General features: G+C 54.4%; 2 protein-coding genes across 20 annotated transcripts; one reads left to right on the forward strand and one right to left on the reverse strand.

Moving 5' to 3' along the window:
- The first annotated feature begins 2,694 nt into the window (after positions 1–2,694).
- Positions 2,695–10,296, forward strand: RNF223 (ring finger protein 223). Of its 2 annotated transcripts, XM_040533263.1 has the most exons (3): positions 2,695–3,360; positions 5,685–5,816; positions 6,148–10,296. In XM_040533263.1, the coding sequence occupies exons 2-3, from the start codon at positions 5,765–5,767 to the stop codon at positions 6,993–6,995; spliced, it is 900 nt and encodes a 299-aa protein (XP_040389197.1). In that variant the 5' UTR covers positions 2,695–3,360; positions 5,685–5,764; the 3' UTR covers positions 6,996–10,296. The 2 variants fall into 2 exon arrangements, with proteins under 2 accessions (XP_040389197.1, XP_040389198.1); XM_040533264.1 differs by lacking the exon at positions 5,685–5,816 and having other exon boundaries at positions 2,706–3,360.
- LOC121058142 (tyrosine-protein phosphatase non-receptor type 11-like) lies at positions 9,083–51,030 on the reverse strand. Of its 18 annotated transcripts, none has more exons than XM_040533258.1 (16): positions 50,787–51,030; positions 27,057–27,179; positions 18,892–19,086; positions 17,269–17,461; positions 17,061–17,180; positions 16,693–16,806; positions 16,186–16,282; positions 15,561–15,640; positions 14,719–14,874; positions 13,881–14,012; positions 13,554–13,708; positions 13,168–13,235; positions 12,448–12,599; positions 12,125–12,225; positions 10,915–11,033; positions 9,083–10,441 (listed from the first exon to the last, which is right to left on the reverse strand). In XM_040533258.1, exons 1-15 carry the CDS (start codon positions 50,798–50,800, stop codon positions 10,949–10,951), a joined length of 1,785 nt encoding a protein of 594 aa, XP_040389192.1. In that variant the 5' UTR covers positions 50,801–51,030; the 3' UTR covers positions 9,083–10,441; positions 10,915–10,948. The 18 variants fall into 18 exon arrangements, 15 of the variants coding, with proteins under 15 accessions (XP_040389192.1, XP_040389190.1, XP_040389191.1 ...); XM_040533256.1 differs by having other exon boundaries at positions 9,083–10,521; positions 50,787–50,936; XM_040533257.1 differs by having other exon boundaries at positions 9,083–10,521; positions 10,939–11,033; positions 50,787–50,920.
- Positions 51,031–53,380: the final 2,350 nt, after the last annotated feature.

The following is a 53,380-nucleotide window of genomic DNA, read 5'->3' on the forward strand; positions in this document are numbered from 1 at the left end:
GAAGTGCGTGAGCTAATAGAAAACACACCCGAAGCAGCATCGCCCTGCTGCAAGTGTTTAACCCCGTGCAGGACCCTGTTCCACGTTGCACAAGGGGGTTTTTTTTAGAAGGGCTTGTTCTCGCCTGGTTTTGTCCTGCAAAAGCTGAGGCCAAGCAGGCTGGCTCGTGATGCTTTTGTGCTTCTTCATCAGCTGCTCCCTCAGGCTCCTCTCCTCATGCAAGACCTTCCAGAGCCCTTCCAGGCTCTATACAGCCCTAGGCTGTATCCTAATGAAGGGAAGGAGCTGTAGGCAGTATCTGAAACCTAAGCAAAAGGGAGCATCCCCAGGCATGTGGCACACAATACTGAGAAACTAGCTAGCCTTAGAGGGAGGGAGAGAGAGGTCGGGGGCAGCTTGGTGCTTTTTCATTTATTTTCTTTATTTTGCCAGCTGTCTTTATTTAGTGGCTTTAGTTTATCTACTGAGGTGGACTACACAGAGAATGAAAGGTGTTATGTTTGAGCAACAGCAGCAGGGGTAAAGACAAGCCAAGAAAATTGGCTCAAACCACACTCAGCAGTCTCTTCTCACTACTCTGTACTATACGTACTTCTTTTTACACTAAGGAGACCAGCCTGCAGGTTTTTAAATGGCCACGGCCTCAGCCAACCAGTAGCTGCTGTTAGAAATAATCTTTTCCATTACAAACCTTCCTAAAGCCCCTGAAAAAAAAAAGCACATACCCTTTAGAAGATCTCATCACTTCACCCGCAGTCCTAGATGAGATGACAAGGGCTGCTGATGCTGGGGAAATAAGGAGAGGTGATGGTGGATAGCCTGCAATAATTGAAGGCTTCAGTGTTTCAATCTGGGTTATTTGCTGCAGGTGGGGTCCTGCATGGTTACGGCTCTGGCTGGGGCCACTGCCACCAGGCCTATGTGCGAGCCAGTTCCCACCCAAATACACAATGCAGACAAAGATTATGATGAAAAAAGGCTTATAGCCCTGTTTTTAAATTTATTTTGGAAATGATGAATAGAGGTCTGTGTAGAATAATTGTTTCTGCTTAGCACCGTAGAATCTCGAAGTGCCAAGGTGTGGGGATGTGCCCCCAGAGCTGGCTGCTCCCAGTCCTCAGGGATACCCCCCCCAGCCCAGCTGCAGCTCCTGACACACTCAGCATCCTCCTCCAAGCAGAAGATAAAAATAACAGCGGGACAGCCTCCCACTTGCTTTTGGAAGCCAACCCCGTAATCATCATCATCATCATCCCAGCGCGGTGCTAAACCTGGGTGCACGCAGCGCTTGCACAGCCGGAGCCTCCACACGGGGGGAGGAGGCTGAGGGCAAGCGTCTGCCCCAGTTCCCCATCTTCTGGGCTGACTAAATGGATGAAAGGCTTCAAGTGTGCTTGTGGCTGACTTCAGAGCGTGGCTCATCTTTCTGCTGATCATAAAAAGATCGGTGTTGCTCCACTGACTGCATGGGGAGAGGATCTCAGCCGTGCCCAAAGCGTGCTACCCAAAGCAGCATCCCCAGGCGCGCTGCAACGTTACCCAAACATCGCTCATTTTGAGCTCAATTTACCAAAGTGCTCATGCAAGTGACTAAGTGGGCAAGACGCTTAAATCCTGCCTTGCAGCCACTCATCCAACATCCTGCTTTGTCAGCCACGCGCACCGTTTGCTCCCAGCCTCGCTCGTCCCCGCGCAGCCGTATAAATAGATGGGGTGCTGGGAAGCATCGCTCAGCTGAGTTGTTTGGGCTGTTGCTATCTCTCCTGCTATCAAAACAGCCTGCTGAGGGATGTTCCCCACTGATGCAGGTCTGGGAAAGCTGCTCCTAATTTGTCCTCTCCATTGAGGCACTTGTCTGCCCGTGGAGCTCGGTGGGAGCTCATTGCAGGGACTGTGCCCTAGGCCAGGTCCTTCCAGCTGTGGGAGGATCAGGTAACCTTAGATTTAATCCTAAAGCTTGCTTAAACCTCGAGTCGTTTCACCATTCTCTTATTCCTGAAGGCCTCCTTTAGGGTTTCAGCTTGCTAGAGCTGAGCTGTGTGACCTGGAGTAGAGGAATTTAGAAGCCAAAGTGAGTTGTCTCTGACTGTCACTAAAAACTGGGGGATTTAGACAGTTTCTGTCCCAAAAAACAAACACAGTTCCATGCATTTTACAGCAAAGTTTCTCATCCATAAAGGGCTTCCTAACAACATTAAAAAAAAAAAAAAAAAAAAAAACACACACAATATTGTATTGCTTTTTGAGAAATTGAGCAAAGCAAAGAATTATTTGCAACAAATGAGAACTAGGCTAAATTTTGAAGGTTTGTCCATTCCTCCTTGCCCCCACATCTGTTTCCTTATCTGCACGCGGGTATAAATTTGTTGGTTCATTTATCTGGATCTTGAACTGATGCCCTTTGAACTACAAAAGCTTTGCACGATGAATAATATTTCTCTGTCAATAACTGCCAAAAGCTGCAAAGAATAAAATTCCTTCTCTGCCAGAATCCATAGAGTGTTATTTTGAACGATTCTATAGGAGCTTGAAAGCAGTCGTAGAACTGTACAGAGTGCTTCAATTAGTCTATAAACATCTTTTGTGCATTTAAATTTCTACTGGATTTTTCTATTGCAACCTTTTTTTTTTTCCTACCAATCACAAGAAATTTGACTGTCAGAATCCTGTTTCTGCTATTAATCTAAGGCATTTTCAAATTATTTGTCCTTTGTAAAGAAACACAAGGAAAATAATTGCTGATTTTAGGTGTCCCGAAGCTTTTCTTCAGGTGATTTGCTGCCCTGCGAAAAACATGCCCAGGATCCCAAGGCATTGAAAACTGGAGAGATTAATTAAAAAAAACATCCAAACCGAGCAAAGAGCTGTAAGAACTTGCAAGAAGGGTCTTTCCCAGCGCGGCGAGGATGAACAAACAAAGATTTCTCCCCGGCACTTCCCGGGGGCATTGGCCACCAGCGCGCTCTCCGCGGCGCCTTATCGAGAGCATTCCTGCCTGCCCTGTTTGTCACAGGAACCGGCCTGGAGTGGAAGTGCCCTGGCAGCCAATGACGGGTTCGGGGTAATTGGGAAAGGCAGGTGGAGCAGGTAAGTCACCCCTAGGCAGGAAGGTATAAAAGATACTTGGATCGCAGCGGCACGGCCACTCGGGCGCAGGGAGCTGGGTTGGTCGCTGCTCTCGCCCGACCTGCCCTGCTCGGAGAGAAATCAGAAAACTGCCAGGAGCTCAAATGCCAGAAGAAGGCTTGTAAATAAAAAGACTCCGAGCCTAAGCCTATCCTCTGGAAAGAAGACTCTTCAGGGGGTAGAAAGCAAGAGCCCAGAACATGCTTTTCTCCTTCTGAACTGCCCTCTGACCAGGTATTTATAGCCTTTAATCTGCCATATGCCTCTTGACTTGCTGTCTGCTCGGTAGCTCTGAATTGGAGATACCATCGGGGTTTATGTTACAGGACGGGGCTGGCCACGCTCCGAGCCGCGTGGTCTCTTTTGTCTGGTTTTATGGCACGGAAAGAAGTTTTTCTCGAACTCGCTGAGAGGTGGAAAGTACTTTACTTGGGTCTGAAGCTGAGCAAGTGTGGCTGTCCTGAATGGTTTAGGTTTTTTTGGGGTGGTGTTCCCAAAGTTTCTGGCAAGCCCAGGTTGTCAGCGGTGTAAACAGCTGAGGAAGAGCAGTGTGACATGGAAGTCTGAACAGTTAAAGATATTGCCTTGTGTTAAAATATTCATGTGATCGTCTAGTTAAAAAAAATAAATAAACAAGCCCAGCTGAAAAGAAAACCAGGATTTAGTAGCACAGCAGTGGTGTCCAGGAGAAATTGTGGATCCTGCGCTAGCTGCTGCCCAAACCCAAGTTAATTTTCGGAGCGTCGGTGCTACAGCACCACACCGACAGACAAAAGAGGCAGGCTTCCCAGGGATGGCTTTGCACTGCCTTCCCCTCTCTCTGCTGTCCCCTGCTCTTCGTTTTTCCCCAGTTTAAGCCAACTGCCTGTGCCGTGTCTCATCAAGTTGACTCATAACACCAAGATAAACACGAGCAGGTTCTAAATTTATCAAAACCAGCACATATTTGTGGTGTCATGATCATCTTGAGCAAAGGAAAAGCAGGGGCAAAAGCTTCTGTCTTCATTTAAGAGCGCCTCTGGGGGGCAAACCTCCCCAAGTTTACTGTCAGGATGCTGCCTTAGTAAAAATCCCCACTGAGCATCTTTTTCGACTAGGGTATGAAATTGCAGTGTGTGTAAGCAAAGGCTCCCTTTTTGTGAGGTTACCTTCTGCTCTCAGGCTTGCTGCTCGTAATTTCTCCACGCCGAGGGCCTGCACAGACCCGGACATAGGGGATGGAGTGCTGCACAACAGATTTTAGTAAAAAACCCAGACAGCAACAACAAACAAAGCAGAGGCTTTCCTGGGTCTCCGCACCAACCAGGGTTTGGATTTGTGATTCATCAGAATCTGGCAGATTGGGCTAAAAAAAAAAAAAAATGCATGGTGAGCCATAGCAAGGAAAAAAAAAGGCAAAAATACAAAACAAAAACCAAACATTTAAGACAAATGTTACAACTTGCTGAAAAACACAAATATTCTGTGACTTAAAATTTAACTTGAGGAGGGGCTTCATTTAGAAGAGGAGAAAAAGGAAAATAGTTAAGGGAAGAGTGGCTTTAACTTAAAGCGAAGTTTTCTTCCATAGGTGTAGTCTGGGTACACAGAGTTGGTTTGGCTCTGGCAGCGCTAGCTGTGATGGGAGAGGTGAGAATCCCTCGTTCTTACATAACGGAGATATTTCTGTGCCGTGGTAGGAATATGCAGTCTTGCTGATGCCTTGAATTAGCCTTTTTTTTTTTTTTTTTTTTGCTCAAGACACAGCGTGCAGCCTGTGTTGCTAAGCCTTGGCTGGATCGACTGGAGAGCTGTAATTACAGCAGCAATCTGAACGTCTCTGACTTGTCTTGGGAGATTTACCAGTGACAAAGAATCAAGCCCAGCCAGTTCAGTGACGCAGCCCCAGAAAATGCTCCCCAGGCAGGCAGCACCGCGGCCATCGCTGCGAATTTCCTCCAGCTAAACACTTGCTTTCAGGCTCGGTATCTGAAAGGCCACGTATCTGATAGCAGAACGTAGGCAACGCTGCGTTTCTGGTCGAAGATAACTGGAATCCAAGGTAGTACTTAGGTCGCTGGAAGGGCTGGAGTAACTCGGTTGTAAATCAATTTGCTGCAACTGGCGTGTGAGCCGTTCGGCTCAGCGCCCCCGCTTGCACACCACCAGAGAGCAGAAAGCAGACGGCAGCACACGGCAGGGCTTGGGCTGCGCTGGCACTCCCCCAGGGCTGAGGACAGGGAAGAAGTTCACTTTCCTAGGGAAAATAGAGCAACAAGGAAACACCAGAGAATTCCCCGTGCTCTGGCACAGAGGCCATTTCCTCCAACGGTTCCTTTCTTGCTGCGTCACGGTGACAGAGGATGGGGCAAATCTTGCAAAATTACATTTCTTCCCTTCCCTTCGGTCCTGCTGCTGCCTGGAAGACTTCAGATCCCGCTGTGCATCGCCAGCACAGCATCGCTGGGTGGTGCCTTGCTCAGAGAGCCACAATTCAGCACCCAAAGCTCTGTCTGAGCGCACTGAGAGCATCACCCCTCCGCTGCCCCCACAACTGAATAGTGTTATCTGTCTCTTAGGCCTTGCTCATGCTGCCACCATAATATCTGAGTGCCTCCCAGCCTAGTAGACTGCTATCGTGAGGTCCCTGCTCGACCTCATGGAGTCCTCTGCTCTCCTCCCTGCCCAGGTGTCGGGGAGCACCGGCTGGGGTAGGTTTTTGTGCGTTTTCTCTGCCCAGAGCGAGGCACCTTTGGGGAAGGACTGCAGCCGTCTCTAATGCCAGGGGGATTCTGGTGGAAAGGCTTTGGCTGGACGGTGGAGCTCTGCTGCTTGCTTGCTTCTTGGCAGGTTGTTCGCCTTGGGCATGCAGCTTCCAACAGGCTGCGTGTTGTTCTCGCCTCTAGCAGGGGTCTCTTCCAGGCTCAGGATGCAGCAGAAGCCGTGAACTTGCTCTTCGGTCCTCTTACGGGGTTAAGGATAGGGCTGGTGATGGGTGTCTTCGCATTGTTTAAAATTAAAATGTTTTTCCTTCTCTTCCAGAGTCTCCCAGGGCTCTCGTTATCTCCCCGGGCTCCGTCATGTCGTGTTTCACCCAGCTGTGGCACTCGAGCACCCCGGACTCGCCCACCAGCCCCGTCCCTGCGTCTCCAAATGAAGCCCCCATCCCCATCAGCCCCATCGTTATCACCTCCCCAGGAGACAGCAAGAGGAAAGCGAGGTCCCCCACCGACAAGCCAGGCTCTCCAAACCCAACCTCCCCGAAGCCGACCTCCCCCGTTGAATGTTCCATTTGCTTCAACACCTACGACAACACCTTTAAGACGCCCAAACTGCTCCAATGCTCCCACGTTTTCTGCCTGGAGTGCGTGGCTCGCCTGAGCAAAGGGCTGCCCCCAAACCACCCCGAGGACCAGCTCCCCTGCCCCTTCTGCCGCCAGCTGACCAGCATCCCTCTGGAAGGCGTCCCAGCTCTCGAGACCAGCAAGGAGCTCCTTGCCACGCTGCCCCCTGAGCTCCAGCAGGAGAAGGTGCTCTGGATGGAAGGGACCAAGCTCTGCTGCCGCCGGTCGTCCGACGACCCCGAGAATCCAGACTCATGCATCTCCATCGACGTTGCCATGAGCAAGCCGGAAAGCCCGGAGGCTCCCCCGACGGGGCTGGCGGGGAGGCTGTCCCGCTGCGACATGTGCGACGACTGGAAGCGCATCGTCCTCCTCTCGGCGCTCATCATCATCCTCTTCTGCATCATTCTGTGGCCGGTGCAGTGCGCCCTGAAGACGGGGAACCTCCGCTGCTTCACCAGGACTGTGGCAATGAGCAGGCCGGAATACCTCCCCCCGAAACACACCACGGCAGCCCCAGCTGTCACGCAGATCCCTTTCCAGTAGCAGCCCATGGAGGAGGCACTTTGGGGAGGCAGGAGCAGGGCTCGCTGCCCGACAGCATCCCTCGCCGTGCCTGCACACCCCGAGGTCCCCACGCTCGTTCTGCGGCCACGCTTGGGTGCAGGCACCCGATTCCAGGAGCTCTGCTGAAACCCGTGCCGGCCAAGCTGTCTCCAGCCCAGAAATGCTCCCAGGAGCTGTCAGCATCCTTCTGCCAACTCTCCATGGGAACCAGAGCCTCGAAAGCTGTTGCAAAGGTGCGGTGGGCGACAGATTCACTTCTAGGACTGCTCGCCTGGAGTGGCGCAGGGGCCTTGGCTGGATACCAGATGACAGTGGGTATAGTTCCTTCCACCTCCCTTGGGGAATAAAGGGCTGTTTCTTTTTGCAAACTGAAGGATCTACATGATTATTCCTGTGAGGAGCTGGGTTTGGGAGAGTAAAGACATGTCAGAGTTGTACAGGCAGATGAAAAGTAGCCATATCCCACATGCTTGAAACATTTCAGTTGTGTATTCGGTGCTGGAGGTGTTAAATGCTGCCTCCTGCTGACAAAACATAGATCCATCCCTGCTGCTCACCGGAGCTGTTACCACCGTGACGAGCTGAGGCACTGCTGAAATTGTGAACAGACGAGAGTAGCATTTTTTTATTTATTTTTTCCTCCAAGAAGGTGCTTAAAAATCACTCATCCCTTGCCTGGAAGGGTGAGTGCACCCAGGGTGAGCTCTGCTAGGCACACCAGCATGATGCTGCCCCTCGGTGAGCTTCATTCACACTTCTCCCAGGCAAATCATTGCCAAAATGACAGAAGGTCCAGCTTTTGACAGCTTTACCCTCCTAATCTCAAAAGGTGTCAGTATTAAGACACGGGCCAGTTGCTTACACGATATTTTTATTTAATGCAGTGATTTTCCGACAGTGATTAACAAAAGTCTTCATGAAGAAGGCGGCTTACAATTAAATCTTGTTTATTCAAACACATGGATGTAAGACAGGATTGTATGCAAGTACCATACGTGTATGTATTAAATTATGTTTTCTACGATGCGAGGTGTCAATTTGTAGCATTTACTCCACATTTTCCCCTCTTACTTGCAGTTGGAGGTGCCCACTCAGCAGTGCCGGGTCTGGCACCTCTGGAAGTTCATACTTACTGCCATCAAGGCGGTGTTGTCCCAGATGCAGCTGCCCCTGTATTTCCCTGATTTAACCTGAAAAAGGAGACGCTGCCAAGGCTGCCCATCTTTTGCTTCTTCCCAGCTGGATGAAAGATGTTTCCAGTCTCACTTTGCAGCAAATCTGGTTTGAAATATAAAAAGGCCAAAGCAACAGCAGAAGTAACCAAGTCTGTTGCTATGCAAAACGTCTGCTGGGGGTGCTGTATCTGCAGCAGCGGTGCTGTTGGGCTGCAGGTGGTATTATCTGTGCCAGCCACACGTCTGCAAAACCCCCCCCCCCAGGCACTGTAGCAGCCACCAGAGGCACTGGGCTTGAGAGGGCTTCTCCCCGCCCGTTCCCCAGTGCTTGCTACTGTAAGGCTATCTTCACAGCACCATCTTAAACGTGTTCCTGGAAAAAGTAGACTTAAGGCAGAGAAGGCACTTCCATTTCACACAAGGTGCATTCGAAAGCCCAGCAAATTCATGCTAAGTAGCAGAAGTGCTTTGCCATGCGCATCTTGGTTAGCGCGCAGTCCCACTGATGAGACCTGAGGGCAGGCGAGAGGGAAATAATATCTTCAGCTCAACAGCCTCATAAAATCTGTTGTGGTGGTAAACTGAGCACAGAGATGTTCTCACAGTTCCAGCTATTCCTAGCGGTCTGTCACAGCATCCTTCTGGGGACTGTCCCTCTGCACTTCCCCTTCGCACCGCCTACTGAGGAAGAAAGGCTGAAGGTCTAGCTAACACGCAGCTGAACCTCATGTTCATGCATAGTCAAAAGGAAGAATCAAAGCAAATGGAAACAGGGCCCCAAGCAGTAACATTGGGGTTAGGAGACATCCCCACTGTCCACACTAATTGCCACTCCATCACTTTCCCAAAGAGCAAGCCACTTAGAAAGAAATCAAAAATAAAAAGCCTTGAGAATATTCAACATTTATTAAAAGTGCAATAAAAATAAACAGTTCTCCTGTCCCTGTGACGAGGGACCAGGAAGACCAGCCAGGAAATACAGCCACGGTATGTCATTGTGCTTTTGTTCAACCCCTTCTGCTCAGCGCTGGGAGCCAGCACCCTGGGCACCAGTGCCCCAGCACGCAGGGGGCCGCACGTCTGCCCTCTTCCAGGCACCTAGGAGGACATCAGCATCATCCCCACGCATGCTCCAGAGCTTCAGGCACTGGCACTCAGGCCCAAAACTCCCCAGAGAGAGCACTTTCAGTCCCTGGTGTATCCCGCAAAAAGGGGTTCTTTGGCAGGGCTAGTTGCAGGCCTCAGGGCTGGAACGGCAGGAGGCCCTGGGAGTCACAAGTCAAGACTTAATCAACAGAGCTGGAATATTCCACTCAATAACACACGTCTTCACGGCACTGGTCAAGTCACAAGCGCTCCTACAGCACCCCTACTCAGCAGACACAGCACTTGCCTCGTCATACAGTTGCAAGGGGGAAAAAAAGAGCTCATACAGCAAGGTAACGGCAGAGCTGCATCAAGCTTAGAGGGGCCCAGCTCCACAAGTTCAGCTCAAGTCTAGCATCCTACGCTGTGTTACTCGCTCGGGGTGGCTAAAAGCACAGTGCACAGTCAAAGCTGCTTTCCTACTCTTCAGCACCCTTCAGCTAGGCGGGATCTCCCATAGCTCAACGTTCAGACCCGCACCAGGGTGGAGATGCCCCCCTCTGGCCCCAGTTCTGCTCCGACACCGAGCTCTGCGGGCTCTCAGGCACGCGCACACCCTCCTGCTGCATGGTGGCAGCAGGGACTGCCCGGTGTGCGTTGGCAGGCTTGCATAGAAAGCTAGAACTGGGACAACCCAAAGGAAGCGTGAGGACAAGAATCAGAGGCACGTACACCTGGGACCAGGCCGTGCTCTCTCTTCCTCACCTTCACAGGCAGCGAAGTTACTCCGGGAATTAGTCTAGAACCACTTCTAGCTTGGAAATGATCGACCTAATGAAAACATCCGAGTGCACTAATACTTTTCTAACGCCCTAAATGGGCAACCCTGGGAAAGCTCCTAAGCAAATAGTCGTTTCCATTCCTTTAACAATTTGCATGTAAAAAATAAGAATCTTAAATTAAAAAAAAAAAAAAAATTAAAACTGAGCCTTGATGCCCAACAAATGTCCAGAGGCACTTCCACATAAATATCAACCTACTGATACAGGGGAGACCGGGAGAAGATCCTTCTCGAGAATAAGTTAGGTCAAGGCATGTCCTTAAGGCGCAGACTCTGCTTGCTTCTTACAGCCAGCTTCTTAACTCCTTGCTGAATCCAAGGTGCTAGGGGAAGGCAAAAAGGGCAAAAAACCATTGTCCGCAGTTGCAGCACGTGGAAAGGGTGGACGTAAACACTGTAAATCCTGCAGGCCAAGACAAGAAGGGAGAAAGAGGGCAGGGTTTATAACCAAGGCAAGTGGATGGGTATGGCACAGAGCTGAGACACTCTCGGCATGCAAAGTCTCTCCGACTTGTTTTCAGTGCCTGCCAGCTCCCTGAGTCTGAAAATCAGACCTCTCCCTTGCAGTACAGGTAGTATTTTTTACTAAAATTAGCATGTTTCCCTACTGAGATCTCAACACCCCATTTCTCCCTGGCCACAGCCGCATCTTTAGGCTCTGTCAAGTTTCTTCAAGGCACATTTGGCTTCCCTGATGTGAACAGGGAGCTGTGCGTGTGCTGAGCTGAAGACTGGGGTGAGAGGCGAGGTAAACAGACGGCGGTGACACTCGGTTAATCAAGGGAAGCATTCCTACCTGTACAGCCTCCATACAGCTCACCTCCGACTCTTTATCGCCCCGTGTTACTCATCCCTGAAACCTTTGGGCTTTTGATGTTGAGGTTCTCGTAGACGGAAGCTGACTCATCATCCACCCTGTCAGGACACAAAGCCTTGTTATGCACGGCCTGGGCTCTGGATCTTTGCCCAGGGGCAGGCAGCCGGGGTCGGAAGCGGGGAATGGCCCAGCCAAGCTCCCTTTCTCCCTCCCTGGCCCTGACACTGGTCTCAGGCCCTGTTCTCTCGCCCTCCAGCTGAGCTGTCCCTCCAGGGTGTGAATCCATCTGGGGAACAGAGCCTTGAGCCTTCCTCTGCGTGCCAGCCTTTCAGGGACGCAACCTTCCTGCAGGATCAGTGCATACAGTTCCTGTTTTTTCCATATTCTTTTTTTTCTACATACCCCATTTCTTTAGATTTTCCAAAATCTAATGGAAAGGAAGTGTCAGACTGGATGTTAGGAAAAGGTTCTTCACCGAGAGCACTGGCACAGGGACGTGGTCACGGCCCCGAGCCCTTCAGAGTTTGAGAAGCGTTTGGGCAATGCTCTCAGACACATGGTCTGATTTTTGCGTGGTCCTGCGTGGAGCCAGGAGGTGGATCTGATGATCCTTGTGGCTCTCTTCCAGCTCAGGATATTCTGTTATTCTCTGAAAGGTACACTACAAAGTGCAGGTCTGAGCACCTCTAGAGCCGATCTGACACCCAGCACCCAACTCAGGGGATGTCTGGAGCTGGCAGGACCGGCCGTTTGGAGCTTGTTAACTCCATCCCTCACACTCCTCCCTGCCATCATTTATGCAGAGCTCCAGTTTCAAAGCCAAACACTTGAAGCAGGACACAGAGGACTCCTCTTTTCTTCCTTCGGGTTTTGCTATAAAACTCCCCCTGTGGCTGCGATGCTATTCCACTCCCTAGAAGCCCAGAGCCAAGGCTGTGGGGCTCCAGGCATCGAAGGCTGGGGTTTATTTCCCCCTTTCCTTTCCAAAGCCTCTGCAAAACTCCAACACATAAGGCGGGTGGGCTGCTATCAGCATGCTGACAGCGTGGTGGGATCACCTGCTTATTTTGAGGCATTGCCATCTGCCAGCCAGGAACAGGCTGGCAAGGGGTGGATACTGGGGACTACGCTGCAGCTATTCTCCTGCTGCTACAGGAATTTTTAGTCCCGGCACAGACATCCAGCTTACACAGACTGGGCCCGTGGCGAAGGAGGCTGCCCTTTGGCTCGGCCTTTTTCCATAGGAGAGTATCCGATATTCAAGTAGTCTCGCTCTTTCCTTTTATTCCTCTGTAAGAGAAAGCAGAGACATTAAAATCCCAGTCAGAGCTGACGCAGAAGAAAGCCCTGCAGCATCCCAAAGCCAGCAGGGAGCAGTGGGCGTGGGTTTATTTCCACGTGCTCAGAGCAGTATTTTTGTCCCAGTCCGAAGGTGGCAGGGGAAGTGGTCGCGGTGCCTGGTGTGCACCATGGTCTGCCCCTGGATTTCCAACCAAGCTGAACAGGACTCACCTGTTCTTCTTCCAACCGCTTCTGCTCAGCCTCAATGAACTGCTGGACAGCCATGTAAACAAACTTGTACTGTGCCTCCGTCTGCACCATGCCCGAGCGCTGCCTGCGAACCATCTGGATAGTTTTGGGGATGTCGATATCGCAGTCCAAGCCTGCTCGAGGTGAGAGAGGGAGATTTGAGGGAGTGGCAATGGGGTTGAAAAATTATTCATGCTTGTGTGGTTTAAGAAATAGGCTCCTAATGGCCCCTGGAGCAGACCCAGAACTGACCACAGAGAGTGCTGCGATAGCTCTGGAGCTTCAGGTAAGGGTGGCAGCCCTCACCCCCAGAAGAGTTTAGGGGACTCCTTTCCAAAAGGGTTTCTGGAGTTACACACCAATAAGAGAGGGCTGTCCAGGAAACCTTGAAATGCTGGCCCCATTGATGCCAAAAAGAAAATTCTCCCAGAAGAATGGCCCATGTGCACACCCACTGGGGGCTGGGGCACAGCTCATCGCTGCAGGGATGGAGCAACATTTGTTGGCAAGCACAGAAGCGAGGGACTGGACAGGCTACAAAAGCCCCTCTCATCCCACATGCAGACCAAGCCTGTGTCCTAAACAAGTCAAACCCACTGCTGGGAGATCATGGACCCACTGCTTGCACAAGAGCAGGGTTATCCCATAAGTGGGCAGGGTCAGGCAAACAGTGAAAGCCACGAGGTGTGCACGGGGCCGTACCTTGCCTGTGGATAATATCCACCAGAATGTCTATCACGATGATGGTGCCTGTGCGTCCTATTCCGGCACTGGAGAGAGAAAAGGAAAAAATCACTGCAGGAGGAGTCTTTGCCCTGTTGATCAGCCCGGCTCCCACACTCAGCTGCATGCCTGGTCCATCCCGGGTGGATTTGGAATAGCTGCTAGAAAACAAGCCTGGGCAAAAGCTGAGCTTTTCAGGAAACAAGGGTCTAGCAGGCTGCATCGGAACTAGCAATTCCAGATCAGGGCTGCTGTTCCCCACATGAACCCACCACCAGTTTGTGTGATAACCCAGCTGCAGGTAACAAAAGGAAGAAATACATTTCTGTTCCCCATCCCCACGGCGCTGCCCTGCTGGCTCGTACCTGCAGTGCACTATGATCGGCCCCGTGTCAGGAATGCTTCGCTGTGTCCGGTTCACTTGGTCCAGAAAGCTGAGAACTCCTCCCGGCTCGTTGGGCACCCCGTGGTCTGGCCAGCTGAAATACTGATAGTGCTTCACCACCCGGGGACGCTCGTCCTGCGGGGAGCAGAGACCCACCGCCTGGTCAGGACACCCCTCCTTCCTTTCTGGTTAACGAAACTGGGGCAAAACGGCCCAGAACTTCAGCAGTGGGACCATTGGACAAAAATCCCCAGGGTCTCAGCTCCAGCCCTTTCCCACAGCATGCAGACAGCAGCCGGGGACTCACCCTGTCCGTGCGCACGATCTCCAGCTCCCGCAGGTAGTAGCCCTGGGCCTCGCGCTCGCTCACGTTGCGCACGCAGATGCACCCGTACTCCTTGGCGCAGCCCTTGTCCGGCCAGTAGCGGAAACATTTGTTCTGCAGCAATGTGGGAGAGATGTTCATCAGTGGGGAGCTGGGGATGGACCCCTGAATGCCTCGCCGGAGATGCTGCTGTGCTCCAAGGGTGAGCAGCCCCGGCGTGAAGGTTTTAAGGAGAACCATGCACGCCGAGCATTTCCTCAAGCTGAGCTGGGAAGAGCCAGTCCTAGAAGTGATGCTTCATGGAATTCCTCTTCCCTGCTTGCAAGAGAGAAGCTATCCCAGCGGGGCTTGAGAGGCAACATCTTGAGCTCACTTCTGGACTGGGCGGCTGAGAGCACAGCCTGCCCTCGTTTCTACGCCAAACTGCTGGTCCTGCTCACAGTTAGCCCTGCTCTTCACCAGGGAAGGGCCCCTACCAACCCACTCGCCTCGAAGCATGCACAGGGGCTGCCCAAACAAGTCCTACAACTACTTTCCTCCCTCACACAGCCTGTGACACCCTCCCCTGCAAGAGGTCCCCATCATTACACGCAGGGACCTGCAGCTGTCCAGGCAGGATAACACAGTCAGGTTGACTGCCCCGGATTATTTCATTACCGATTCCACTTCACGTGTTAACACAAGCCCCTGCGAACCACCCAGCCTGGCTCTGCACCACCCTTTCAGCTCTGAAGGCCTGCCTTTGGGACTACTCCCTGCATCCAGCCTCACAGGCTGGCATGCAACGTAGGTGACATTCAGGCTTAGTGACGGTGCTCACCCTGCCCCGCTCCACTTCCTTCGTTGTCATCACGATGACGTGGCTGTTCTCTTGGTACACCATGGTCCAGAAGTCGTTCACGGTTGTCTGCAGGCAGCCCTGGGTGGCTATGTAGATCTTGCAGTGCTCCGAGTTCCTTCCATCCTCAGGGATGCTCTGAGGAGCAAAGGAGAGGGGGGGAAAAAAAGCCAACAAAACCGGAGTGAGGGACTGAGAATTGTTTAGCAGCAAAGTCAGCACACCTTGCTGGGCAGGATTTCTGAGCTAGATGATTCTCCTCCACTCACTGCCCTCGTGGACAGGAACCGCTCCCATCATCAGCTTTGACAGAAGCTGATGTCACCAACGAAGCGGTCAGCTCACCACCAGGGCCCTCGTACTGAGCTGTAACACACGCTTCTGAGCACGGACTCAAACCACCTGGCAGCTGCAGAGGCTGGCTGGGATGAAGTGACTATGAAGGTTTCCCTACGGCTGGTGTTAAAATGCCAGAGCGGCGCTGCTGGAAATACACCTCTGGGCAGCTCTTAGCTTCCAGGTGACAATTATAATTTGACCTCAGAGATAATGGCCAGCGACAGAGTCTGGGTCAGTCCCCTAGGACCTCCTGAGCAGGTAAGGAAAGGAGGGGATCGAGATCAACTCTTAGATCAGTGCAAGTAAAACATGGTAGAACGGTGAGATCCCTTGGGGACATGGCAGAAAAACCCTGACCCTGGGGATGCAGATGGCTCCTGACAAGCTGTTCCCTCCAGATTTACACCATTACTGCATGCCCCCACCAGCAACCCAGCAGTGGGCTGAAGAAAGCCCCCCCGTGCTGCCCTCCCCTCCCCAGGTACCTTGATGTAGTTGGCATTGATGTAGTCTGACCCAGGCACGCTCTCGTCCACGTCTCGGAGCGCCACCCGCGTGGTGTCGACTGAAGGAGAAGAGCCCAGAGTGAGCAGGGAGCGCAGCAGCCTCCCAGGGCACCCGGGGTGGCTCCCACCAGGCTCTTGCCATGAAGTAACGTGGGAGCTACTGCAAAAGAGGGTGCACGATGCTCTCCTAACGACACTCAGCAGCAGCCCACACTGCCTGGTTCACAGCTACGTTGCCAGTCCAGTGATTTGGGTGGGTGTTAGCGGCAGGCGGTGCTGCTGGCTGACCTGAGCTCAAGTTCCCCAACATCGACTTTGCAGACTCTGGGTCTGGCTCCGTGTGACTTTTGAGCTACACTTGAGCTCTGAAGCAAGCTTAGACTCACAGCACAAATTGGATAGCGATGCACCGATTTCCCAAGCAAAAGGGAAGGACCAGATAACAGAGGGGATGGAGAAGGCCATGAGCTAACTGGACCACTCCCAAAGGACAGAGCACACCTCTGACCAGCTCAGCCATGATCAGAAAGCTCTGCAGGGTTAACTAGCCCCAGAGAAGGCTGCAGTGAGAAAAAAAACAAACCAATATTCAGCGTCTCCTTACAGGGAAGGATGTTCTTGTAGCGATTCTTTGCCTTGTTCTCGGGTCGCTGTCCCTCCTTCCTTGGGTAGAGGAGCTTGCACTCCTGTTGCTGCAGCATCTGTGGGGCAAAGCATGCAGAACAAACTGTTCTGGGTAGAAAAGGGGCTCGGAGGCTCTCTCGGCTAACTGCTTGGCTTCCCAATGCTATGAAGAGCAGAGTGCTGGCAGGAGAGGGCAGGGAGCCAGGATGAAGCCTGCTGGGGGAGCTAACAGGGGAGAAGGCACAGACCTCTGCAGGGAACAAAAAGGCACACAGCTGGAGGATGAGGAAGGAGAAACTGCCTCAGACATAGAAAAGGCAAGGAAAAAAAGGACCAAGAAGCAACTCAGTTAAACACAGAAAACAGGGAAAGGAGCAACAGCACCACAAAGAGGTCTTCAGTGCTGGGGAACCACAGCACTGCCATGCAGGGATGATATTCTTCACTCGCAGGCACAAGTGGGACAGAGCACAGCAGCATCCCATACCTCAAACTCTTCCCAGAACCCCTGCTTGGCCTTCTCGCTGTGATCTGCCATTTTGTTCAGCTCCTTCACTCTGTTTTCAATGTTGGCCGCATTGATACGTGTGGCATTGAATGGCTGAAAGACAGATGGAGACAGAAGAGAAATCACTTTCAAGAACAGAAGGACAGATCTTGTCCCTTGAAAAATCAGTTCCTGAATCCCATAGGATTCAGGCAGGAGCTGGGTCTATCCCCGAGACCTTTGTGGCAGTGGTGAGCCTGGACAAGAGGGACAAGAGGCCAGCAGAAGGTGCTGGGGCAGACACATGCACTCACCCAGGATCTTGCACAAGCTCCAAACCAACAGCTACGTGCTACAGCAGCTGTTACCTGCTTCAGATGAACCACAGCTCCAGATTTCTCCACCATGGGGTTCTTCTTATAGTGCTCCACCAGGTCTGTGAGCGTGTCAAACCTCTCTCCTCCTCCCACGTCGTACTTCCCATCTGGCTGCAGGAGGGCGACAGAAGCACGGTGAGACTTGAAGGTGCAGTCCCCAGCCGGGTCACTCATCCGGGGAGGACAGCACATCACCCACCTGGTAGTGGATCATCACGTGGGTGACGTGGGGTTTCCTGTCCCCCGTCTCCATCTTATCCTCGTTTGTCAGCACCGACAGCACAAAGTCTCCTGGTTTGCTTTGGCTCTCCCGCACCAGAAAGCTGCCTGGCTTCCCCTTCTCCGTCAGAAGTTTCTCTGCCTCCTTGCCCGTGAGGTGCCCATGGTACCACCTGGAGAGCAGCGGTGGGGAGGAGGGTCAGCTTGGGAAGGTAAAGAACCTCGCCTCTAGGCAAGAACTGCACCAGCTGCTTGGGAAGATGCTCGTGGGACACCACCTCTGTGCTCCTGGTCCGACTGCTCTCCCCCCTGGCATGACACCAGATGGAGTGATTTTAGAAGTGACGTCCCTCTGACATTTTGCAATGTCACATCAGTACCTCGGCCTGAGGCTGGAAGAGGCAGGACTTTGCTCAGCCCTCCAGCCAAATGTGAAATGGCATCAGCAGGTTGAACCACCGCATGATGTACAGTGAGCACTAGGGATCTAGGGATCCATCCTCACCTAGGTCACGTAAGGATTTGCAGTGGAGCAGTAAGAAATGCGATTCTGGCAGTTCTTACTGGAAGGTGGCTACATTTTCCTTTATTTTTTTTTTTAATATTGAATAAAAACAGAATTCTTGGAGCCAATAGGCCATACCAAACAGTATCAGACAGCACAGCCAATGCTGGCCAGGAGCAAGAGGCTTTGGTGCAGTTTGGGAACAATTTTTGCATGGGTTTTCCTTGCTGCAGTCAGTGCCATTGCCTCCCAGCTCACCAGGAGGGAACAGGGGGCTGTGCTCAGCTCCTCCAAGCCTTGCTGTGAGGAGGAGTGAGCTGCTCCATACTTCTGGTTGTGCACATCTTGTGTGCACATGCCCCTGGCCTCCTTCTGAGCGCTCCTAATCCTCTCTCTTGCTCTGCTGACACACTTACACCACAGCCAAAGTGACATGTAGGCTACCTTTGAAGATGCTGGCTGCCGGCCTGCCAGCCAAGCTGCCAGGAACTCAGAGAGGCTCCAAAAACTCTTCCAAGGGACGCGATAGCATCAGGCGATGTCTCGGCCACTTTGTCCCGCTGGATGAAGTTTACACAACAGCAGTCAGCGATGCTGAGCCTTTCAAATCCCCCTCCCAGCCATGCCAAGCCTGGCTGGGAAGACCTTTAAAGAGCAAAATCCCTTCCTGCAGGCTTGAGGTCTGCACGAGGGCAGGACGGAGCAGCACTGAGGTAGCTCAGTACTGCTTATGGCACTGCTGCTGTTCAGGGTCACATCTCGGAAATGCTACGATCCTGACGCATCCCGCTATATTCTGACACCACCGTCATTTCTTATATTTAGAGGACTTGGAGCCTTTTCCCTCTCCTCTCCCCGGTGCTGCTGGATGTGTGGTCTGGAGCACAGACCTTTCTGGAGCTCCTTTGTCATGCCAGACTCTTCTTGGCGGCAGAGCAGGGGGAAACCCAGCCGAAGGGGCTTTCCACTTCTCCACAGCTTCTGCTAATGCGAGCGGCTGCCCGGCCGCTGCCCACTGGGATTTGGGACTAGTGGCAAAACCCCATGAGCTGGAGGGGATTCCCAGTGACCCAGCTCTCGTCAGAGAGCATAGCTTACCTCTCCGAGGTGGGGTCCTGGCAGTTCAGGGGGTATTTCAGCTCGATGACGTTGCTGTTCTTCTCCCGCAGCAGCCCCTGCTGCTCGGTGTAGTACTGCACCAGCTCTGCAAGGGTGGCAAACTTCTCCCCTCCGTACAGGTCATAGTAATCCCCCGTGTTCTGGATCTTAATGTGCGTCACCTCGTCGTTCCTCCTGAGGAAGGGAGGCAAACAAGTCTGTAAGGGGGGGCAGAATGAAAACCAGGAGAAATGCCTGGCTTCCAGCTGCACCATGCGCTCCCTGCTCACGGCTGCTACAGGTACGGGAGCACCTTGGCCTCATATTCAGCCAAGGTTTTCAGTCAAGGATGGACTCAGCACCTCCGAAACTCCCAGCCTGATCTGCTTCCCAGCCAGCCTGTAGAGAAGAGGTGAAAAATTCATTCTCTGCCTTCCCCTCCGCTTCCTGCACCACTTATTCTCTTGGCCAGATGAGGCTGCCACCTCGCTCTGATTACAACAAACCATATTCCACATAAGGGAGCACTTGCTGTCATCTAATTAGCTCTAAAGAAAATAAAAGGCAGAAAAAAAAATCACCCATACTTGGCCTGGTATTCACAAACCCTACAAGCTACAGAAAGGGTTAATGTTTCCTCTCTCAAGTGATGCCCCTCAGGGAATATGGGGAGGTCTGGGTGGTGCCTTTATCAGCCTCCCCCAGTGAAGCCCAGCCTTCCCCCTCAGAAGGCCACCCCAACCTTCCCAAGAAGCAGGGTAATTGCGCTTTAAATGCAATCAGCAGCAGCCCCCCCAGCCCAGCAGCCAGAGCTGGAAGCCCGTGGCTTGATGGACGAGCCGGGTCAGGGAGATTTGTAAATCTGGGCAAATTTCTCATTTTCTTTACTGTGCCGAGCTGCTCCCAGCCTCTCTCAATTTGTTGCCAAAGCAACCACGACGGCGAGATGCAGGAGACCCGAGGTGGTGTGAGCAGTCTATTAGGTCAGCCAGAAAAGCCATTTCATGAAGTGTGAAATTAGAAATGCTACGGTGGTCTGTGCACAAGGTTAAATCGAAGAATGAGCTCCCAGTTGTGGTACTGCTCCCCATTTTTGCAGCAGGGTACAGCCCCACGCAGGACAGGCAGTGCAGCAGCAGCCCAGGTTTCTGGACTCTAGCCCCAGCTCCACAAAACCACCTCCTGCTCCGTTTCCTCGGTCTGCAGGCACCATCCAGCTCGGAGCCTGGACCACTTGATTTCAGAGGGAGGTTTGGTCCTCGGGTAAGGTGACCTTCCCCTCAATACCTCCTCTTGAATACCACCTTGATCCCTGCAAAGCGAGAGCCCAGCTGAGAGGGCTTTGCAACTAGCTCCCTCTCCCAAAAGGCCAGGCAGCAGAGGACAACAGGCTCAGCGAGCTATGGGTCTGCAGGATGGTGGGACGGCTGGTGAAGGGCACACTTGTGAAGCTACAGCAGCCCTGACAGTGACAAGAAGGTCAGCGCATCCCTGGGATGTACTCATGTCACCCAGAGCTGTGGCTGCCTTTAGATACCTCCTGCCAGGGATTCTGCAACTTCCACCTGCCTTGAGGATTTTAATAGCCACCACTTTTGCCTTTTGAGGGGCTTATTTGTTGTGGGGCCAAGCAGATTAAACTCTGACTGTCCACTGAGATGTCTTAGAGCAAACTTATCAGTCTGCAGCAGACAAGACAAGAGGCCAAGGTGGAGCTAGGCAATGGGGTCTCTGCGTGCAGAGCCTCCCAAAGCCCACAGAAGCACTGGCAGCCCTGTGTGCCATCTTCCGGGCCTGCCTTTTGCAGAGACATGGCCTCAGGCCAGCAGCACTCCAGCCACATTCGAGGCACAGTGTCACAAGGTCCCTCCCGAAACGCTGCCCTGACAGATGGCCTCAACCCCATGTGCTCCGCCCCAGCTGCTAGAGAGGACCTCGTCAGCATGCAACCCCTAATTGCACTTTGTGCTCACACAGCTCTTCTTGAATGCTTCGTTTGGCTCGGGTTGGGCATCGAGGTGATTTCCAATTAGCACCAACCCAGGAGAAATGACCAGCCGAGTGTGAACACAGACCGCATCCACAGCGCTACCATCACCCCGTAGCAGCCGCGGGCCAAAACCAGCAAGGGGCTGACAAACGGGGCCTGAGCTGTGAAAAATCAGCATCTGGGTCTCAAACAGGCGCTCTACCCCTGGTGGCAAGCCTTTGGAGACAGGCTCGAGCTATGTGCAGGACAGGAAGCACCATGTGAGACATGGTTATCTCATCCTGGCCCATCTGCTGAGCTCGGCCCCGAGCTCAGCCTACCACCTCACTTCCAGCTGCCGCATCATCGTAGCCTCCAAACCTTGGCAGCATTTGCATCTAGGGCACAAGCAGAGCTTACCAGATGGAAATGAGAACTGGCAGTGAAATTCAGAGGCCGCAGGAGGAGCTGACACATGGCTTCAGCCAGCAGCGGGGCCTGGACGAAGCTGTGCTTGTGCCTCTTGGCCTGAGGCTCCACAGTTCCCTGTGTCCCAGCCCCATTGCAGACCTACAAAGGCTCGGTTCACAGAGCCACCCCCACGGCCTTCAAGCATTTGGGGGATGAAAAGCAGGGAAATAATCAGGGTCATTCATCCCACTAGCCCCCAAGGTCAGGCTAAGCACAAAGGGCATTCATCGACTCCCCTCTCCCTCCTTTTCTTCTCGTAGACCTCGTGTCACCTCTGCAGCACCAAACGGGGCAGCACTGAGCTCCACACCAGCAGCATCCACGATGCTGTGCCCTCAGTGTGCTGGCTGGTGAAAGAAAGCACAAAAAGACACCCGAGCACCCGGCTGCCTTGTGCCGGAGGGCTCGGCTGCTCCAAACAGCTTTGTACAAGGATGCAGCACTGTTTGGTCACAGCCACCAGCATCTAGGGCAGCTTCAGAGGCAAGCAAGAGCTGCCTCTGTCCTCAGCGAAGCTTCTGTATGCTATCAGAGTGGATTGCCATCCTCTCCAGGCTTTCAGCAGAGCCATGTTAGTGCTAGAGGAGCAAGGCATCGAGCAGTTGCATCTTCACCTTTGCTATGCAAACGGCAATCTGTGACCCAGAGAGAAAAAAAGAGGAGCTCGTGCATAATCTCCCAGCAAGTTATAGAAAAACTAGAAGCTGAGATTCCCCTGCCAGTCCCAGACAGCCCACAAGATGATCATCCTTGCTTCAGCATCTTACTTCAGCCTTGCTTCACCCCTCTGGCAGGCCCTCAGCACAAGAAATGTGTGCCACCTCCACCCCAGCTCTGCTCTATGCCATCTTCAACGCAGGAACTCAAGTGCCTGTTAGTATTCAGGAGCGAGTTGGCACCGCATGCGGGATAATTTGGAAAAAATAATTCACTGCCACTCAACACTATGAGCTCTAAGATGAAAACTGTTTCCCAAACCCATCCAATGTGCAATTTAAATACAAAATGAGAACATTGTTGAATTGCTGCCTTTAGTTTACAATAAGCAGTGGAGTGGTTATTCCTGTCACAGTGCAAATAAGACCAGTTTTTCACAAACAGCACAACTCCTCCCTAGATATGCAGGATCAGTTTCCTGATCCAAAATATTCCAACTTGTGAATCTGCGTCTAATGTTTTCAGTCCACACTGCACTGACCACCAGTGCAGATACACTCTGCTCTTCTTTATAATAAAGTACGGTCAACCAAAAAAGACTTGCAAAAACAAAAACAAACCAACCCTACCAAACAGACCCTTTTTGTCACTGAAGGCAGAACCACCTCAAATGTCAGAAATACATTTCTCTGCATCCCAAAGAGTCTTTTTCAGTCATGTACTTTTCCTGCCTGTGTCAGACAGAGAAAACCTAGAGCTTCACAGCACACATGTATGACCCCTCTGACAAGATGTAAAAAGCAACCCAAAAAAACCCCAAACTGAACTATCTGCTTCCAGGTAAATTCAAGCCACTCCAAGACAAAGTCTCAATGTAGCTGTCAGAGGAGAAGATGATTTCTTAAGAGAAGAGAGGCCTTGTGATGAAAGCACTCAGCTAAGATGCGATGATCTGGTGCTGTCGAGTACCTCCTAAGCAAGGACTTTCAAAGCGAGTCAGGATCCATCACCTCTTTCCCAGCTGTAACACAAAGACCAGCGCTTCCTTTCGCTGGCTGGCCTAGCCTAGAACAAGCAGAATCGGTCCTATCGCTCACTAAATATTTGTACAGCCTTACAGGGCCTTAATTGGGTTGGTCGGTGCTGTTAGGATGAGACATAAGGACAAGTGTTTTAGAAGAGAGCCTCTTGCAAGCCTCCTTCCATTTTTCTCCAGACCCAGCCTTCTTCCTGTGCTGCATCTGGATTGTCTGCAGGCAGCGACTCAACCAATGCAACGCACCTGTGGTATTGATTTAGTCCTTTTTGTGGAGTACATATTCAATAGGACAAAAAATCTTCCTTGATTGCATGTCTTAACCTGTACCCACAGTGCGTTTGTACATGTCTTTGAGGAAAAAAAAAAAAGAAAGAAAGAAAAAAGAAAAGAAAAAAAAAAAGAACAAAACCCAGTCAATTTAAATGTCAGAATGCTCAATGGAAGTGTTAATAGGGAAGCTGCTCTGGGAGAGCACAGCTCTAACAAGATTTCGTTACCAGAAGCACTTTGCACTGCATCCCATGAGCAAGGATGAGAACTGTTCCCATAAAACACAACCCAGTGACCAAGCGAGCAGTGTCTCCTCTAGATGGTTCCTAAATGTCCTGGCATCCTCATCACTGTTGTGGCCACAGGCCAAGCACCACTCAGGCAAAATTTCAGGACGCCTTTTCCTTTTGTTCGAGTTCCTTACCCAGCCCTGGCCAGGTCTGTAAGAAGCTGCTCACTTTCTGCAGGAGCAGTTTAAATATTTGGGCTTCTGCAAACATGCCCTGGCAGATCCAGGCGTGTGCTGCAGTACTGGAGACATGGGGCATTCCCTGTGTGGCCTCCCCCACTTCTCCTCCAATAGCCCCCACTTTCAAAATCAGGAAAAAAAATCACAAAAATCAGGATACAAATTCAGAGGCCCAGCTCCAGTGCAGGCTCAGGGTCTCAGGCTTTCCTGGCATTGCTGCCTACATCCTCACTCAGCACAGGTTTTGTGAGCCACGAAGGGAAAGCACGAAGCGTTGGGGTGCTGGCAACCTCTGCAGGAGCCAACCCCTGTCATGAGGAGCATCCCCCCCAGCCAGCGACGCGGTGATACAGAGCCGTCTGATTTTCTGGGCTGAGACAGCGTCAAAATACCTCCAGAGAGCAGTGCTGCAGTGGTTGCATGGAACAAAACGAGACAGCTTGCATGTAGGCACAGTGCTTATTACTGCTGCTGTACTCAGAATGACTTCTCCATCATCTCCACCTCCAGCCCAAGCTGCCAGAGCACTTCCCTCCCTATTGATGCGCTCCACATGTTTGCAAGGAAAAAAAACAAAGCCTTGGGAGCACCAGCTGCTGTAATGGAAAAGGCTGAAAGGGTACAAAGGGGTAAAGAAAGGAAGGAGAAGGAGACACAGAACTTCACGGAAACCTCCTCATAACTTCTGCAATGTTATTCCCTAGCTCCTCTTCGGGGACGTGTATCTGGATACGCACCAGCACGCGGGTCAGCTGGTGGGTGGTCTGGTCAGCCAACACTCCAGCGCCTGCTTTCTTTGCAGCCCACGTCCTCTCTAATTAAGCTGCCTTTCCCCTCACTGGCTCTCAGAAACCCTTGAAGAAGCTGGAAGGAGGACGAGAGAAGAGGAAGAGGTTTTGCTTGCTCTCCTAAAAGCACTCTCACCCACCAACACTTTATTTTGGATGCCGTTTCAAAGGTATTTGTATTGTTCCTTGGTAAACCTTTCATTTTTTGGAAAGAATATACATATAGCCCTGTTCAGATGCAATTCTAGTTGAGAATAACACCACGTTGTCCCATCTGTCTGTGTGCAGGGAAGGGGTCTTCAGCTTTCTGAGCTCAATAAACCTACTTGCTGTGTACTCTATCAGATGCTTTTAGGAATTAGAGCTGCAACACCTACGCGCATGTCTTGGGGCCGTCAATTTCAGTGAGACAAGAGCATGTTGCTCAGATGAAGTATAAGCGAAATCACTCTCCCTAACCAGGACTGTGGGACAGCCCTTGCCTCAAGTGTCAGTACAGAGAGATGGCACGAGCCAGGGAGGGGTTTACTCGTAGGTAAAAGCAGTCGATGAAAATAAATTCTTTCCTCATCTTCAATTCACGATGTCTCTAAGCTTTGTGTCACGTTTCACGTGCCTTCCTGGAAACACGGTACATGTCACGGCTTTGGTTTACTGAGAACTGTGAGAATCGGTCAGACTTTCCACCGGGGTACAGCGTGAGTGGGCTGGGGCGCTATGGTTCGGTGGCACGGTGTTAGGGCACGCCGTGCTGCTCTGCCCCGTGCTGTTCATGATTGAAGGGCATTAGCTTTGCAGATTTTACGATCAAAATGACACTGTCATTAAATATTTACTGCAACACAAGGATCACCCGGTGGTAGGAAGTGGTCCAGCACCCCCCCAATAACCTGCTGCAGAGAGGGGTAAAGAGATAAAAGCACCAATAAAACTGCTCTGGGGCTCCCCAGGGGAGGCAGCGGGCTGGGACAGGGGGAAGGTGACAAACCACAGCAGCAGCAACGCGCGTGGTCTTTGCCTGAGTCACGGGACAGAGCTCAGGGACAGAAACTCCGCCAAGCCGTAGCGTGACTCCCCGGCAGAAGGCCCCGGCGCAGTAACACAGGCATGGGCACGACTCTCCCAGCAGAGCAATTTACTCTGCTAATTTGGGGTAATTAGGCTGCTGGTTGGGTATCTTCCCACATCACGACACTGCTGCACAGGCAAAACCTGCGTCTGCTTGCACATCGCCCGGCTGAGCGGGCGCTGTCAGGACTCACTTTATGGCCAGGCATCACCCTGACTCATAAAATTACAAGAGAAGAGCTCACGTGAAGCCAACCCCCTGCTTCACACGTCTTCCCTCACTGCCACTGCTGGCTCGAGGCAGCTCTCCGTGACCGAGTTTATTTCCCATACTAATTACGCAGTTTCCTGTCTCTCTCATTAGCTCTCAGCCGCCTCTGATTGCGAGCTCAGGGGCGAGCCAGCGGGGTCGGATCCCACCCCTGGCAGCAGACCACAATAGCTGGGCTGGGTCCTTCCCGCTGTGATGCTCCGTACCCCGATGGCTGGAGAGGAGAGAAATGGCTGGGTGCGTTCCCCTGACTAAAAAAAAAAAAAAAGGCAGCACGGAAAAAATAAGGCAGCTGCAAACTCGCGCCAAGCTAAGAAATAACTGCACCGAGCAGACAGGGCAGGTTCTAGTCCAGAGATGACTGCAAGGGGGGAAATAAACTTGAAGAGGGGGAAATAACTTGAAGGGGGGAAGAAATAAAAGAAAGAAATGCTCCGTCCCTTTTGTCATTTGCACAGCCTCTGCGCACAGCGTGGTACAAGGACGCATAAACTCACTGCAGTTTGCTAAACAAAACGAGGGTTGTTTAAATTGAAGAGAAGCCACCAAAAAAAGAGAGGTCCAGATACAAGTGCCTGGAGGAACCTCTGCAGAGCTATTTCCCTGCGAGGCCCCAGCTGGATGGAAAGAGCTCAGGCCACAACCTCCTCCTCTCGTCCTGGGGACTTGCTGGGTCAGTGCTGCTTTTTGCCTTCAGTCCCCCCCACCAGCTCTACCTGCTCATCGCCTGCACAAAGGCCACCAGCAGAGCTGCAGCTCTCCTTTGGCAAGAGCCTTGCTCCCGCAGGACATCTGAGCACTTCCAAGGTGATGTGCACAGCCCTGGGAACACCGCACCGTGCGGTCCTGCTCCCTTATGGGGGCCTGCACGGGAACCCCCTTGGGGACGGAAATCAGCTCTCCCCCAAAGGCAGCTATGTGAAGCTCCCCTGAAGTTGGAGTGAGATGATTCATTCCTACTGGGGCTGAAGATGCTCTCCTCAAAAATTTCAGCACGTTACCTTCCCTCCTCTGGCACCGATGGCCCCAAAAGCACATGCCACAACCGGCACCATGGAGAGGCCCCCTCCAAGCTGTGCCTCCCCCTGTACGTACACTCATGGAGCATGCAGGAAGCTCCCCAAGCCCCTTCCTCCCACCTTCATCTGCTGCCGGCTGCTTACCTGACGGAGAGGGTGAAATCTCCGGGGTTGCTCTTGCTGGGCCGAGCCAGAAAGCTGCCATGGACGCCCCTGGTCAGGAGCAACTTCTCTGCCTCGATGCCGCTGATGTTGGGATGAAACCACCTGCAAAGCGACAACGTGACATGAGATATGTGAGTGTCTGCCCGTGGGGCAGATGCCATCCTCCTGCCCGCGGGGCTGGCACCGTCCCTCCACCCACCAGATCCCAGTGGCAGCTGCCCCCCAGAAGAGCCCCCCACTCATGTGTCAGAGTGCAGAAAACCTCAGATATCTGCTAGGAGAGACCTCTTTGCTCTGCCCTCCTCTTCCTCAGAGCGGGAGACCCGCAAGCTTTCTGCAGGGCCCCGCGATAGGAAGCCACCAGATGGCTTTGATTTTTTGGGTCCAGATCTGATCCCAGCTGGCCGCGTCCCACCCAGGCTCGAATCAATTTGCTGGCAGATGGACTGACCCCAAGAAAAGTCCTGCATCTCCCCGAGGGCACTTGCATTTCTTTAAGGGCTGCTGGGTGTGTTTTACAGCAGAGGATCTGCAAAAAAAAGCTTCACCATCAAGAGCACTGAGCCTCTCAGTCTCCCAAGCAAGAACCCAAGCCTCAGCCCTTCAGTGTCCCCATTAAAATCCTCTTACAAAGAGGGGATGCCCTAGCTGGGGAGAAGAAAGGGGCTCCACTGAGACCCCATCAAGACAGAAAGCTGTGCCCTGGACCGCAACACAGGGCAGGGATGAGTCCTGACACTACAAGAGGGATTTTAATTGCTGGAGCAAACCCAGCGAGTTGGTTGCAGCATCTCATCCAAGGCAGCTTTGCCTCTTCAGCTCAAGATGAAGCAGCTGCTCCTCAACCCCTAAACAGCCGTAGTTCAGGCTGTGGCGACGCAGTCACCTTTCCCATGTGCACAGAAAAAATGACCCAAACCGTGCAGCCGCTGTGCCGAAAAAGCACAATTCTCTGCAAGGGACCGGTGCACAGCCCATGGAAGCAGGGTTTTTGCATGGGGCTGGAAAGCATTAGTGTACGTACGTAATGGGATGTCCTAGGAAAGGAAAGAGGCAGCTGACCCACAGGGAAAAGATGTTTCATTATATTGCACGCTGCTTGAATGCAATCTTTGTGTTTTCAGTGTCATCAAACCATCTACTGACCTCACTTGTGATGCTATCACCCTCGATCGAGTTCTCTTGATGGAATCACAAGAACTGGTGTTTCCCCAAGGCTTTAATGCGTGATAAATATGCATAGCGGGTTAATGATTTCCCACGTGGCACCAGCTTCGTGGCTCGATTTTTCAGAAACTGCCGAAAATCCACTTTCTAAATGCCAGGCTCTTTTGAGTAATCTCACGAATCACACAAGGGCTGATAGCCACTCAACTCTGAAATTCTCTCCCACTTTAGCTCATGCACCGGCGGCCGTTTCTGCGTGGCACCGCTGCGATATTTCTCCTGAGCAAAGAGGAGGAGATGAGCCCCAGCCGACGCTGCTACGGCAGCAGAGCTTTCCGAGCCCTTCTGGGCAGCACCAGCTGCAAGAGAATAAGCTGCAGTCACTCATGGCTCTCTTCAGAGCACAGGATGAGATCGTACGAGTTCCTGCACAGGCGGACAGGTCTGCGGCACCACCTCTCAACCCAGCGGCTCGAAACCGCAGCGCTGAATTTTCCAAGCAAAGTGAAACGTGGCCCTCGAGAGAAGCATCTCTGGAAACAGTGAGTAAGCTAGCTTCTTGTATACAGCTGTCCCGGGGCTCGGAGCAGCTGACACGCCGTCCCCACAACGGGTTTGTGAGTTTATCTCGATTGCTGCAGGGAAATGCGCAGCCTAGCATCTTGCCGAGCGCCTGCCTTGGGAAACACACCCCAAGACTGGATCTACAAACATAAGCACACTCATTAGAGTGTGTTTGTCTCCGAGATACACAGAGAAAAGGTCAAGAAATGTCACGGTCTCCTCCACAATTTGGGATTTCCTCCCTCACACCACAACCCAAACAGTTTTGATTAAAGATCCTTGAGTTCTGGAGGAAGGCGGCGCCGTTCGGAAAGGGCCACGCAAACAGATGGCAAACAGGGATCCCGGCGCTTCCGAGCTTCGTGTTCCCGACATCACCAGTGACACCCTTTTATAAACCCACCCTGCACAGGGCCAGCACTTAACTGCTCTGCAAAACTGCTGCTGGCACGGGAACAGAGCCTCTAATGGAGCTCGGGGACACGGCGGAGTTGCCGAAGGCAATGCGGAACGGCAAAAATAACAGCGCAGCGTGGCAGGAAAAAGCCAAGACAACATCTTGGGTAAAGCCGTAGGAGGAGAGCCCTGGCAGGCACGTACCGGCAGCCGCAAGCTGGCTGAAAATATCTCCGTTGGTGTGACAGCAGAGTGCTGGAGGGGTGCTCGGCGCTCAAGGGTTGCCACCATGGGAACCACGCACACCTACACACACCCCGTCCCCATCCCCATATCGCTCATGGATCCCACCGAGGGCACCAGGACCTCGTGTCCGTCTCTCCAAACAGAAGGATGGGTGTTTGGGGAGGAAGAAAAGTTGTCCGCAACCTTCTTCCTTCCCCATCACGGCAGCTCGGACTAGAACTACAAAATAGACTCGTTCAGCGTCTTTTTCTCAATGAAATACTGCAGGGGAATAGCAGGGGACTCACAAACCCTCTGCGCACACCGAGGAGCGGGAGAGCACTGCCCAGCAAGAGCCTTTGGGGTCAGATTTGGGGGCCTGTCGGCTTTGATGCGCTCTTGGTGCCACCGAACAGAAACCTAAATGCTAAACGCCTTTTCTCTTAATCACTCCCACTGCTTGGACAGGAACCAAAGCATACAAGCACACACAGGCCGCTTGTTATTTAGCTTGCAAGAAGCACAAACAATGAGCTGGGGAGAAAATCTCTGCAGCCCTCGCAAGCAGGAGAAGGCAGACAGGCAGCTTTCAAATCCCGAAGCAAAACGGAAAGGAGGAGGAACAAAAAACTGGGGAAAAAAAAAAAAACCTCTGTAAACATAGGTTTGTACCTCTCCCCTGGCTCTGCAGAAGAAAGAAAACCTGGGGAAAGGGATGGTTTCAAACTCAGGGTCATCTCTGCTTGGGAATCCCAGCTCTGAAAGCCATCACTTTCTCCCTGGAGGCTTTTCTGCCCAGATTACATGGAAATTAGCAAAAACCACGAGGTTTGCCCCAGTGCAAATCCTCACCCCTGCTGCAGCTCCAAGCTACAGACAACTTAAATCTACCTCTCCCCCTCCCAGGATCTTCTGGCACACCTATTCCCAGCTGTCAGCCCTGCTCCTGTAAACAGCAGATTAAAACCAGAGAGCAAGACCAGCTAAAACAGGATTTGAGGCTCTTTGCCTTGCAAAGGCTGCTGTGTCCTGCACTCACTGCACACCAGGAGCTCAGCAGCTCTCTGCTCTTCATCCTAGGAGGGATGTCACAAGTGCCACCAGATAGCCCGAGGTGCTCTCATCAGCACAGCTCCTTTCACTCCTGACCCGGAGCAAGCTGTGCTCGCAGCACAAAGCATCTTTACAGCTGTTTTTCATGATTATTTTTTTTTTTTTTTTAACCAAAGTACATTTGTTGGTAAGCAAAACCAAGTCCCACTGCAGCAGGGGAGAAGAAAGCACCAACCCACAAGCCCCTCAAGGAGGGAGGGCACCAAAACCTGCAGACAGCCTCCCCCCCGAAAGCCCCAGCTGCACAGAGCAAGCACTGGGCTTTCAGTCCGACCTCTTGCACTTGTATTTATAGGCAGAGCTGCGATATTTTGGGAAGGAAAGCCAACAAAGAGGATCCAAACCAGATCCCCAGCCTAGGAGAGCAAAAGTTTTATTATTAATGTCAATGTCAGCTAACGACAGGCGTTATCGTGCAGTTGGGTACAGGCAGCCGGTCGGTTGTGAGCCGTTTTGTGGAGCTGAGTCACGCCGAAAGAATTGCTTTAAATAAAAACGTGGATCTCACAACTTTTCATGCCTCCCGCTACAAGTCAATGTGCCCACTGCCTACTTCAGGCAGCGCTGCCTTCTAGCAGAGGAATGAATTTCCCTTCCATTCTCCAAGCCATCTAGAATAAAATTTGAATTAAAAATATAGATATATCAAGTGCCTGTCAGGAACCAAAGCTACATAAAAAATGTATTAAAATAAAGATAGAAAGCAGGCTTGCACACAGCTAATGCCCAGGACTGCCTGCAGGGACATCGCCCAGGCTGCCCGGGGGCTGGGATTCAGATGGGAATTGCCAGCGCGTGGTGGGAGCTCAGACATCAGCCCGGGCTGACTAACACCAGGCCACACGTCGCGTTCGGAAGCAGAAAGCACGCTCTGATAACCACGAGCATGCTAGCAAAGCCCACATGAAAAGCCTGGCGTGAGTACGGGCGCCGCAGGGGTGCTGGTCACTGGTGGGACGTGCTCGGAGCATCCCTCCCCTGCTGGGAGCCCCCAAAGCACAGCTCCAGCTCGTAACGGCTGCCCAGCACCCCAAAGTGCTCCCGTTTCAGACCGACACGAGCAAGCGTAGGCTCAGGACAGCTTCTTCAGCTGGGGTTTATCCCCAGAACAAGAGGGCAAGCCCTCGATGGGTGACTGCCCCCACCCAGGCATTATTTATTTTAAATAAACACCAACTGATGCGACGGCACCGAGGTGAGGGGCACAGCAGTCCCTGGGGGTGGGAGCAGGGCTCCGGCAGAGGCTGTGGAGAAGGAAACCTTCCTGCACATTAAAATTCCCCCATAATTTCTCTTTCATTATTGACGAGTTCCATGCAGCGTTACTCATTTCCTCCCGACCACATACATCATGCTTTTTCTGCTGCGAGCGCATCCTGGTGCCTCTGCCTCAGGATAAAGTGGAACAGATAGTTAACAACGCTGTCAGACCCTCAGAAATGTATAAAATTAGGCATTTTCAAAAGCCTTGCCGGGAACCCCTGTATTCTAAACACATTCTTTGCTAGGCTAGGAGAGGATCAAAGCAAACGTGGCCCAAGAGACGCCGCCTACGCACTGCGTGTGGTTAGCACCGTGTGGCTGAACACAACGGGGACCCGGCCGGCCGAGGGGCTGGCAGAGGGGGACGAGGGGACCAAAGCCCCCAGGTTGCCCCCCAGCACCTGCTGGTGGTCCCGTCCCCCCGGGAGAAGGCAGGCTTGGAGAACCAAGCAATAACTCCTTTTTCTGAGGGAGATCTACAGAGGCTTGCCCCAGGCCCTGCTGCCTCTGGGAGCAGCGAGGCTCAGCGCAGCAGTTTGCTCTCTACGGCTTTGCAGCTCCCCAAAGAGCAGCAGAAATTCGCTTGGCTTTGAGGAGCTCACGGATTACCCGAGGTCAAGCAGGGCTGCTCCTTCACCAGCTGGACAAGGAGGCTTGTAGGGTGAGAAACAGCCAGCAGACCTCATGCTGCCACAGCAGGTTTTTGGTTTATAGAGCCCCCAGGTTGCAAGAGGAGGAGCAGGCCACCTAGAAACCACCTGGGATCCATGCAAAATGGAAAGTATTGAGGGCATCAGCAGTACTGACTTCCAGCATCAAGGCAGTGAGATCTGAGCTTGGGACCGATGTGTAAAACCCACAGCAAAGCCAAGGCTGCACTCGCATAGACGATGCTCATGGTCACCTTGCCCAAGTTTTTCTCTGGATCCACCAGGGCTGGAAGTTTCCTCTGCCTGAGATACAGACGTCCCGATACTTGCTTGACAGACAGGGACTCATTCTGCAGCAGCTCCAGCACCACACGGTGATGCTGACGCTGGCTCCCCTGCGAGGAGTCACCAAGCAAGATGCTAAAGTATTGGCCATGGGCAAAAACCTACAGCAAGGTGACACGGCACATCCCAGATGTCTGGAAAAAAAATAAAAGAATAAAAAAAATGACGGCCCTTCCTAAAGAGATGAAAACAAGCAGCTCCACGTTAGCTGGGAGAGGTCGTACTCGTCCTGCTCCATTATGGCTCAATTTAGCGAGGCGTGCGGTACTGATGCTGCTGTTTTCCTGATGTTTTCATACTGAATTATTAGCGTTCATGTCTTCATTGAAAGCTGCTCTCCACGGGCACGCCTGCATACAAAGCATCTCGCAAACCCAGCAGGGCCGCAGCAGCCTCCTTTGTTGTCTCCGGCCTGGTTCATTTCAAACCCCATCAGAAGCCTCGTTACGCCAAGCGGTGCCCCAGGGGAGCGTGCTAAATAAATACACCCCGCACACAACCACTCGCTTCCACGTACAGGTAAATATTTTCGTTTTCCTAAAGCAATTAGCATTGTGACAGCTAATCACGCCACCGTGCAACACCTGAAATCCCCCAAGACTTCTGGAAACAGCTTTAAAACCACCCCCAAAAATTCTCGTTGCATTTCCAAATCGGCGCATCCGTTTCCGAAGCAGGTGCACAAGGGTCTTGCGTTCTCTGGGGTGCAGCAGCAGCAAGCTGCTTGCTGCCTTCCCCATGTCTTTTCCAGAGCGTTTCCTAATGGATCCCAGGCTCAGGTGAGAATAATTTCTCCCAGGGGGTATAACACTCAATTTTCACTAGAATCTAGATGCCTAACATCCCTTTAGCTCAGTAGAGTCCAAAACCAAGTTCTCAGCACCAGCTCAAAGCAAACCGTGTATTTGTGCAGCAGGTCCAGCACGCCTCTCCAAGCAGCACGGATAACCCCAATGTTTAAAGACTTAAGGCTGGCTTAAGCGTCTTTTTTTTTCTATATTTTTTTTTCCCGTTCAATTTCAAGGCATATGGTTAGTGAGAGTGTGTGAACGGAGGGACTTCCCCAGAGAAAACAGCAGCAGAACAATGCAGACACCGTGTCGGAGAGGAGGGACTGGCAGCGGTGGGCACGGCCAGCTTTGCACCGTGAGGATGCTAATTAGCCTAACCACCTTCATTACATGGCTCGGGTCAGAGGAGGTCTCACCCTGCTCCAAAGCAGCAGGAGAGCCAGGGAAATGACCCCAAAGCCCTGGTTCTGGGCACCGCAGCCCCGGTGAAGCTGCTGGTGCTGGTTTCAGCAGCCCTGAAGGACAAGCAGCCAGGCTGCCCTTCTCCTCCTAGCACCTTTGGGTGGCTTCTCCAGCCAGTGACCGTGTCAGGACTCAACACCGAGGCACGAGCAGCTTCTTCATTGCACTCAGCAGCTTCTGGATGGGGCTGGACCCTCCCGAGAACACCCCAGCCCCGCTGCAGGACACCCCACGGGGCAGGGCACGTCCCTGGCCTGCAGCGATGCAAACCCCAGGCGCATCCCTGCCTGCTCCGCGCTGATCTCCACGAAAAAGCAAAGCTCCTCCACGGCACGCTCAGAGGGTTTTTAACTCAACCCCATGCGTTTCGGCTGGAAACTCAAACGGCACAGCCAGGAACGGTTTCACACGCAGCTCCTCAGAGCTTTGCCACGAACACCACCTGCAAGGCAGCGCACCAGGCACAGCGCCTTCAGGCAAAGGGACTGGGTTTAGCTGGAGAGTAGCAGCACCTTGGCACGGGACCAGCTTCATGAATTTGTCAAGCAATCCACTTTCCGTCCTGGGTATCTGCACGAGGGCACCTGGGCACAGATCACAGCCGCTCCCTGGTTGTCCTGATGCAGGAGAGTGCACGTGCAAAGCCCAGACCCAGCAGCTCTCTCCTCCAGCCCTCGCAGAGGTGTAGCAGCAGGCGGCTCCCTCCTGGCAGCGAGCTGGTGCAGACAGGTTGATTTACCGGCTCCGGAAACCCAGCTGGCATTCACTGTTAATTAATATAAATTCACATCGGTCCCATCTCCGTGACACACGCAGGAGTCTGCGCTCATCTCCCTCTGATTCAGCCCCTTTATCTACATCATTCCAGTCCCTGCTTGCCACTGGCACATCTTCCTCTTCTTATGCGCTGTCCCATTCTTCCTCCTTCCGATCCATCCACCCCACCTCCTAAAAGCAGCAACATGCTCACGATCTGCAACAGTCTCCTAGCAAAGGGTTTCAAGGCAATTAGGCATCTAAAGCAATGGTTTTTCCTAAGAAAAAGCAGCTCGTTAGATCTGGCTGACATCAGAGCAGAGAAATCACCCCCAAGGACAAACGCCACGACAAAATCCTGTCTCGTAACTAGCAGCCTGTCAAAGGTACGCATCAGTTCCTCTGCCTGGGATGGATGCAGCTGCAAACTCAGCCTCCAGAGGACCTGGCACATAGAATCAAATCATTTAGGTTGGAAAAGACCTCTGAGATCAGCCAGCCCAGCCTTAAACATCTCTGTGGTCCGAGGCCTGCTGGTTTCTGAAGGCTGCAAGGGCTCACTCTGCTCCCCTGCTTTCACGTGAAGCAACTGACTGATGAGCTCCCCACTTCAGAAATAGAGCCACTTTTTCCATATCTCACTAACATGAACCAAAGCTCACAGCCATAATGTGCCCTCATCCAAACCAGGAGCCAGCAGCTGGCCACAAAAGCCCCGAGATCCAGCAGCTATCTGAGGACAGCGTTACTCCAGCTGCGTGCAGGAACAACCTCCCCTTTCACTACCACTTAGCCAAGGCACAGATATTGCAGAAAGGCCTTGGAGGGTGGTCTCTGCAACCAGATCTTACAACACCAAGTCTGGAAAGAAGAACGTGGGAGAGGACCAGGGATAGCATGGCCTGAAGCCCACCCAGTGCTTCATGCTCCTATTAAACGCCACCTCCAAGCCAGACTATTAGGGCTGGAAGGACAATACACGGTTCGAGGAACCTACAAAGACTCAAAACTTGCAGGCTGACATGGTGACAACGTCCATGCCTGGCCTCCATCCCTGACTGCCTGCTTGGGGAGAAGCTAAGTCTGTGAGCACCAGCTGGCTCCTCTACAGGGCTGTGATCTGTGATGTGAAGAGTCAAAATGCAATCACACGGTCACCTGTCAGCTCTCAGGAGAAATCCAAGGCTATTACCCAGGTCATCGGCTCAGAAATAGCCATTTCCAGAAGAAAAGCCAGAAGAATGTAAAAAACCTGCAAATGCAGGCAGTCCCTTTCTGGTGAGTGCTTCTGTCCACAGCACAGAGGACATCATTTTCGTCCTGTATGCTGAAGAAGCCAGGGTGAACTTTACAGACAAAAGGTCATGTTCTCATGCTTCTCGCTAGATAGTCGCTATGCCAGCCTTGCTATGGGGACAGAAAACAAGGGGAAAAAACAGTCATATTGATATTTTTCCCTTTGACCAAGCCAGCACTCGCCAGGCGGAGCTGAGACACCTCCACCAGCAGCCTCCTGCTGATGGCAAGCTCCTGCGGCACACGGATGCTCCTCATCCCAACCAGCCACGGACACGGACACCTGCAGCTGCCCCACTGCACCGGAGCAGGGCCATGGTGGAGCAGCTACGAGGATTTTGTGCCGTGGGTCTCTGGCACAGAAACCACCCCATTTCTCATGTCCGTTCAGCCGCACACCTGGAGGATGGCTCGGAGGAGAGGCTGATTTCGGAGCATCGCTGCCTCCAGCAGCCCAAGGCAGGCTGGACCATACCCAAAGGCAGCCAGGCTGCCTGCAGCCACACCAGCACACGCAGGAACAAGGCGTTTGAAGGCTGTGCCTATCTCTGAGGCTTCCTCGCAGCCCATCCCACAGCGCCGATATGGAAAACCTCGTCCACCATCACGTCTTGCACCCCGCAGACAAAGGCCTGACAGCGGCAAGGACAGGAAGCCACTGGCAAAATTAAGATCGGGAGGACAAAAATACATCTTTGCGGACGAGGATGACAGTTTGCTCCCCAGGACCGGAGCGAACAGCAAGGCACTGGAGCATGCGAGCTGGCCTTCCTCTGCCACGATACGCTGAGCTGCGACATGCTCTTGCACGGCTGCATAAAGGATGTGAGAGAGACGGCACCTGCCTGCTGTCTTCCCCTCGTCCTGCTCCAGCGAGCGGCTTTCGGCAGCATCACTGCACCTGCCCTGGCCCCGCTGGGTCATCTCCTCCCAGAAGACAAGGGCTGTGCGCCCTCGTGCACGTGGACAAGAAACGAGAGGCATTATGGCCGTCTCTGCCATCGCCCGCGGTCCAAAGTTCTGCAGACATTTGGTCTAGCAGCTCGGGTCCTGAGCACAACAGCTCGCAAAGACTCGAGGACTCAGATATGGCTCAAGCCTTGCTGAAAGCAGATCCCCTCTGTAGCTGCAGGGAGAGACGCCTCGAGGAGAGAGCAAGCCCCTGTTCTTCCTCAGGGTGTCAGATCAGAAGGGAAAGCCTTACCCCCCGTTGCTGTAGGGCACTACATCGTACCCCCTGTGCTTCCCCAACGTGGCAACACAAAATTCATAACCTGGCTGGAGCAAAGCACCCGAGCATCTCGGGATGCAGCAGATGTGGCACGTTAACATCCACCTCCATGAGTATATCTGTCAGTGACGTTTCCCCTTCCTGAGCATGAAGTCAGATGTAAAAGAAATTGGCTAGAAGCAAACGGGCAACTCCAAAATTAGTTGGGCTGCTCAGAAAACTAGCCACGCACACAAACACAGCCCCTCTTTGCCTCAAGGATGCGTGTCAGGCTTGCAGGACATGCATCGTTTGGGTGGAAGGGCATCATGCAAACCTTAAATTAACTCAAATTATTCAACCTGTGTAACTGAGGCTCAGGGCAGAGGCTGCAGGCTAAGCCTCCTGTCCACATCTCCTCGGAGGGTGGTCTGTGATAAAGGATGAATCTTACAATTTGTCCCCTTGCCACCTCCTCCTTCGGATCACTTGGACCAGAAAGGATTTGGCTCTCAGCCCATGGCTGAAATTTACAGCTGGTTAAGTCCAGGTCTGAAATAGCCGGGGAGATAAAACTGCACATCTCTAGGTCACCTGCAGTGAAGAACCGACTTCAGACCAGACCAAGCACCACGGATGCTGGCACCCATCCACCTGGCAGCTCTGCAGGAGGACGTTGGGGTCCCGTTAGTGCTGCCCCCACCACAGACCCGCTGTTCTGGCAGCCCCCCGCTGCCTGCACAGAGCAGGCACCAGCGGGTGCTTTGAGCAGCACAATCCTCCTCTCCCCAGCTCCAGCTGGCACAACTCACCGCCGATCGAGCTGCGGGATGAGGGCCTAATGCCCCAAGGGCACGGTCTCTTCTTGAGACAGTTTGGGTTTGTTTTTAAAGAAAGCAGAAAGATCCCTCACAGGATACTCACAGTGCTAATTTCCCCCTTCGGAGTCCAAATATTTGCTCACCTCAGAAATAACACGGACATTCAGCAGGCTGCTTCCTCAAAAATGATCCTTCTCCTGCCCTCTGCCCAGCTCTGCAACCCAGCCAAGCTCCGTGCACGGCCACGGGTGTGCTAACTCCATCCCTCCTGCCTCTGCTCGCAGAGGGACAAATCCTTTGGTCCTTCCCTGCCTCTTACCAGCAAGGGCTGCATCAGCCTGAGCAGGCTGATGCTGAACAGAAAAGGCAATCCCAAATGTTTGGAGGCTTTCTGTGGCAGGGAAAGGCTGCTGGTTTGAAATCTGCCGTGCATTTTATTCCTGCTGACGTAAAGCCTTGCCAGCTGATGCACTCGGGCCAGGTACCGCAAAGCTTTCCACGCCCCGGGCTCGGCACACGCTGTGCGGATGGAGAGGAGAGGGATGGCGACACAACACCGAAACCGCTGGGGGAAAAAGGTACAAACTGTGCCTCTTCTCCATTTCCACGGGACGGGAGAGGCAGATCCAGCTCTATCTGGCCGCCGTGCACCTCCACACCCAGCTGTACCCACCTGCACCCGCAGCAAACCGAGAGCTGGGGCTCCTCCAAGGCGCCCAGAGGATTTACACCCAGGCTCCCTTAATTAAAAAAGGTGTAGCTCTGTCCCTCGAGCTGCTTTGGATGCACCAGCCCCAGAGGTGTGGGAGGTGATTCTTTTCAGCTGCAGCTTCCACATTTTCTGAATTAGCTCCCCAAATTAAAATTAAATTGAAGTTCAGACTGTGTTGGAATCAGGCTCAGTGTTAGGACCACCATAAAAACGTGGCATGCTTTAACCTCAGCCAGGCATTACCTACTGGTCTAAAAAGGTCTGATAGGAGGAGAAATATTGTTTGAGCTCCCCCGTTCATGGAAGTTTACTGGCCTGCCTATTGCAGATGTTTTTGTTCTCACAAAGCAAGCTAAAATTAAATTGCAGGCCCACCTGCCAGACTGTTGGGGCATTAAAAATACACATCTCTATCTCACCAGCCAGCAACGAAACCAGCCCAGCTGCTGTCTGAGTGACAGCCTTCCTCCCGGAGCAGGAAAGAGTTTGTTTAGCTCTTCGCTATGACCCAGCGAAGCAGAACACACCCAGAGCAGAGAGGAGAAGCTGAGAAATCAGGGACTGGTACGAGGTGGGAGAGGACTGCACGGCGAGGGGGCTGGAGGAAAGCCTCGGGATGCTCCAGCCAAGAAATCAGTTCACACCCCTGCCCCAGCAGAGCCTTCTACATCTCTTATGCCCTGAACAACCCTCCCTGCTTCACAAAACGCCTTTCTCTCTAAATTCTGGTCATTTTATAACCACTAAATTCAGCTAGAGGAGTCCAGCCCCCTGGAAGGACAGTGCTCCTGTGCAGACAAGGTAGTCACCAGCACACAAAGGCACGCTCAGCTGCAGGCACGGCACGGCAAACCAAGAGATAAGCGAGCAAGCATTCGGGCAGCCTTGCTAACAATGCAATACAAGATACAGATCTAATAACAACCCATAAATAAGCCGCTGCTCGCTGCGGGGGTAACCTCTCCCGGGCTGCAGCCGGCACCGCAAGCCTTATCAGCAAGCCGTATTAATAATCGGGGTAATCACGTTAATGAAACTGCTCACACGGCGCTGGAGCCAGCACGAGGAGAAAGCCACCGGCACCCGAGTGACGAGGGGTAATTTCCACTGGAGAATCTTACGCAGCTGCAGAGACCTTGCCAGCTAACGAGCGCTGTTAATCACCGTGCCCACGCTTTTGTAGACACTCTGTTAGTAGCTCACATCTTCACACAGCACCAGTGGAAGAGTTTTCTTGTGACCTAAACTCCGCGGATGACCTCCACGCCTTGTCCCCATCGCCTTGCTCCCGCTCAGGTCTCCCATCTCCACCAGAAACAGAAGCACACAGAGCAGACATCCTACCTCACCATCACTGGGCAAGGCTCCTGGCCCCGCGGAGAGGTTTCCTTAGTCCACGGAAGCCACAGGAGAGCTCGAAAAGGCCGAAAGGGTCGTGGGACACGGGAGGTGGGGACAGCTTGGTTAGGACGTCCCAGCCTCCAGCATCCTCAGCAGGGCTGGCCGAGGTGGTGGAGCGAAGAAGTGACAGCGAGTTATTTACCAAAAAAAAAAAAAAAAAAAAGCAGCTTGTTCTGGACGGGAGAGGGGGAGGAGAGAAGAAAAGGAAGTCATCTCCTCCTCTTATCGGCACCAGCCCGGCAGCTGCGAGCCGGGTGTTTGGTGGGGACCGGGAGGGCAAGCGCCACGTGCCTGGGGTGTGTTGGCTCGGGGGCAGCCCAAACGGCAGGAACAGAGAGCAAAAAGGGAGGCTAATGGGCAAAGTGGCATCCCTTGTAGCTCCTGTATCTGGATAGCACTCCCCGTTACATCTTGGTCCTCCTGGTAAAGTGGCAGGAGGGATTTCTGCCCCGGCACCGAGCGGCTCCGCACGACTCACAGACAGGGGCTGATCCTGCCAGGGACAGGGCTGCCACGCACTCTGAGGAGGAACAAGGGGCTCAGGATGTTCAGATGCTCCCCAAATTCTTTTGCTTTGGGGGATTTCTAATTTAAGCTAAAGAAGCCATCCCTGACTCAGTTCCAAGGTAGGATTCACAAGGTGGGATTGACCCCGAGGCACCCGGGCTGGAGTCCTGTGTTTAGACCCGGAGAGGAACAGGCGCCTCCTATTCCTGTGTGTACCCACAGTCACAGCCCGAGCACCCCAACACGGCCAGTCCTGGGTGTAACTTAAGGAGACGGCGAGTTTTACAGGGAGAGGTGATGCCTTTTATTAGCTGAAATGATTTAAGTGGGACTCGCAGACCTTGTCTCGGGCCAGCCCTGGGCAGAAGGGATTTGTGTTCTCAGTCCTGCAGGACGAGAACCACAAGCCCAGTCCCAGAAAACCTGGGAACACGACAGCCCTACAAACTGCATGGCAGGACAAAACCCTCCCCCTGCCCACGTCCTCAGCATCCTTGCATCACCAGCTTCCTAGGGCAGGAGAAATGAGACCTCGGCTGTCCTGCGGGCTGGCAAACAACTAAATACACATCCATCGAGGCATTAAACGGCCGGGAGCGCGGCTGCCTCTGCCTGAGCATTGAGCCCATTATCCCACAGCCACTCAGCACAATTAGGGCTGCTTTGTGGCTAGCCCTTAATGTGCCAGCAGAGCAGCTGGGGCACGGAGGAGACGGAGATGACAACAGCCCCAACCGCAGCGCTCCAGCCCAGCCCTGGTGGTGGTGGCAGGGAGGAAATGCCAGGCAGGGCTGGGATCGCACCCAGCTGGGCGGGATTGCACCCAAAGCACCCAGCTGGGCCCGGCAGGAGGTGGAGAGCACAACCTTACAGCCCAGGGCATCGGCAATGTGACACTAGATCAGGACTTCCCCTGCGCCCCCAGGCCAGCCGGTGCTTTATAACGCACGGCACTCCCCTCCTTCCACAACACTGCCCCCCACCCCCCCCCCACCCCGATAGGCAGGAATCAGAGACGCTGGAGGTAAAAGCTGTGAAAAGGAGGGAAAAAATAGGTTATGTTGTATTAGCCCTCCGTGGAAGTCCTTTTCCACAGGAGGTCTTGTCCAAACGTGGTTGGATAGACCACCAGCAGGGCTCTTTTCCCTGTCCTCACCCAACCTCGCATCCAAGTCCAACCTGTTCAAATCCCAGACCCACTGCATCCCCCTTCCAGAGATCAGGAGGGACACCAAAATCTAACCAACCCCTCCAAAACTACGCCTCCCTCCCTAACTGCCCTTCTTGAAGCACGCCAGTTCCTACCCGCTTTGAGCATCGAAACGACAGCACCCAAAAGTTTCCGCTGCTGCAGCAGCATTAAATTCTGACGCAAGCCCCCACAAGAACAGGACCGAAACCCCAGTCTGAGCCGCAGGTGACGGCAGGAGGTGGGTTGGTGCGAGCTGGCATCGCTGCTGCAGCACAGCTCCCCTCGCACGGGCTGCACAAAGCCCCGATAAAAACGCACCAGGGCGCAAGGAGCTGCCATCCGCACGGCCAGCTGGCAGGGAACGGGCTTGCAACACCCACACAGCTCCAAAATCCTGCCCTCTCACCAGGATCATCCCAAGCCCTGCTTCCCAGGAAGGGTTTGGAGGGGAGGAACCAGCACAGAGCCCGGCGAGGCGCTGGGTGCCACCACTGCCCGCATGGCGCTGGGGACGCCTCCCTGTCCAGTGGCAGACCCCTGCCAAAACCTCAGCCGGGGCTGTTTTAAGTTCCTTTGCTCCATCTGGTGGCTGCAAAGCTTTTAAAAGCTTTGCTCCCTTGTGTGACCTGCTCGTGGTCTGTCCAAACAGAGTGGGTGAAGAGAAGCCTGGGATGAGCCACACTGCACCAGGCAGGAGAGCTGGGTCAGCCCTCTCCTCTGAGGAGCTGGTGGCCACTGGATTGCCCCACGCTGGATCAACAGGGTTCTTGTGAACCTGGATGCATCTGGGGTTCCTCACACAAAGCCCAAGCGTGGCCATCCTCAAAGCACATGAATTTTGAGACCGAGCAAAGCCGCGGTGGCAGGGCCAGAAGCTGGGCACAGCGCAGAGCCCCACTGCACCAGCTGGAGCCACCTCCCCTGGCAGGCAATGAAATTAGGATGTTTTCCTAAGCTAAATCCCTCAGACCTGGGCTACGGGAAGACAAACGTCCTCCATTCCGCCAGGAACACAAGACTTACTGTTAGGGTGCTACCAAGGGCAGAAACACCCTGAGCCTTTCCCCCAGGAGCAGAAGAAAACCAAAACCAGCCCCAAGTCAACGCGGCCGGCCGAGGAGCTCGGGGGGGGTTCAGTTCTCCAGGCCCCTTCCCCACTCAGCTGGTTCCTTGCAGGACAAAACAAAGAGATAAAGGCAATAAGGAAGAAAAAAAGAAACAGGGAAGAGCAGAGCCTAGGGGGACAGGGACGGGGTGACCTACGGCACTGTGGCTGCCCCAGGTGGCACCAGGAGGGTCCCGCGGCGCCGTCCCCACCGCCCTGCCTGCCACCAGCTGCCAGAGCCCAGGGCATCACGTGTGGGCCTGCTGAGCCCAGAAATCCTCAGCTTTCAGGATTATATAACCCGGCGAGCTAATTAAAACCAAGGGGGGCTATTTTGGACCCGGGCAGGGTGACAAGACAAAAATATAGCCCGTAACAGGCCCACGTCCCCTTTGAAGAGTCGCCAAGGCTATTTTTTACCTAGCTACATCACGAAGAATTGGAGGGAGAAAAAAAATACCAGGGCTATATTTAGAATTTAATCAGTGGCAGGGCTTGTTACACTTCTTAGAGAGGAGACTGATGGAAATATTTCAGGAGGGTGGGAGGAAGGAGGTGTGTGGGGGGGGAGAGAAATAAAGACAAACATAAAATTTGTAATAATAATAATACAAAAAAATTCAAGGCCAAAGATAGCCCCAGCATCTCCCTTACATGGAAGAGATGCTGCTCGAGGGCGTGAAGGGGAATTTTCGGTTGTTGTGAAACCAAATCTTGCGCTGTCGGGCGTCCCACCCTCCTGACATCCCCGCAGCCAGGCGGCACGTCCCGAGGGAAGGGCTGTCCCCTGCCCGTGCCAAGCACCCGCAGCTCCCCCAGGCTGCCCCAGCTGTCCCCGCTTCCCTTTGTCACATGCGCCCAGTGTGACAGCTCTGGCGGGGACACAGAAAAAAACGAGCTGGAGGAGGCCACGGGGGTTGCAGGGCCACGGACGGGTCCCTCGGAGGTGGCAGCTGGCAGAGGTGGCACTGCCCAGCGCCTCGTGTCACCACGCGCACTCCTCCCGACGTTTCCCCAGCTAGAACCCATCCACTTTGTAAAATAAATACTTTTTAAAATACTTAAAAGCTTGTCGGAGCAGAGGGGAGCTGCACGTTCCCATTTTCTTTCTTGCCCATGTCCAAAAAAAAAAAATAAATAAATAAAAAAAATCAAACATTTGTTATTAAGGCACATCTTTTCCAATGCTTCGTCTACCTAACCACCACCTCTTAGCATCCACAGCGCCCAGCTCCTCCAACCCACCTGGGTGCCAAAAGAGCCCCAGCTCCTCAATCCCTGTCAGCTCACAGCCTTCCCCACCAGTGAGGATGAGGAGGAGAGCTGGAAGGACGCGGGAGGGGACAGGGGACCGGAGCCATGTGCCCCTGGAGGGGAAGGGAACCACCACCCTGGTGAGCTGGGTTAAAGCATCCGGGGCACAGCAGTTCCCTTGAAAGCCAACTAGAACCTCAGCCCGACCGAAAAGGGAACTTCCAAGCACATTGTTTTGGAGAGAGGAAGGAAAAAAAGACACAAAAAAAAAGACATTTGCTTTGGCACCACAGATGCGAACTGCAGCTTGCGGCTGGGCTCCCGGGTCGGGCACCAAAGGGGAGCCCGTGGACAGCGGAGCCAGGACCAGAGGGGCTTTGGGGGAGCCCCCTGCAGCAGCAGGCAGCTGGTCCTGTGCCCTCACAGCCCCCTGCTCCAGCACGGATGGGTAAATCACTTGTTTAGCATCTGCTTGCTGCAGCTGCTGGCAGGGAGATCTTCTTCCTATCCGCCCGTTCCGGCGGGGGTTATGGCAAGGTTGAAATTTATTTAAGTGAAAAACTTCTGCTGGAGCAGCCTCGGGAGGTGGGTGGGCTGCTAAACGGAGTCACAGCGCTGTGCTAGCTGTATAATGACCGTACACTGGGAATGTAAGCAATTTCCAGACCTTACACCCCAAGGTCACAGGCAGGATCTGGGTGAGCCCGATAGGAAGGAGGAACAGATTGGGTTGCACGAAAGGCCCTCACGCACCAACAGGACCGATATCTTCTCCCCCAGATGACACAACGGGAGGCATGGAGGTGCCTGGAGCGGAGGGGGAAGCCACAACCATGCCTGCTGCAGCACGGCTTACACCTCCAGAGATGCTGGGAAGCTGCACAAACCCCTCTCTGTGCGGGAGGGGGACAGCACGGATGGAGGCGCGCACCGAGGGGGACACCTCTCCCCGCTGCCCGCCTTGGTGCCTTTTCTCCCGGGCCACCAAGCAGCCCACAGACGAGCCTGCTTCTTCCTCGGGAAGATAAGAGCCACCAGGCAGAGCGAGCAGGGGCCGGGCACCACCCCAGCGCGGTGCACAGAAAGCCTCCAGCAGATACTTGCAGAGAGGCCGGCTCCTCACCTGATAACACAATCAGGGCAGTCGCAGCGAGCCCCAGCCCTGCGAGCAAGCTCAGCTCACCCTTTCCCCCCCTGCCCCATCGCTGCAACGAGCGAGATAAATGTAATTTCTGCTCGCCCCGAGGCTGCCCCAGCCCCAAGATCTTGCATGGGGAGCTGCTGTGATTCGCCCTGGGCACACAGGCTCCTGCCATGGCCATGGATGGATGGGGGGGGGACTGTCACTGCTCAGGGCTCCCACTCGCTGCCCCCAGGGACAGGGAGGAACAGAGCCCCATGGCCACAGCCCCCCGAAGCCCCACAGCCTGTCCTGCAGGGACAGACGGACGGACAGAGCAGCAGGGCTGGGCTGCAGCACGGACACACCGAGCCCTGTCCCATCCTAACAACCACGAGGGCATTTTGAAGGCGACGCAGCAGGAGGTGAGACTCATCCACAGCTTACCCAAACATCAGGGAGTGGATGCAGGAAATCCCCTGCAACCAGAGCCCGACACTTGTGCCCCCCCCCAGGGTTGCTGCTCCTGCAGCTGGCCCCCAGCAGTGCCCTTTGCACGGGGGGGCTGCACAGGACACCTGCGACAGCTCCTGCTGCAGGAGAGCAGCAGCTCCGAAAGGCCAGGAGGAGACCCCAAAGCACACCTCTCCTCCAAACGTCCCCCTCGGCCACCAAAAACAAGCAGAGGCCTTTGCAGAGCACTACCGCTACAAGCAGCGGCGTGAGCTCTTTGCGCAAAATAAAAAAAAATAATAAAAAAAAATATTGCATATACAGGAAACGCACAGTTCCCGATTTCCAGCTCGGTTTAATGCGAAGAATTTCCTTCTTCCCTTCAGACTCACGCAGGAAGCCTGCAAACACAGCAGCCCCGTAATCTGATTAAGCCCCGTCCTACGCACGTTTCCTGGAACAGCGCGGGGCTGCGGGAGCCACTTTCCATCCCTCCCCGGCGCGCATCCCGCGGGGCAGCAAGTGCAGCCCTGCCCGAGCCTCCGCCTTCGGTCACGGCAGCGAAAAAACAACAGAATAAAGCAATTCCTACTGCAGGGAAAAATAAAATAAAAGGATTTAAGTGATGCTTAAAGAACTGCAGCCGTAAGAGCGCTTCTCCCCACAGGCAGCCCAGAGGGTGTGGGGCTACTTGGGGACTGTAAATAGGTTTTGGCTCTGTTAGCGCCCCAGGGTGGGGAGGGAACCCAAATTTGGGAAGTCAGATTTTTGGGGAAATCAGCTTTTAGCAAGCCTTTTGGGAGTCGAAGGGCACCTACAGGGCATAGGCAGGAGGGTGAGCACCACAAAGGCACCGTGGAGGCAGGGGGTGAGCAGGGGATGGTTCCCACACCGGTGACCTGGCGGGGAGCAGGAGCACCTCGACTGCGACTCTGCACCCATGGGACCCTCCCGAAGAGGGGCCGGGCTGGTGGGTTGCTCACGGGGAGGCAAAGGTGATTGGCACCAGAGATGGAGGAGCCCTTCGGCCAGCCCTGGTGCTTTTCAGATGGGTTTTCAGTGGGTTTTGTGCACCAAGGAGCATCTCCAGCTGGTCCCGGCAGTGCCAGCGGCACCGAGCGGTTCCCCTTCCGCAGACCCACGCTGCACACCTGGGATCCCTCACGGCTCTGCGGAGCTCTGATTCATTCAATTCCCGAGAAGAACCATCTCCTAGAAACCCGAATAAAGCAAACCCTGCTGGAAGAAGCGGCGAGCAGCTCTGGCACCACCCAGCCACAAAGGAAACTCGCCCTGCGCGCAGCGCTGGGAGGCTGGCTTCCCCTCCGGTGCGCCTTGCCTTCAACTGCCGCTGCAGACAGCGAGGAATTCTGCTTGGCAGCCCTCAAAAGAGATACAGCTGCATCCCAGAAACGTGTTCCAGGGCTGAGAGCGCTTCATTTGTCTTGGGACCATAACAAGAGCAGCTCGCTGCCTTGGGGGAAACCATAGGATACTGGAAAAATCACCGAGGGCCTGATCCAAACCCCTCTCCTTGGCAAGGTTAGCTTTCCTGCTCCGAGCTGGGCCATTAACCGTTCCCATTCCCTCCCTGGAGAAGGGCAGAAGTGGTGTATTTATGCATTTCGTGACCCGAAGTAATGCACTCGCCCTATCTGGAAATAAACAGCGGACCGGGAGCTCGTAGCTGAAATGCAACTCAAGTGGCTGCCAGCGCTCCCATCCTCATTTACCAGAGCAAAGCCCAGGGAAAAAAGAAAAAGCACAGCTGCTGCTTCTGCTAGCCCAGCATCTCCCACCTCTCACCTTCCCTTCCAGGCAGGCTTCGTACACATTTGTGCAAGTTCCCTTGCACGAAAGCCCCCGAGCTCAGCTGAGGCATCTCGGGGCTGCAGGGGGATGCTCCTGCTGGCACAGCCCGGTGGGATGCAGATGGATGGCACGCAAGGAGAACTGCAAGGGGACACCTCCGAGGTCACCCATCGAGTCACCCGCTTTGATTCTCCCTCTCCAAGGATCCTCATTCACCTGGTCCCAGCCACCGTGGCCCCAAGCTCTGCCCACGGTGCGCTGACAATGGATACCCCAACTGCCAAAACACCGCCCTGTTTTCGCTCCCCGCACCACAAATCACCGCCTTCCCCCCGGCTCCGCGCCCAAGATGCCAAAGCCAGCAGCTCCTGCAAACCTCCAGGCCAATGTTTACGTTGGGATGCGGCGCAGGAAGCTCGTGTTTTCCCACTGCCCAGGGAGCGGCAGACTGGAGGCTGCCGGGCGCTCAGGGGACCGGCGCTGTGTTTCCTGCTGCTGCGGCAGATCACCGAGGCTGGGCAGCAAGAAAGGTTTCGGGGCACAGCTGAGCGCGTTCGGTGCCTCGGATGCTCAGAAACGTGGCCACCACGAGCATGGGGACCGCACAGCACCACCCTGGAGGATGCGCACAGGACCACATCGTGGCCAAGCCTGACCTGCCAGCCCTGCTTCGTTAATAGCTACGAGCAACCCGAGATGTCAGAACGACCTGCGACGTGCTGTAACATCGCTGTGCAGATGCCACAGCATCCCAGGGAACCTGGCTGGGAAGAAAAAGCCGGCCCTGAAGGCCAGGGCAAGGCGCAAGGCAGCTGTGGCCCACCATGCACACATCCCAGCCAGCACACAGCTCCCTTCTGGGGAAAGCAGTGGGGCACTGGGGGTCTGCAAGCAGGGGAGAGGTGAGGTTCATCCACCAGGATCTCCACGTCATGACGGAAAGCCTCTCATCGTGCCCGAGAGGACACGAGCACAAGCACAGAGGGCTGCGGGCAGTCACGGCACGATTCCCAGGTTCCCAGCTCCTCCAGGGGAACCAGGACCTCTGGTGATGCCGGGGGTCCCAGCGGGGCTCCTGACCTCCAAACCCCCCTGCACATGGTGCCAGCAAAGCCAGGAAGGGGACAGAAATGGTCGTCCTTTCCTCAGGCTTTGAAAACCAACGCAGCCAGGCCCTGGCAGCAGCTCGGAGTGGGGTTTGCAACAGCTCTGTGGTTTAGGCGGACGGCAACCAGCTCGTTCTCCCCACAGCAGGGCTCGGTTCTCCCTCGTGTCACCCACGTGCACCGACGTTTCGTCACTGCCTCCCCGGCCAGGCCGGCGCTCACCAGCACGGGGCATGGGGAGCGCGAGCAGCGGCTCCCAGCCCTTGGCACGGCTGCCAGGGCAGCTTCCCGGATGGGCTGAGCACCCAGAAATGGGTTTGTTTCTCCCTCCACGTGGCCTCCTTTAAAAGATTTGGCACTCGTGGGCACTATCCTGGGGTAAAGCTGTTCCTTCGGCTGGGGAGGCACCGCATCTCCGCTCGGACCCCCCTGGATGCGCTCCCGTGCAAGGAGGAGAGGTGGGAAGCAGCACCCAGTGCTCAGCACCAGTGTTACTGGTCCCAGCAGACCCTCTCCAAAGCCTGGCTGAGCACCCCAGAGCGTCGACCTCGCGGGCACGGCCAGGGGGACGTTTGGGGCAGGTGCTGAGCTCAGCGGGTGCACCTGGGGGAGCGCAGCATCGCCCAGGATGCAGGCAGAAGGGGAAGATGCCATCCCGACCCAGTGGGCACCCTACATTTTGGGAGGCAAGGCCAGCCCCCGGCACAAAACCCCTCCGCACCAACCCCAATAACTAGACAGGTTTTTTGGGACTCCTGTAAGCAGCCTGCTGCCCTGGAGGGTGGAGTGAGCAAGGTAGAGGCACCGCAGGCAAATATTGACTTGCCTGCGGGCACGGAGAGCGCTACCGGAATGAAATCCAGGGTCTCCAAGCCCCAGCTTTATACTCCATCACCCATCAGCGTGCATTTTTTATAGGGGAGAAATAGAAGAGCCCGGCCTCTTCCTAAACTTCTGGGTGCTTTGAACCACAGATGCTCACAAAACACCGCTCGGCACCTGTTGTACAGGGGACACAGCGGGTGCTGGATGGCAGAGAGACCCCAAAACCCAAAAACCCTCAATGGTGACATTGCAGGAATGCCCGTGAGGAGGATCTGGAGGTACCGTGTGCTCCAGGGGGCCCATGCCCCACGTCCCATCGTGTACCAGCACCAAAGGAGCCCTCTGCCCTGTAAGCAATCCCGTTTCTCAGCCTGAAGCACCCATCCGTCAGCTCCCCGGGGTTTTTCAAAACACTTCTGACCTCTACTAGTAACAGCAGCGTTTGCAGGTCACGCCAAGGCTGGGTGGGAGGAAGGCTGGAGAAAAACCCCAAACCCCAAACCTGCTCTGGGGACACCGCACGGCCCAGGGGAGCTCTGTGCGTGTTTGTCCTACTGCCCTCAACAAAAACCAACACGAAAAGAGAGCCCACCAGGAGCCTTCCCCTCCCGAAACCATCGCAGGGGAGGAAGGACTGGGAAGGGAAGATGTCCCCAAGTCCCACGGGCTCCGGCTGCCACCCCACGAGAAAGACACTGAAGCCATGAAACAGAAGCTGGGGCAGGCGCCAGCACCACGCCAGAGGCACCAAAGCGCCCCATCCTGCTCCCGCACCCCACAAAGCTGCTCCAAGCGAGCTGGGGCCCCCTGGGGACCCCCCGCTCCGTGTTTTGTTTTTTTTTTTGGGGGGGAGGGCGGGGGACAGGGGCAGGTAGAGCATCACGAGATGCTTGGGGGCAGGCTCACGGAGCTCTTCCGCAATGCAGGCGCGGGGCTGGGGTAAGCAGAAAGGGGGGGGGGGGGAGGTAAAGATTTTGGGGCAGGGGACCCAGCTTCGCCTCCGGCCCCCCCAAGATTTCCCTTGCCCGCCCCCCCCCCCACGCGTGGGCACCCACCCGTGGGGAGCCACGCTCGGAGGGGAACCACGCGTGGGAAGCCGGAGAGGTACGGGGTGGGGGGGGGGGAGGCGGGGGGAGGTGTGGAGGCAGCCCCCAGCCCCTTACCTGCGGGAGGTCATGGCTCAGCACGGCTCAGCACGGCTCAGCACCGCTCCGCACGGCTCAGCACCGCTCCGCACCGCGCTGCTGCCGCCGCCGCACCCCGGCGGGGCAGCCGGGCTCCGGGGAAACCCCTCCCTGTGACGTGGGGGAATCCCCGCCCTCTGCCCCGCCCCTGACCGGGGGGGTGCGGGGGGACACACGCACGAGGAGAGACACCCCCCGGGGCAGTTTGGGCACCCCCGGGGGTAATTTGGGCACCCCCGAGGTGTCCCGTCGGGGGGCGCAGCCTCCTCCCGGCCAGCCTCCAGTCCACCCCCGGCCTCCGGCCTCCTCCCCGCAGCCTGGTTTTGGCTGCGAAAACCACTGAAAAAAATAATACGAAACCAAGAAAAAAAAAGAAAAACCACCAAAAAACGGCACCGGGCACCATCCGGTGAGCCCCGGCGCCGTTCGCTGTTACCCCCATCGCCCCACAGCTCGGGGGTTGCCCTGGCGTCCCGGTGGTCCCAGGAGGGGGTCCCAAAGGTAGTGGGGGGGGGTGGAGGTGGTGACCCCAAGCTGCTCTTGGGGCAAGGGTGCTGGGCGTGTGGGAGGGTTTGTGCAAACAGGGCTCTTTTTCCCATGGGAAACGTAAATTCGGGCGTTTTTAACCAACTCGCGTCAAATCGACGGAAAAGGCAGAAATTGCCCCAGATGCATGCCCTGAATCTGGCACCTTTCACGAATGCTGGGTGAGAAAACAAAGCCAGCTGTCCGAGGGGGAGAAAAAAGCCAGCACACGGGCAGCTACCTCCCCCCTGGCCCGGCCGTAGCGGCAAAAATAGCAATTTCTAACTATAATAAGACTCAGCGAATTCCGCGGCTATTCGGGGAATACCCGGGGAGCTGGCAGCGGGCTGCCGGGCTGCATCCCTGCCCCGCGTGCCTCCAGATGGCTCCTGGGGCAGCGAGGAGCACAGGGGGCAAATAGAGACCCTGATACCAAGGACCCCTGCCCTCCCCTTCCCCATTTCCCCCCCTCTGTCTGAGCGGGGGCTTGTTTCGCAGCACTGAGAGCTCATTGTGAGCAGCCACACTGCGGCTCTGTCTGCGTGACCCCTCTGCTCCATCCCCGGCTCTGTCTCGGTCAGTGTCTGGCCAGGAGAGGCTTTGGGGCTGGTCGGGCTCTCACCCTGCTCTGCGTCCCCCAAAAAGGGGGTTTCTGCCCCATTTCTGGCTGCCAGGTGGTCACTGGGGGCACCTGCTCCTTGGGAGGCATGATGGTTGTCTTGCAATTACAGAGCGTGCACCTGGGCTGGGGGAGCGCCTTCAGTGCTTGCAGAGAGGACAGCTTCTACAGATCCTATTTAAGCTGTGGCAGTCACCCAGAGTGCCCAGCGCTGCTGAAAATCATTTGTAACTCCCTCCTGAACCCCGACGCAGGCACAGGATGACCCCCTTGTTTGCTCATCTGCAGGGCCGGCTGGGCACCCACACATCGCAGGGACCTCCTGTTCACGGTTCAAGTTGTCCACCTGCAAACACTGCAGCCCCTTTTCCCTCCGATTTATCCCGTTTCCCCAGTTGGAGATGTGGAGGTGCATCGCTGCGATGTTTTTTTGTGCTGCTTCAGCAGGTGGGCAGCACACAATGCAAGGGGGGAAGCTGCCAGCCCAGGCTGTGTTGCAGCAGAGCAGGGAAATACATCCCTCAGGATGGACAGGACCATCCAAACCCAACTGCCCTCCCATCCCTGAAGCCCCCTTGCCCCCAGGGAGAGCAGACCTGGGCTACCAGGCCTGCCATGCACACGCCATGCTCCTGAGGGTGCTGAGCAGGCTGCCCAGGGCTGCCGGCAAGCCTGACCGCACCATTCCCCTGAGTCACGCCTGCTGCCTGCCCAAGCGTGCCCCCAGTGTGGCTCTTCCCCTTCTTTCCTTCCTCTTTCCCCTCACAAAGGTTTTTTCCAGCGTGTTGTTAAAAAAAAAAAAAAAAAAGCCACACATCCAGCTGTCAGAGCTCGGCTTTTCATTCTGGCCGAGACAACGCCAGCTTTTTCTCCTCCCGCTCCGCGGCGAGCTGGCGGCGAGCCTGGGAAAGAGGCACTGACTTTGCAAGCCCGTGCCTGCTGGAGCATAATAAGGTCATTGTCGAGAAGACGCGGCACCAGGAGGCTGATCTGGAGCGAAACACGGCCCCGGTGGTGAGTTGTGCAAGCCCCGTGGCTGCGCCAACACTGGCCCCATTGTTTGCCGTCGGGAGCCGACAAGCCGGTTCCTGCGGAGCCAAATGTGTGCATCGTCGGTGGATATCAGGACTGGCTGTGCCAAATTAGCTGCCTCCCATACGGCAGGACACCCACGTCCCATCACCTTGCACGAGCCCTCGACGGGCCGAAGCTCCTCGAAGCTCCTGGCCTTGCAGCGCGGCGAAGCGCCGGGGGCAGAGCGAGGGCTGGAGAGGCCCCGCCGAGACCCGTTGGGAGCAGGAACCTGGGTGCTGGGACGTCTCAAACCACATCCTGCTTGCATATATATATATATATCTGCTGGCGGCTGCCTTTCCAGGGCTCCTCGGCTTGCAGAGGGCAAAACCCCGGGGGTGATGGCCGGTGGTGA

The sequence above is a fragment of the Cygnus olor genome, chromosome 21 (assembly GCF_009769625.2).
Source record: "Cygnus olor isolate bCygOlo1 chromosome 21, bCygOlo1.pri.v2, whole genome shotgun sequence".
NCBI classification, from domain to species: domain Eukaryota; kingdom Metazoa; phylum Chordata; class Aves; order Anseriformes; family Anatidae; genus Cygnus; species Cygnus olor.

What these genes read in the sequence shown, in the direction of transcription:
- RNF223 (XM_040533263.1), top strand. Translation starts at nt 5,765, where the DNA reads ATGGAGTCCTCTGCTCTCCTCCCTGCCCAGGTGTCGGGGAGCACCGGC. An exon ending in GTCGGGGAGCACCGGCTGGG is followed by an intron (nt 5,817 to 6,147) that starts GTAGGTTTTTGT and finishes CTTCTCTTCCAG; the next exon opens with AGTCTCCCAGGGCTCTCGTT.
- LOC121058142 (XM_040533246.1), bottom strand. Translation starts at nt 28,318, where the DNA reads ATGCATATTTATCACGCATTAAAGCCTTGGGGAAACACCAGTTCTTGT. An exon ending in ACGTGATGATCCACTACCAG is followed by an intron (nt 17,181 to 17,268) that starts GTGGGTGATGTG and finishes GCCCTCCTGCAG; the next exon opens with CCAGATGGGAAGTACGACGT. An exon ending in AGGAAGTGGAGCGGGGCAGG is followed by an intron (nt 14,013 to 14,718) that starts GTGAGCACCGTC and finishes ACATTGCTGCAG; the next exon opens with AACAAATGTTTCCGCTACTG.